Source organism: Puma concolor, chromosome D1 (assembly GCF_028749965.1).
Source record: "Puma concolor isolate L17-30 chromosome D1, mPumCon1.1.hap2, whole genome shotgun sequence".
Taxonomy (NCBI): domain Eukaryota; kingdom Metazoa; phylum Chordata; class Mammalia; order Carnivora; family Felidae; genus Puma; species Puma concolor.
This window is the reverse complement of record NC_141676.1, coordinates 48,591,216-48,663,304: the sequence shown is the minus strand read 5'-3', so window position 1 is coordinate 48,663,304 and position 72,089 is coordinate 48,591,216. Positions and strand designations below refer to the sequence as shown.

Genomic DNA, 72,089 nt, shown 5'->3' with positions numbered 1-72,089 from the left:
AAAACTGAGTTATTCCCCTTTCCTCTTCTGGCCAGCCTCTCTTCACTCTGGGGAGCTTTTACCATTTAAGGTCAATGTTACATCTGGCTCTGGAGCTCCGAGCTGAGAAGCCTCTGGCTGCTGAGCCTTGGCCACCGCCTCCTCCTAGAGGGGCTGGGACTTGGAGCCTGGAGCTCCTCGGGGAGCCCCCTGTGTCCCCACTGAGGGGGCTAATGGCAGGGGAAGCTGACCAAGCCAGCCCCAGGGCTCAGGGCAGACTGGGCCTGCAAGGCAGCTGCTTGCCCTGAGTGCCTCCCATGGGGACCCGCACAGCACAGGGCAGTGCCCATGGGCGGCTCATGCTGCTGGGCACTGTCCTGGACAGACAGGGACCAAAAGAACTCTGCAGATCTGCCTCCTAGCCTGGAATCCCCAGCAAGCATGTGAAGCTGGACAAGACCCTGGCTCAGGGCCAGGAGAAACTGGGAACACTTCCTGTCCCAGAGATTCATGGGGGGGGGGGGGGGGCTGCTCCCACCTTAAACCCTTGGGATTATCAGAGAGAAGGGCCTAGTAGGTTCAGCTAATTCCAGACCTGGCAGCAGCCCCAGGGGCTTCAATCCCTGTTCCTGCATTGGGCGGACCCATGGACTTTGCATTGTGGAGCCCCAGTCTCCTCATCTCTAAGACAGGGATAACAGTGATAACACCTCACTCACAGAGTTGCAGGAGGGATAAAGGAGACCATAGGGAAGGCTTAGCACAGTGTCAGCATGTCACAGTGCTAACAGGCACAAATTTGTTTCCTTCCCCTGCCCAGATGCAGGCAAGGACGGGTTGTCTCTCTCCCGGAGCCCACATGCCGAACCTACTTGCTCCTCACCCACCTTGGATGCAGTCCCCACCTAGGGCCAAAGTCATGGAGCTCCAGACTCTGTGCAAGTCACATGGGGACTCCAGCCTTCTTCTGAGGCCAGAGGCAGCTCAGAGAAGCCCTGGATAGAGTTGCCAGATAAAATACAAAACACCCACTTAACTCTGAATTTCAGATAAACAACACATAACTTTTGTAGTATAAGTATATCCAAAACAACATCATACAGTGTAGTTTTAAGTATGTCCAATATATATATATACATATATATATATGTGTATATATATATATATATATATATATATATATATATACACTTGTGTGCATGCGAGGGTGTGTGATGAGGGTGTAAAGTGTGGGTGTGTATACAAACCATATATTGAACACCTGCTGTATTCCAACCTCTATAATAGATGCTCTACATAAAAGCATGTAGTGCCCTACAAAATGGAGTTATTGTACCTTCCCTTCCAAAAGGAAATTGAGACATGAAGAAGTGAAACCACTCTCCTGACATTCCACAGATGGGAAATGGTAGAGCTAAGAGGTGAACTTAGGTGGATTGGCCTTAAAGCTCTTTCCCCTTGGGGCACCTGGGTGGCTCAGTCAGTTAAGCGTCCAACTCTTGATTTCGGCCCAGGTCATGATCTCACGGGTTCGTGAGTTCAAGCCCCACATCAGGCTCTGTGCTGACAGGTACAGAGCCTGCTTGGGATTCTCAGTCTTCCTCTCTCTCTGCCCCTGCCCTGCTCATATGCTTTCTCTCTCTCTCTCTCTGTCTCTGTCTCTTTCTCTCTCAAATAAATAAACTTAAAAAGCTCTTTCCCCTTCAGCCAGCGTGTCTTAAACTAGAGTTCATAGATAGCCTTCAGGAGCTTCTGAGCCCACTGAAATTGTATGTGAAACACTGTGTGATTTGTATTTCTCTTGGGTCCAGGCCCATAGCTTTCACCAGACTCACAAGGAATCATCAAATAACTTCTAAAATCACTGAATTAATACAAGAATTTCATAAAACACATTACTAGTGGGCATGTAATATGGAACAAGTTCTATAGAAGACAATTTAGCCTTATTAAGATTACAAGGTTCATCTCCTTTGGCCCAGTTTCACTTCTAGGAATTTTTTTCTACAAACACACTCCCACACTTGGGAGATGACAAATGAACAAGATTATTCACTGCAGCTTTGTCTATAAAAGCAAAAGGATTGGAAACGACACAAATGTGTATCAACTGGGGGCCATAAAAGATGATGGGGTCCAGCCATAACAAAGGATAAGGAAACTCTTTGTGTAGTGATATGAAAAGCCTCCAAGATATGATTAAGTGGGAAAAGTAAGATAACAGAACAGTATATGGATAGATAGGTAGATAGATAGATAGATAGATAGATAGATATAGATATACATACACACATGCACAAATATACTTATGTTCACACATACACAAGTCACAAGTTCATGTGTGTATGTGTGCACACAATCTCACTAAAACAGCATACGAAACAAATAACATTAACAATACTGGCCAATGGGGAGAGAAACTGAGTGGCTGGGGCAGAAAGTATCCACTATATACCTTATGTATGTATTCAAAGTTTTGAATCATATGAATAAACCATATGTTTATATTCAAAAATAATAATGAAACAAATGCATTGCAGTAAATAGGGATTTAATCAAGTCATCTTCCAGCACTGCTTCCCCCAAGTGTCAAAGCGTATTGACACGAACCTAACCAAAAATAATTTTCATTGCTTTTGTTTTCTATTTTGGAATAATTACAGACACACAGGAAGTTGCAAAAACAGTACAAAGAGTCTCATGTATGCTTCCCCCAGCTTCCCCCCAGTGGTAACATCTTTCTTGGCTGTTGTACAATATGAAAACCTGGAAGTTAGCATTCGTGCATTACTTTTACTAGACTATAGATCGTATTCTAAAGGTTATTTTTAAAATACAGTATAGCCTCTCACAGCTCATATATTCATTTAAAAATGTTTATTGAGCACCTTTAGAGTGCCAGACCTGGTGTTGGGTGACGAGATGTGGTAGGGACAACTTAGACCCATCTCTGACCGTGTGGGGTATAGACTAGTGAAGGTGACCCCCTTAATCAAGTGGGAATAGCATCGCAGAAGCCCAGAAGCCAGCAGTGCACAGGGAGTGCTGACCAAAGCTCTAAAAAAGGAACCATGTCCCTTGCTGTCCTGGTCATGGAGCTTCACAGCTTGCCTGAAAGCTGACTTTTAATCCTTAAAAGAGCATGAGCAATTACTTGGCTATTTTTATCCTTGTTCCTGGAGCCACACAGGGATTTGGCCTCACTCTACCAAAGTCTTCAGCTCATCACTCATTCCCATCAGAGACAATCATGTGTCCTCAGCATTAAAGCGGTGGCCCAGCAGAGATACACTGGCACACAGCTGGGGGAAGTTCTCCCAACAGATCATTTGACTCAGAGCCAGGGAAGAAGTCTGAAAGTCCCAGGCCAAAAGCTCATCCTGGGACTGAAGGAAGCCAGCTTGGAGAAGCAGCATCTTGCCAAAAACACTGCCAGCTCAGGGACTGCCAGCTGGGATGACCACACTGCGATTTCCCTGCCCCTTGTATGCTCAGAGACTCTGTGCTATGCCTAGCACTTAGTAGGCCTGGGATGAGTAAGCAAATAAATAAGTGGCCAAGTCAGTGGGAACAACACCTAGGTGTCAATCAGATGACAATGACAGGTGTCATTTACCGCCCATGGTGCCAGGCACTGTGTTAGCTACTATACATGTGAGGTCTAGTTCAGTCCTCACCAAATCCATGTGATGTAGGGCTTCTCACACCCATGTCCTAGATGAGGAATCCAAGACACAGAGAGGTCAACAAGCATGCCCATGTCTCTTGGTTTGTAAAGCCAGATCTTCCTGACTCTAGAGTCCCCAGGTGTTGGGTTCAAGACAACAGAATGGGAACATAAGGTGTCTCCTCTCTCTCCCAGGATTCTATTGAAATGATAGCAAAGGACTCCTTAAAAAGAAATAAACGCCACAAAGAGAATAGGAGGGGGCATTAGTGAGGACGTTTCTGGAACTGGCAAGAGGAGGGAGGATGCAGGAAGGACGCCTAATAGAGGCAGGAGGGGGCTGTGACCCATGAAGAAGGGGCTCTGCTGTTCTGCACCTGAAAAGCCAGCTGTGACAAGGGCAGAAATGAGATACAGAGCCAAGCAGATGATTCAGTCTATGGAGAGAAGGGGCTGGAAAGGAACTACCTCGGGTAACTTTTGTACACAGCGTTTGGACCAAATGCCTTCAGGCGAATTGAAGACAAGAACTATAAACAAATATTGAGTCGATTTCTTTTCCATATGGATTAGCGATTCTGAAAGTACTTTCTGTGCATTCCTGGACTGAGTAAATTAGTAAACATGTTAATAAGGAGAATCAAGTTTCTCACTATAAGAAGAGGGAGATACAAACACAGAAAGGAGGGAAAATTGAATAAGCCATGCAGTGCTGGGTTGGAACTGTAGGTACTGGCATGGACTAGATTGGCAGGTAGGTAGATAGAAGGGGAGAGAGAAGGAAGGGATAGAGAGATAAACAGGTGGGCATGTGTATATAAACATATTTATATACATACAGACAGATGTGTGTGTGCAGAAACATACATCTGTTTCCTAGCTCTGCCCACTGAGAAGGTCTGGAAATAGCATGCTCCAGTTACAATGAACACACTTTGTACACAGATTTGGGTTTGTAAATACCATTCTCCAACGAAAGGATCTAGGATTCCTTGGAGAAACGAGTACCTCTAGGGCTGGGATAGGGAAAGTATGAGAAGAGCCTGGAACATCTGACTGTGCCAAATAGTAAGGAACTGCCTCAGAAATGATGGTGACATCAAAGAACAGAGGAAGGGGCTCTTACTGGCCAAACCTAAAACAATATGAGCATCAGGTAACTAATGACAGTAAAATGATAACCCATGAATCAAGTGGTCCTGGAATGGGCTGGGGAGAAAAAGCGTCCTGGTATCCTGACTTTGCTTTGGGCCAGTCCTAGAGGGAATGATGCTGGAAAAATCGTCATCTGCTTTCCCCACTCTTCCTCAAGAGCATGACTTACCCGTTTGTCTCAAGGAAGCACACTGCGCACATATCCTGTTCCTGGCCTCTGCTAGGCAGTGAGGTTACAGAGATAAACAAAACATGACTCCTGCCCTCCAGGGGCTTATGGTCTGAGGCTCAAGAAAGGAAGGAACACTTGTGATCTAAGGCATGTGAAAGTGATTTGCAAACTATCTGTCGGTGTGCTTACATGAGATGTCACTAGTAAAACTCTTCTATAAGGAAGAACACGGGTGGGCTAGGATGGGGTCATTGAACTTGAACCAAGCGTTGCAGGAATTCCAAGGAAGAAGTGGGACTTTAGGAAGGCTTGCTTTCTAGAGGAGTTGGCATTTGAGGCAAGGTCAAGGTTTCAAGAGATCAAAGTTTCAAGAGGCAAGCGGGTTAGGGAAACTGTTCCTAAAGGAAGAAGTAGGGTGAGCCTAAGTATGGCAGTGGAAAAGCACTCGGGAATGCAGCGGCAGGGGTTCTGTCATGGGGCTGGCTGAGTAGGTCATACTGTGAAGGAGCCTTGGCTTCAGAGTTTGGGTCTACCTGCATGATAGCCGGGAGCCCCACAGGGGTTCTAAGCAGGGATAGTGTCCTCCAAAGTTTTTATCCTGCGATGGGTAGGGAGAATGTTAATGCCACAGGGAAGCCAGGAGCAGGAGCACACTGCTTAAAGAAGACCTGAGTTCAGTTTTTTTTTTATTTGTTTGTTTGTTACTTATTTTTGAGAAAGGCAGAGTGCAAGCAGGGGAGGGTCAGAGAGAGAGGGAGAGAGAATCCCAAGCAGTCTCCATGCTATCAGCACAGAGCCTGGCATGGGGCTTGAACTCATAAACCGTGAGATCATAACCTGAGCTGAAATCAATGCTTGACTGACTAAGCCACCAACGTGCCCCAGACATGAGTTCGGTTTGAGATACCATTGGGATACGCAGGTGGAGATGCCCCGAAGATGGTAGAAATGCAGGCTTGCCAGATTGTTGCTTGAGAGAGATCACAACTGAGGGCATAAATCTTAAAAATAGGGGTCTCTAGAGAGCCTGAACTCACAGATGAAGATTGTAAACAAGATTTTGGACTTTGAAAGAGTCATGTCTATAGACTGATGGGATCAGAAGCCAATTTGCAGGGGTTGCTGACAGGGTTTTGATGTGAAGGTAATGCTCAGTTCTTCATCCATTCAGCAACCATGTGATAACATGAGTGTGTGGGAAGAGGGAGGGAGGATGTGGGTAAGGATGGACTGAGATACCAGGGTGACCTTAGAAGTCCCATAAAGGGGAGATGGTCAGGAAAGGATTTCAGAGAAGATAGTACTGCTCTTTGGAGAAGTCTAGATGAGTCTGTCCCCTCCTCTGAGTTCCCCTGCATCCCAAGTTCACACACATCCATCAAAGAAGTAGCTTACATTGAAACATTACAACAATGTTTTGTTGCACAAATTTTATAAACTTTTACAGTGCAATACGTGTTATTTTTCCGAGACAAACCAAAGGTTAATTTCTCAAGGTTCTTGCTGCCTGCTTTAGCATCATTTGATGGGAGGATCTTTTATATACGGTTGTGATAGATGAAAAATAAACCAGATTGCAAATTTTTTTTTTACGCTTAACCCATGTACCAAGTTTTTGCTCCAAATTGTGTAGGATAAGTTAAACTTAAATTGCATTCTATTAACCAATATGAGTGTATTTCTGTAAGCATAGTTATGTTGAAATAAAATTTTAAAAAGAAAAAAAAGCAGCTTAGGGGGAAGAGAGGCCTGTGGTGCTGGGCTGCTCAGGAAGGGCTTTGTGGGAGAAGGAGGAAATTCAGCGGGGCATCAAGTGCTGAGTAGAACAGGGAAAGTCAAGGAGAAAGAAAGAATTCCAAGCTTGGCTGACGTGCAAGCAGACCTAATGGCAGGACAGATGGGTAAAATGCAGGATTCTTAAAATTGAAAAGAACAGAAACCCACTCTGGCTGGCTCAAATGTAAAGGGGGCTCATGCCAATGATAACTGAGCCCCACAGAACACAAGGACAGGAAAGGAAGTACATCCAGACCTCAAGGGAGCAGAGAGCCATCAGAACTTGAGGCCTCTACCCTATCTTAATGTCTGTATCCTTGTCTCCCACCAACCATGTGATTCCCTCTCTCCCTCTTCCTCCTTTTCTCTATACATCTGCTTCCTCCTCCTTCTCCTCTCTCCTTTTTGTGCACACTCTCCTTGCTATGGCTCATATTGGCCTCTCAGCTCCAGCCCTGTTCTCCCCACAACCACCTGACAACTGTCTTGTTTCAGATTCTCAAAAGCATCTGATTGGCCTCGCTTGTCTGTTTAAGCCAAGTATCATAAGTCATTAACTACCCTAGGGGCAGGTATCCTGCTCTGATCTAGTAGTCATAGCTGAGGCTATGTGATAAATATGGTGTCCTTGTTCAGAGACTGTGGTGGGACAGGTGATAAAAGATGTCATGGACAAAGAGTGAGGAAAAGACCAGACATTTACCAAGCTCCCATTATGAGCCAGAGTCGTGCTAGGTGACCTGTATTACTTTATTTAATGGTCCTGTAAGGCAGCTTTCATTATTCTTATTTTTCAAATGAAGAAACTGAGGTTAAGAAAAATTAAGCAACAGGCCTATGGTCATAAAGGTAGAGGGTAACTGAGCCAGGAGTTAAACCAAGTTCTATCCAACTCTGAAATCAATACTCTTTCCATAGGATCACTCTGCCAGGGAATGGGGAGCTAGTTAGAACCATTGAACTTACCCTAAGAACACCACAGAGGTCAACCAGTCTTATAGGCCACCCTGCTTAAAGATATTTGCTATGGCAGACCTTCTTAACCTTTTAGGGTCCCTTTATTAGGTCTGAGGACCTTATAAAAGCAATGGAACATGCCCATACAATTTGACATGTACTTTCATGGGATTTACATACCTCCTAAGGCTCATCCATAGGCCTCCACCTAAGAGCCTTTTCTCTAAAACATCTCTGACTATTGATTATTCACCCCCTACTTGAATTCCTCAAAGGAGAGATAGTTTATAACCCTATGTGGCAGCCCATTCCAACAATAGAAAGGTCTCTGTAACTTTTTCTCCTTTACTTCTCTTTGTGCCCAATGGTGAAATGCAGAGCCAATCTCTCTCATACCCTGGCAGTCCTTCAATATCTGAAGACAGTGACAGCTGAGGCCACAAGCTTGTCATTTGTTTAAACTCTTGTCCCATGCTGGTCCCTCTCATCACTAAACAACACAAACTTTGCCAAAGTCTGTCTCACATTATAAAGTCCAGAACAGTATAGGGGACTGCTAGTTGTCATCCAGCCACTAGTCTCTTTATTCAGGGGATTCTATTTTCATATGGCCAGAACACCAGATTGCTTTGAATTCAACCTACAATTGTATTGGCTCCTGGAACAATGATGTCATTACTTGACTCATAAAAAACGCATGGTCCACTGAGACCCCAGATCTATATCACAAAATTGATCTATCCTTACCTTGCCCTCCCCTAAACAACCCTGAGTTACACTGTAGTCTCAGTCTGTAGTCTCAGGACTTCTGTGCTGGTGCCATGACACAACAGATTGTTTATCTCACCAAAGGAAGGGTCAAACCTTTCTTATATTATCCCTTCTGGCCTTACATAGTTTCTCTTTTGGATGAAAAAGGGGAAGAGATGTGAAGCAGAAAAAGATTTTTGAGGTTTTCAAGTTGACATTCCACCATTAAATTAATGCTAACAAAAGCTTGATTTCACTAATCCTGAGAGTAACTTGATCTCCAGATGCACTGGACTCGCTGGTTCGATGACTACACCATGAGTGAGACCTTCTTCCACAGCTCAGAGTCGGGTGTTTTTCCTTTTTAAAGGACTTTGAAGTTGCAGAGAGCATATATCGCTTTTTAAGAGCAAACCCAAAATAAGTTTTGTAAGCAGCTTTGTTCAAATGAAGGCTAACTGAATTAAATAGAACAGTTCCCTTTCATAACCATAAAAGAAGAAGAAAGAAAGGCAGGGGGATGCATTTGTTCCCCCTCATCTCCCTGATGCTTAATATGCTGGACTGCTCCAGGGCTTACTTCTCAGACCTCGATTCTCTTCTCCCTGCACTCACTCCCAAGAGGATCTTCTCCAAGCTTATGATTTTAAATGCTGTCTGAAGACTCTCAAATGTTTGGGTCTAGTCTAGACCTCTCCTCCAAACCCCAAAGTCATGTATCCAACTGCTGGCTGAGCACCTCTTCTTGGGCGTCTGATACACTTCTCCAGTTTACTCCATGCAGCCCCCAATACCTGCTCTCCCCTCAGCATTTTCCATCTTGGTAAATAGCAAGTCCATCCTTCAAGTTGCTCAAGCTCAAAATGTGAATCATTCACGGCCCCCCACTTGCAGCTCCCCACACATCCCATAGGGAATCCATCAGAAAATTATCTCAGCTCTACCTTCAAAATGCAACCAAGGGCACCTGGGTGGCTCAGTCAGTTAAGCATCTGACTTTGGCTCATGTTATAATCTCATGGTTTGTGAGTTCAAGCCCCACATCAGACTCTCTGCTGTCAGCACAGAGCCTGCTTTGCAACCTCTGTCCCCCTCTCTCTGTCCCTCCGCTGCTTGAACTCTCACTCTCTCTCAGAAATAAACATTAAAAAAATACATCCAGAATCTAACCATTTCTTACTACTTTTATCACTACCACCCTGGTCTATGTGGTCATGACTTCTCACCATGATGTCAATGCTGTTGACTCCTAACAGCTCTCCTGCCCCCCACAGATCAGGCAGAGTGATTCTTTCCAATTATGAATTAGATCATGTCTAACAAGACTTAATTTGTATCGCATACCATACACAGCAATTTCTCTACATCACTCATTCTCAAAACGTACTCTCCAAAAATGTCCAGTCTGTATTTTCCACTAAGACAACAAAGCCTAGAGAGACAAAGTATTTCATCCATGATCACACAGCTGCTCCATGAACGAGCTGGACCTGGTGTCCTAAGACCATGCTTTTTCCTTGAATCCAATTGCTGAAGAATTCCATTCTCCCCCACCTCTAGGAAATCCCTTTCTCAAAGCAGCCTGATCAAGTTGAGTTCATAAAAAATATTTTAACAAAAGCAAGTAGGTAAGGATGGGAGAAATGCAGGAATAACACTTCTGTAGAAGACGTCAGTCTTCTTGATAGCAGTTTACTTGCTCAATTTATTCCATCCAATGATGGAATTCCATCAGTGAATCAATCCAATTTATGGGTCGATATGTCATACAGAAGTTTTGGGGATGCCTGGGTGGCCCAGTCAGTTAACATCCTACTCTTGATTTCGGCTCAGGTCATGATCTCACAGTCATGAGATTGAGCCCCATGTCAGGCTCCACTCAGTGTGGAACCTGCTTAAAATTCTTGGGGCGCCTGGGTGGCTCAGTCAGTTAAGCGTCCGACTTCAACTCAGGTCACGATCTCGCAATCCGTGAGTTTGAGCCCCGCGTCGGGCTCTGGGCTGATGGCTCAGAGCCTGGAACCTGCTTCAGATTCTGTGTCTCCCTCTCTCTCTGCCCCTGCCCCGTTCATGCTCTGTCTCTCTCTGTCTCAAAAATAAATTTAAAAAAACGTTAAAAAATTTCAAAAAAAAAAGATTCTCTCCTTCCCTCTCCTTTTACTTCTCCCTTGCTCATGCTCTCTTGCTCTCTCTCTCTTTCTCTCTCTCTCAAAAAATAAAAATAAAAGAGGTTTTTCAACCAAGTGTCTGGGGCCTCATGAGGATAATAACAACCAGGGCCATATTTTCTCTCCTTCCCTTTCTTGGGATTCTGGGCCCTTTACTATCATTTATTTATTTTGTACCTCATTCTGGGTACAGTGTTGCACAGCCTCAGTACCTCTTTTATTTCAACAATGACAAAAATTGCACAAATATCTGAAAACATCCTCCAAACATGGAGAAATGTCTATGCTTCAGAGCTCACAAATGCCCCATCCAATCCATTTGTTTTTGTAAACTTGAACTTTCACATTTAAAATAAACCATGTACTAGACAAAAGAATTCACTTTGGATCTCAGCCTTCCTTTGTATTCTTCCTTCCTTTTTCTAGATTAAAAGCCAAAGACATCTTCTTAAAGCATATAGGCCTGTTTTGGATTCTCCAAAAGCTACTTTTTAGGGATGTTAGGGACTTCCCTACTCTTTCTTGGGTAAGAATGTTGCCTGATTTTGTTTTCTAAATGTTGAAACATTCTGAGAATGGAAAACTGCAAGGCAGACCCATGGTTGTGGGTGTATAGACCCTGGGGGTGGGTGATGGGTTCCCCAAGAATAGCAAGGGCTTAAGTGGAATGGGTAACCTCTAAAACGTGCATCACCTTTGGCAGCCAAGCTGTCATCCCATGGCCCACAAGAAACCTGCTTGTGCTTTGAGTGTGGATGTAGGACGTTGGGGATTATGGTGAAATACAAATGTGATGTGAACCATATTGGCCCTGAGAAAAGACAGTATCTGATATTAAACAAGACACAGCTTGCACAACAAGAGGTGAAGAAGTGGAAGGCACCAAAGCACAAGACCAGACTTAATACCAGATTGTGACCAACCTTTAAAATCCAAAAAAACTCAGAGAAAAACAGGATAGGATCTCAGTGGATACAGTCAAAGGGACCTACCATGAAGGGAGAGAAGGGGGATCTGTAGGGTCAGTGGAGGAGAGCAGGAAGGAAAATGTTTTATTCTTCCATAAGTCTGAAGACCCACCAGAGCCTTAAGGAAGTTGGCACATGTGGCAGAGCAGGGACCCAAAGCCACGGCTTAATATCCACAGCTTAATATTCATTTGTATGTTCATTCATTCAATAAACATGTATCTTTTCTACTTCCCCCTAACTAATCTCCTTGTCTCTACTCCTCTGTCTCTAATCCCCCCATAGCAGCCAGAAAGATACTTCTAAAGTGTTGCTCTGTTGTTTACATCAGAAGAAGACCAGATGCCAGTGACTGAAAGCATTCTACTCCCTGCATCAAGAGACCTCCCTGAGCCCTCCCAAGCTTTCCCTCCTCCTTCCTGCTTACATGATCCACTGCTGACTTTGGGCCCTCACATACCTTCTCTACTTGTGTTAATATAAAATCCCATCACAAAAGCCTGAGCAATGCCACCTTTCATTTTGTATTGGAATAATTCTTTTAGCTCTTGGGGTTCAATCTTATTCTTTGCGTTTTTAGAGAAGAAAAAGGAGAGTGGGGTAGAATCAATGATACTCACTGGGGCTCCCATCTACCATTTCTTTTTTCCCCCAGACCTTCTCAATGATGCCTCCATATAACATCTACATGTAACAGAGGGACTGCTATTGTAAACTTCGAAAATAAATTACAATCTTTGCTATGGCTAGAGGTGGGAGTTGCAAATCTCATTGGGGTAGATTGCACTTACTATGAGAAAAAAAATCAACTGAGTGACTTCCCCTAACAAATATAAGGCAAATAGGCACTTATACACAGGAAAGAGATAAAACAGAAATTCCTGTAGCCTGACAAAAACCACCTCTCCCAAATGTCTGTGGTATGCAAAATTGTCTAGTGGGGTAAATCTCCACAGGAGACCAAGGCCTTGAACCCCTGACCCATTCCTTTTGCAGAAACATAATTGTTAGAACCTCACTGATGTATCGGGAGGGTCCTGATTGGGATCTACAAGCAGGAAGGGACAGCAAATGCCCCAGTGGGGAATATACCATGAGAGTCCAGTCTTGTGATCCAGCTGTTAATAACAGCTTAAGTACTAATGAAAGAGTATATTTATGGTAGAGCATGAAGTGAGGCTGTAAGTCCCTCTCCACTAAGCTACTTTGGCATGGTATGCTTTGGGTGTAATGTCTAAGTTGAATGTTTGAACTAAAACAGCTATAACTGTAACCTAAATATGAGTCTCTCCTGTGACCCAAGTATGTATATCTGTCAGGTAGAGAAGGTTATACTACAGTAACAAACAGCTCCAAAATCTCAGCGGCTTACAACAGTAAAGTTTTATGTCTTAGTCATGTTACATGCTGGCTATGGTTTGACCATAGCTCTGCTCCATGAACTCTTCACTCTAGGCCTCAAACTGAAAGAGCAATTCCTACATGGAACAGTGCCATTTTTGTGATAGAGGAAAAGATAGATTATGATGGAGTTTAAAGCTTCTGATTGGAAGTAGTACATGTTACTTCCACCTCATTGGCCAAACAAGTCATAGAGCCTCACTGGACAGCAGTGGAGTAAGAAATACAGTCCATACATGAAAAGGGCCCAGTAGGGACAATCTATTACAGAGAGTTCTAGACCAATGAGGGCATCACCATAGCAATGATCCACAACTACATGGGACCTGTTTTCAACTATGACACCATATGATGGCAACAGAAACAGTGATAACATCGTCATTGGACCAGTAAGATTCTAGAGTTCTCTCTGCCTAGCATTTGGCTGTTAGGACCATCCCTTTGGACTGAATGACCCACTAGGGTTATTAGAAAATTCAAGGGAGGGGCGCCTGGGTGGCTCAGTCGGTTGAGTGGCCGACTTCAGCTCAGGTCACGATCTTGCGGTCCGTGAGTTCGAGCCCCGCGTCGGGCTCTGTGTTGACAGCTCGGAGTCTGGAGCCTGTTTTGGATTCTGTGTCTCCCTCTCTCTGACCCTCCCCTGTTCATGCTCTGTCTCTCTCTGTCTCAAAAATAAATAAACGTTTAAAAAAAATAATTTAAAAAAAAAAAAAAGAAAATTCAAGGGAGAAGATACCTCAAGTGGAAAATACTGGACTTCCTGCTAACAGACAAGCATGTAGATGCTTGGAAAATTTAAGGGAGATAATTGTAGTTGTATTCCAAGTTGGGGAGAAAGTTCACACCAATTATAAACTAAATCAAGAAAGTAGCCTATGGTTATAACAGTATGCAGTCAATCAATGGTGACTATGTCAGACAGGCACTGGTAAGCCCTCATATGAATTCCTTTAATCCACACAAGAATTTTTAAGTAGTTAGTATTATTACCCCTCTTACTACAGAAACTAAGAGTTCAACAGATGAAGTATCCTTGGGGTGCCTGGGTGGTTCAGTTGGTTAAGCGTTCAATTTCAGCTCAGGTCATGATATTGCCATTCACAAGTTCAAGCCCTGTGTCAGGCTCTGTACTGAGAGCTCAGAGCCTGGATCCTGCTTGAGATTTTGTGTCTCCCTCTCTCTCTGTGCCTCCCCCACTTGCACTCTGTCTGTCTCTCTCAAAAATAAACAAACATTAAAAAAAATCTGAAGTATCTCCTCTAAGGATACACGGCTAGTAGGTGGCAGAGTTCTGACTCAAACCCAAACCTGTGTAACTCCAGAATTCTCTCTTGCCTCCCTCTGGGTTCTTAGATCTGACACCCACCTCTTCAATCTCTTTTTTTCTTCTAATTTAACTCCATTTCCTGTTTTGTATGTTTGCCTGTTTTTCTCTTACGACACTCCTTCTGTTACTGCAGTGCTAGGAGCCTTCCTAGTGAAGGACCCCCATTCCCCATCTCCATATCCCAAAAATTGAAACATAAATCTGCACAGGCCCAGATCTAAAGGTCAAGGTTTCTCTGGAGTGTCTTGGATTCTGTGTCCCTCCCTCATCTGCCAAGAGAGACCACCTCCCTGCCTCAAGTCCATCTCCCACGGGAGCTTCCAGCTCTGCTAGAAATGGAGTGGGCGACCCTGAAGCAACTGCTCAAAACAAGGCTAGCTCATCCTAACTCACAAGGAGAGGTCTCCAGTTTTAGAAGAAGCAAACCTGGTCAGTGAGGAACACAACTCAGGAGTTTTTTAAACCCTGAAAATACTCCAAGTGCCATGCCCAGACTACTCAAGGCCTTAAGCAGCTCCACACGTGGCATTGGAACCAACAATTACCATTTCATCTGAACAAATGGCATCCTGAAGTTCAGCCTTAGAAGAGTGACCATATTCTCTGAACTAAAAACTGGGAAGACACTTGGCCAAGAGAGAGGTTCTTTTCTGATTTGTGAATGCACTTAAAGGAAAAGTCTCCCAAGGGTCTGTAATTTATACTACATTTGGTTTTCATTCAATAAAATCTCTTCTATAAATAAAAATAGAATTACATGAAATTGAAATTGTGCTTCCCTCCAACTAACTTGTCAAAGCAGGCTTAGATCTGGGTACCTTCTTCTAAAGGAGTGAATCTCAGCATGTGATCACCTATTGTGCATACTTTAAATATAGGTTCCTGGATTCTGCTCCAGGTTGGAGGCAGTAAAATGCAGAATTCTGTCATTTCTAATGAGCTTTCTAAGAAATTCCCACTGAAATTTGAGAACCACTGTCCTAACCACTGTCCTTTCCTAGTAAAAGGAAAAAAAAAACCCAATAAAATTAAAAAAACCCAAACCCCCCAACATGGAAATACAAAAACCAAGCAATTCTAACAAGCTCATGTGAAATGGAAGTTTTAGAATCCCCCAAACGCCTATAACTTCTCTTAAAAAACAGTCCATGCAATTACTTGCAAAAGATTGCTAGTATGTTCTAAACAGGGAAACAAAGATGAGAATAATTCCTCGAAACATAAGAACAATCTATTCCAAGATCTTAGGAAATGGGTTGCCCTTGTGCAGAAGTGCGGAAAGAGCTTTGAGGCAGAGACGTTCAGTTTTACCAGGTGCCCTCTCTAGCCAGCAGCAATAGGAGCAGACTGAAGCTGGGGGAGGAGCCAGTAACTAGCCAGGATTCTGGGCCTGGAAGCAGAGCCACAGGAGTGCTCTGTCTGTGTGGGAGGCACCCCACTTTTGTTCTGGTATTCATCCTCCTCCACACAGCTTCATACATCAGTGGAGGCATACATCAGTGGAGGCTCACCACACTGCATCATCAGGGGACAGTTCTACTTAATTTAAGCCAGTCACAGACCCCATTCCCCTTTTTACCTGTGGGTTTAGGCATGTGACCAAACCCAGTCAATGAGATGGGAAGGCAACTTCTGCTGAGGGGCTTCTGGAAAGGTGTCCTCCCTGCACAGGAAGAGATGTGGGAGGAGTCCACCCCTTCTTGTTCTTCACATTATAGGGTCCGGCTGCGATGTCTGAAACTGTAGCAGCCATCTTGCTACCAGGCCAAGCTTGGGGCAGAACCAAGAGGTAGAGCTGGGGTCCTAGAACTTAGAGCCAGCCTGTCTCTGGGCTTCCAATTTTGTGAGATAATAACTGTCTTTATCATTTAGGACACTTTCAATTCAGTTCCTATTAAATTGCACCGACAGCATCCTAATTGCTAGAGGGAACTTTTTAAAACCCCAACTCTGAGTGTGATACATGTGAAATCAGACAGAAAATTTTTTATTGTTGTTAAGAGGTGCACTAGAATTCCTTCAAGGGTGAGAACTGCTTTGTTGGGGAAAAAACATGTAGAAAATTGTCGGGGTAGGATGAGGAGTGTCAAAGATTTGAGTGTTGGCGGGAAAAGGAGTCAGATGGGGACAGCTCTGCACAGTGAAGGAGAATGGAAACTCTGGAGGAAGATGTGACAGAAATAAAAGAAGCCAACAAGAAGGCTTCAGAATGTGATATGACCCTTCTCCCTCTGCTATGTTCACAGATATTCACTTGAGTGGATCTCTTGTGGACACCAGTGAAGGGCTGAATTGTATATGGAGGTTGACATGGGGCCTTTGAATCATGATGGCTTACACAGTTGCAAGGGCCCAGAAGCAGAAACACCAGGAAAATTCACAGCAGACTTGCTTTGGACTTCCCTGGACTGTGGAATTGGGGATTGGGAGCAATCTCTTCCAGAGTTCAAAGATGAAGGAGGCCCCAGCTGGCAACTGGGTTACAAGGACTCAGGAAATCCTGTTTGAGGAGACGGCCAAAGGCTCAATCAAGACTTCTCTATATTGCAGCTTGTCAGTAGAGGTGCAAAAATCCTAGACAGCATAGAAAGGGAAAACCTGATCCAATGTCCAGCATCAAAGGAGTGGGTATCTCTGCAAGGTGGAGTTGCTGAAGCTACTAAAAATTATGGGGTCATTCCTGCAGAACCAGCAATGATTTGACTAGTAAGTGTGGGAGTGTGGGCCCAGCTGCCACTGGCTCTGGGAGAAAACGTTGTTGTTGTCCTCTTGCTGTGCCCTGGCCTGGGCCATTTGCCTAGACCTTGCATCTGGGATGTAATAAGGGGTCTGCTGAGGCTGTCTAAACCTGCCCCCCACTCCCTATTCTTGCTATCTCATGGGAAGAACAGTGGAATAATTAGAAGAGACCCAAGAAGCATCTCTGGGGGTGTCCGAAGACCACCAAGGGCTCAGGACCAGTACTTTCATATCTTCCTTACAACTGAAGGCCAGGTCTTGGAAAACACAAGAGACTTCAGGGAAGAAGCTCTGGCTACAGGGATCAGGCCAGGGTGGAATTTGCAATTCTTAGACTCTAGTACCTAAATAAGACCAAACATGGAAGACAAGCCTGCCCAGATACTTGCTAATCTGACTGAATTATCTGAATATAGAACAAAATGGAGAAAGTGCCCAGTCAAAATGCACAAGGCAGAATCCATAACAGAACTCTTGGCTCCAGGGCACTTACCTAGAATTCCAGCTGTTGCAGACTTGGGCTTCCCTGTCCTCATGCTCACCGCCAACTTACTTTAGACCCATGCTGTTGAAGGACATGAAACAATTGCTGCTTACTTACTCCTTGGTCAATACATATGCCGGTCAGAATCCTCTGTATGTCACTTCCTCCAGCACCTGCCCAGGCTGGGGGTAGGAGGGACAGTCTTGGTCCCCAGCCTCTCCTGATCATCCTGCTCTAAGTAGCCATTCATGCACTCTGACTCCTAACCTATGAAACCCACCCAGCCATCTCTCTCCTGGACCACTGTAGCGGCCTCCAGTTTGTCCCCCATTCCCTGCCCCCAACCTCTGCCACACAAATCCATAGCTACAGAAAGCTACCTGATCATGATCAATATTCTTAAGACACAATTTGGATCAAGTTGTTGACTTGGTCTGAACATCTTCAATGCCATCCTCAGCACTTATAGAATAAAAGCTAAGTCCCTCAGTGGGATATCCAGAATCCTACAGTCTGGGCACTTTCTAGTTTCATTTCCTGTTCTATTCCCATATAAACCCACCACCCATTGTTAAGCCACACCTAAATACTTATTCTCTCATGATGCTCTGCATGTCCTGAATTTCCTATCTTTTCTCAGTCTGTTCTTTCTACTCTGAAGCCCTCCTTCCTCTCTGCACCCATCAAAATTCTAGCCATTCTTCAAAGCTCAAGAGAAATACCATTTCCTCCATGAAGTCTTTCTAGCTGGAAGTAAATTCTAATTTATTTCTGCCTCTTAGCACTTGTTATAATATAAATAGCCATTCCTGTCTCTCTCTGCCTATGTTCCAGTGAATTTTTCCTTGTCTTTTTAATCTTATTTGAATGTAAACTCCTTGAGGGCAGTACTAGGTATTAAATTGCTAGCATGGTGTGTATATTTAATAAATATTTTCTGAATCTGAGCTGAACTAGAAGATTAAGTTAGAAATGGAATTCTGAGGGTGCCTGGGTAGCTCAGTGGGTTAAGGGACCAACTCTTGGTTTCAGCTCAGATCATGATCTCATGGTTCATGAGTTTAAGCCCTGCATTGTGCTCTGCACTGACAGCGTGGAGCCTGCTTGGGATCCTCTCTCTCCTTCTCTCTGTGCCCCTCCCCTATTTGCATTTTCTCTCTCTCTCTCTCTCTCTCTCAAAATTAAAAAAATTAAAAGAAAAATAATGGAATTCTGAGGTAGTTAATAGAAGAGAGAAAGAATAAGGAGACTGTCTTTGTGTCCCCTGCAAAGCCAGTCTTCCCTCAAGGATAATGCCAAAAAGGAAGTTACAATGTCCCCAGGCTTGGTCACACCCCAAGGGCTCACTACTATCTCTAGCCATAATATTAAGAGGCATAACCTTGACCTGATGAGAAGCAGACATAACAACTGTCCAAACTACAGGTCACTGGGTGTTGAGAGACTGAGGTGTTAATGTGAGAAACGGGCATCAACTCAACTCCCCATTCTCATGCCTCATGCTCAGGGCAGAGCCTTCCTGAGATGGCTCTCCTTGGAGGGGGATAGGAAGAATCAGCCACGACACTGGGATCCAGTGACCAGCACCAAAATGGATTTGGGTATGCGGAAGTTGTAGAAGTCATGATCTTCTATCCCACTCTGAACATACCCAACATCCCTTTGGCTTTCAGCTTCCCTACTGCTATTAGTGCAGCATAAAGAAGGCCCAGTTGTCAGCTCTGGGTACTTCTTGTACTCCTGCCTCCACAGGAACCCAGCTTTTCTAGAGAACAGGGAGGGTGGTGGGCTGCCCTCCCCTCCATTTCTTAGGGAATGAATTCTCAGCAATGTTGGAATTTGCTGTGAGGCATGAAGCTTCTTCATATTGACTTGGGTTGGAGGTAAGATGAGAGGAAGTGAAAAGAGTCGGGATTTGTCCCCAGTTCCTGGCAATAGGGATCCAACATGGACACCAGGCTCAAGTATACCCTGTCTGACACTTGGGAGTTTACCATCACCACCACCATCACTACCCCCATGACCACTGCTAACACTGGTTAGGGAAAAGGAAAAACAAAAATCTTTCAACAGTCAGCTCCTACGCATGAACTTGGAGGCTTGTGCGGTAACCCTCAGACCTACCATTATCAGTGACTGATACAACGGTATCTCAAGGAAAATGCCATTCACTGCATAAGGTTGAATAGTTACCATTTAATTCCACTAAAATCCCGTCAATAATCAAAGCTTTATAAGAGCTTCCCACAAATAATTATAGCTTACTATTATGGGTTGAATTGCACCATCCCAAAAGGTTGAAGTCCTAACCCCCAAGTACTGCAGAATGTGACCATATTTGGAAATAGGGTTGTTACAGATGCAATTAGTTAAGATGAGGTCATTAGGGTGGGCCCTCATCCAATGACTGGTATCCTTATAAAATAAGGAAATTTGGATACAGAGACACACACACAGGGAGAGCAACATGTAGAGACACAGGGAGAAGACGGCCATCTACAAGCCAAAGAGAGAGGTCTGGACATATCCTTCCCTCCCAGACCACAGATAGAACTAATCCCACAGATACCTTGATTTTGGACTTCTAGCCTCCAGAACGGTAAGACAAAATATTTCTGTTGGTTAAGCTGCTCACTCTGTGACACTTCATTATGGCAACCCTAATAAATGAATACATTTATCATCTAAAAATTCTCACTATAAATCATGATCACTAACTTCAGTTATTCTTTAAAACAACCCAAAGTTACTTTCATTTGTCTTCATTTTTCAAATGAGGACTTTCAGGCTATAAAAGGTTAAAAAACTTGCTCAGATTATTAAGTTGCAGAGCCAAAATTTGACCTCTACTGCCTGACTCTGAAACCCCTGTTCCTTTCTACACCATCCATCACTGCCTCAGACAGAGGGGATGTCCTTATGAATAATGCTACCATATGTGCCAGGCTTGTGTGAACTTATGCCTGGCAATTTTACTGTGTGGACACGCTCAACTTACTATTGCCAACACAGTGGGCTTCCTGACATGTTACTCAGGATAGACAACACCTGGCAGCTCCCAGGTGACCACTGAGGAACAAGGGTGGCCAACAGGCCAGCAAGGGCTGACAGTTGAAGCCCAGTTGGCAAGAGGAGACCAGAGGGTGAGGGCAATATTCATAGACCTGACAGGCTCTGTCACAGTTCTACAGAGTGAGTGGCACAGGACACTAAGAGAAGCCCATGAGGATCCAGGGTAGGCAGGAAACAGATGGGCAGTTATGTGAAACTGAGCCTGGAGAGGAATAAGGACAAGACAGGGATAGAAATGCAGGATCTAAAACCCATAAAGACCAAGAAGGCTGCAATTCAAGGTCAAAGGGACCCCAGGGCTGGCCAGAAGGTGGGCTGGGGAGAGGCCACAGGAGCTCCTCAGGGAAGATTCTTCCCAAGATCAGAAGTAACTGGTCTCTGAGGCTGATTCTCGTGGGTCTGACTTTGGCGGGAACAAGGTAGAGAAGAGAAGAGGCTTCTTGCCCAACCACCAGGCAAATAACTACCTTCGTGCAAATTAAACGAATGGGAAGCATCTCGTGCAAGGCAGCTCACCCAGTTGTAAGCTTAGAGACATCCTGGATTTCATTTGGGGCTTCTTCTGCCCCTGTTGTGTCTAATTCTTCAAGGGTCATGAAGGCCTTTAACAGCTCTGGACAGAACATACCCTCCTCATTTCTCTTCTGATTCCAGGTCCTGACTTCCTACCAGATAGTGTACCAACCAGCCCAGCCACTTCCTGAGTACTTCCTAGCCACTATCAGCCAGCCACAATTGCCTCCCCAAGTGTCTGGGGTCTCAGATACGAGCTTATGGGCTCACCAGATGGGACCAAGGCTGGCCTTCAGGAAGGTGGTGGCAGGGCACTTGCTGCTCCTCTGCTCACCCATCTTTATACCATTCTAGGATTTTAAGTGTGTATACCTACCTTTGACGGGACATGGATAAGCATTTTAAATGTCATTGGTTATATATTCTAATCAAATACATACTTTGAAAGAACAAAACTTCAGAATCTCATTTTAGGTTGAGCCTATGGAAGGCAGGGAACATATGTTCTATTTAGTCCAATTCTGATTGATTAGTGGCTGCCTGGATTCTGTTTTGAGAATTCTGAAGAAGCATCTGGCACCAGCAAGAAAGAGTTCCATGATCAATCACTGGACAAAGATATGGATGCCACACATTTGTTAGTTCTGGCCTGTGGCTTCCCTAGTGTTTGTGACTACCCTCTGTACGCATGCCCTCATCCCCACGCTTGTCAGCACCATGGAGCTGGGAGCCGAGGTAGATACCTGAGCCAGTTCAGCCTCCTTAGCATCAGAATGCAGCACAGGGACTGGCACATAGCAGGCATACTTACGTGTTGATCTGTCAGGCTTTGTGAAGAGCTTCTCAACTGGCAGATTCTAGAAATGTGCATCCTAAGCTGGGGTTCCTTTCAACCTCCTCCACACACAGGCAAACATTATAAGTAACAACATAGTTCTTATAGCCCTTTGTGATAACAATTTAACAATGTCACAAGAGCCACAAAGAAATTCCTACCCTTTGACTCAGTAATAGCATCCTTGTGAAGTTGTGCTACAGAAACACTTAAAGAGATGGAGAACATCTCCATTCATGAACTTCATAAACGGGCTAAAGATGGGAGGGCTGCATAGAGGGGGGTCACTCTGCAGGCCTTCATATTCCATCCGGTTGGCATCTCCTTACTTCCCCACCCTCCCTCTCCCCTTCCCACCTCTCCACCTGAGGTGACCTCAGGCTCCACATGCTTCCCTTACTATGATAAGGAGAAGTTCAGCTCTCCACAACTCCCTCCCAACCCCACCCCCCAACCTGCCAGGTGCTACCCCAACACCCTCACTCCTTGCTCCATGGGAGGCAGTAAAAAATGGTCATTCTTAGCCTACTTTCATTATTCCCCTCTCATATACCACAGAATATTAGACAGCTAGAAAAACAGTGAGTTTGATCTGTACATCCTGATATGATCCAAGATGTTGGTGATTTATCAGCAAATGCAAAAAACAAACCAGTTGCAGGGCAATATATATAAAGTATGACATCCACACAAGGTTTAGCAGGCTACATGTCTAGCTGGTAGCAGTAACCTGTGGGGAGGAAACGGGATGTGTCGGAGGGTTGAGGGGTGGAAAAAGAGAGCATTCTCTTTGTTACTCCACATAACTGGAGTTGTTTGAACTTTACAACGAAATGTATTAATTATGTAAGTAAAAAGAAAAAAAGATGTAGGATTCCAGTATGGGAAAACCACGCCAAGCATTGCCAAGGGCCTACCTTCTTGGAGAAGCCAATTTTTACCCTCAGCGGGTTTGCTTGAGACCAGCTGCTCACTTATCTCCAACTGCTTCAAGAAGCTGAGACGTGGACCCCCTTGCTGGAAGCATTGCCTGCAGAGCTGGCTTAATGCTCTTCTATTACTGCTGGTTTAACAGTCCTTCTCTCTCCATTGTGCAGAGCAGACACTTCAGACCACTCACCTGCATGCAGGGCACCAAGGTAGTCTGGAGGGCCTGGAAGACCCCTCCTTGGATGGTTCTCCTTCCTTTGGCAAGAACTGTGCTAGAAACCTGGGTTCACCAGAACCACACGTTCCTCTTTGATGAGGAGTGGTGAGGGGGCCCTGAGTTGCTGGTGCCTTTCCTTACTTTTCTCGGCAGGATCGGTCAGTCTTAGCCAAAGCCAACCAACCAGTAGCCCTGAGTGAAAACAGGGACCTCCCAGCCTCACTTGTATCCTGTCTCCGTCAGCGCCTTCTTCTGTCCACCATGCTTCAACTCACAGGAAACAAAGAAGATGAGTCAACAGACTGTGGTTGTTAACCACTTCAATGGACCAGGGAGGCATGACCTTGAATGTCTTCCCAGGTCAGACAGGAGTTTCCCTCATGAGAGAAGAAAACACCTGGCAAGTTAGTGCTGGTTGTCGGCAGGAGGCCTCTGATCCCTGCCATGTGGACCTCTTCTTAGGGCTGCTTGAATGTCCTTATGTCATGGCAGCCAGCTTTCCTAGGGGCCAGGGATCGTAACACAATCAAGCTGCATCTTTTATGACCTGGTGTTAGAAGTCACACATTGCTTCTGCCACATTCTATTCATTAGGAGCAACTCAGTTGAGTCCAGAGTCAAAAGGAAGGGAATTGGGCTCCACTTTTTGAAGAGAAAGGTATCAAACAAGTTATGGGTACATTTTAAAACCACCACAGCTATTACCTATCAAGCCTTGTGTAGGTGTGAAAGACATAGAAATGAGACATACAAAATCCCTGCCCTCAAGAAGCTTTTCAGCTTAACAAAGGAGACTGACCTGTTATGTAAGCTGTGGGAACACAGAGGAGGAATCTTTCTACTGGGGGAAGGGAGCCAGTGGGAGAGGAGCCTCTGAGAGGAATAGCATTTGATGTGGGCCTTGGATTGTGAGTAAGAATGTGTTAGATAATGTGAACCCCCCATTCCAGACTCCTTCCTGTATTTCAGAAGCTGAAAAGATAAAACTACATTTCCCAGCAAGATACACAAAAGCAAGATTTGAAGGACAGAAGTCAGGCATGGACCAAGCTCCCATTGCTTCTGTCATTTCTGCTGACACATTTACCATGGACATGTTTGCCTTTTCTGAGACACCCATGGCCGTGGCCCCGGCATTCAGACACTGGCTCATGGATGCCCAGAGAAAAAGTGGGACATCCTTGTGCCAGTGAGATTGTGGCTGGTGTGGTGAGATTCTGGGGTAGTGGCTGTGTCAGTTGGTGGGTGGCTTCCTGAGGGTATAAAATGCTCAGGCCTCCCAGAGCCTCTTCTAGAGCTGGGATACAAGGACTCAGAGCACATGGAGAGCTTCCTCAGACTTACCTTCCAGCGCCTCCTCCTCCTCCTGGCCACCTCAATTTCAACTCTTTTCTGTCCTTAGACAAGTGAGGAGCCACCCCTTTGCAAGTGCTCGGAAGTGATCTTACTTCGGAAAGGGCCGGGATCTTGAAGCCTTCACTGAAGCCGAGAGGGAAGCTATTTCATTTTAATAGCCAATTACTCCAGGTTCAAATACATAAAATGCCAACAACAACAACAACAACAATTAATATGGCCCTCTCCAGACTTTTACTGTTTCCCTTACTGAAAGCATCCACATACCCACAGGCAAAGCTGTCAGCCATATGGAGGTGTCACTGGATTCATTTTTAAGAGATAAATATGGGAATTTGAGAACATTTATAAACTCAGCAGTACTGGGAAGCCAGCTTTGTTTCACCAATGTTTGCCTGTGGTTTCAGGGCTGAGATGTGCAGGTTGTGCAGAATCATCTGCTTCCAGCCCAGAGACACTGACTTGGGCAGGGCTTTAACTGCTTATCTTCAGTCTTTAATGCATCAACATCACATGGCAGCCTCTATGGTCTCTCACTAGCCCAGCACCACCCCCTACATACACATCAACCCAGACACTCTTTGGAGACTGACATCTCCACACTCACTAGGTAAATATTTATAGCTTAAAGAACAACAGGCTGAAAAGCACACAACAACCATGGATCCCACCCTCAGTAAGACTTGCCTGGTCAGTCTGGCTTGTAAACCTCTCTGAGTGAAGGGCAAGGCGTCCTGGAGAAGTGGCTATAAACACATATTGCTTGGCTGAGCCCCTAATGGACACCATCTTGACACCAGAAACCTATTGTAGATTTCCTGCGTAGCCCACAAGCTTTGGATCTCCATGGGGGCACACCCTCGATGGAAGACAAACATGAGGATGAGATGAATTTGATGTCTGAAAGATGACTTTTTTTTGAACAGCAATAAAAAAGGGGGGTCTGGAAAGAAGGAAGGAAGGAAGGGAGGAAGGAAGGGAGGGAGGAAGGAAGTGTTGATGAGGATGTGGAGAAATTAGAACATTTGTACAATGGTGCAGCTACTGTGGAAAACAATATGATGGTTTCTCCAAAAATTAAAAATATAATTCCCATAAGATCCAACAATTGCACTTCTGGGTATATACCCAAAAGAACTGAGAGCAAGGTTTCAAAGAGATATTTGTACACCCATGTTCATAGCAACATTACTCACAATAGCCAAAAAATGGAAGCAATCCAAATGTCTATTGATAGATGAATGGGTAAACAAAATGTAGCATATATGTACAATGAAATATTATTCAGCCTCAAAAAGGAAGGAAATTCAGACACATGCCACAACATGGATGAACCTTGAGGACATCATGCTAAGTGAAATAAACCAGTCAACAAAAGACAAATACTGCTTGGTTCCACTTACTTAGAGTAGTCAAATTCATAGAGACAGAAAGTAGAATGGTGGTTGCCAGGAGCTGGAGTAGGAAAGAGTGGCGATTGTAATGGGTGTAGAGTTTTAGTTTTGCAAGATGAAAAGAATTCTAAAGATTGGTTGCACAACAATGCAAATGTACTTTACTGTAGTGAAGATGATAGATATTGACGTTATATGTATGTTTCCACAATTAAAAATTTTACAAAAAAGACCTGAAGCCAAGACTACATGGTATATTAACTAACTTGAAAATAAATTTTTAAAAAATTTACAAAAAGAAAAGCATTGTATGTGAACTGCCTCCCATACAGTGTTTGAGCATTGCAATTTGGACCAGAAGGGGCCTATAGAATGTCTCCCTTGAGTCTGCAGAGCACTGTGTACTTTAATGTAGTGTGATAACAGCTACCATTTAGGGGGCAGGGGTGCCTGTAACTGTGAGAAGTGCTTTACTTGTGATCTCTTATTTAACCCACATGAAAACCCTAGGAAGTAGGTCTCATTATTAGAGATGAAACTCAGGCTTCACCAGAGTAAGTAACTTGCTTGAGGTCACAGAGCTAATACAGTATCGCCCTGGGGCCTGAACTCAGGACTAGTGGGCTCTGAGGCTTCATGCCCACCCATTATCCACTGCCTCCTCAGCACAAGTTGACTTTGCAACATCCACTTTGCTTCTCCTTCCTACCATGATTAGAATTCTGGTAAGGGTGTTTTCTGTCTTCTCCATTCCCACCAACCCTCTCCCCAAGAAATGTTAAGAAATGTACAAGGATAACTTCATACCTCTTCCTCACCCTCTTCCCCAAAAGGCTCACCTAGGCCCACACACAGGACGCAGTCATGAGTGTGGTAGGTGATGTGCTACCCCAGAAGGGAGACCATGAACTTTAGAGCCAGAGAGCTCTAGGTTGGAAGCCCAGTCCACCCCTTTGTAAATGTTTGGCACTGAGCATGTGACACTCTCTCTGAGCATCCTTCATCATCTATAAAATGGGTAAGGAATGCTCCCCTCTTGGGGAGGTTTTATATATATATATATATATATATATATATATATATATATATATATATATATTCAATATATACTTTGAATATATATATATATTCAATATATACTTTGAACTTCAAAGTGTATATATATGCTATATATATATATATACACTTTGAAATTCAAATCCATTGACTTGAATCTCATCTTAGCCTCTGCAAGGGACAAGATCCATTTAGAGACTTCTTCCTCCATAGATTAGAATTGTGTCATTTTTCTTAGAATGCAAAGTGGCTACAACTGGTTTTAAATATTATTTCCTTCTTGGGGCACCTGGTTGGTAGCTCAGTTGGTTAAGCATCCAACTCTTGGTTTCAGCTCAGGTCACGATCTCATGGTTCGTGGGTTCAAGACCCAAGTTGGGCTCCATGCTGACAATGTGGAGCCTGCTTAGAATTCTCTCTCTCTCCCTCCCTCCCTCCCTCTCTCTCTCTCTCTCTCTCTCTCTCACTGCCCTTCCCACATCTCTCTCCTCTCTCTCTCAAAATAAACTTTTTAAAAATATATTATTTTCTTCTTCTCTATTATATGTGGAAAGCTCCAAGAACTATGCCAGCTCCATTGTGGTCACTTTGAGGACCAAGAGGCCAATGGAGGGCTAGCAAGGAACAGTCTTCCTTATTAAAGCAGAGGCTTGACCCCTCCCAGTCTTCCTACAGAAGAGTTTTGTGAGGAGTTGATCCATTCTGAGGTGTTCTGATATCAGAAACCCAACCTACAGGTCTTAAACAACCAATGCAACTTACTGATTCAAGAAATATTAAGTTCAGAGGTAGTGTGGGCTTCTGGCATAGGTTGTTCAGAGAATCCCAATGTTTGGGGGGCTACAACTCTGCCTGTGAGTTTCTCACCTCCACCCACCCCCTGTCAATTTTTTTTAAACCGGCCTTTTCTGGAGGGGCTGCTGGCAGCTTCCAGGACTACATGCTAATTCATTCACATCTAATGGATCGATGTGGCTATATGTCTACTCTTAAAACAACCCCAAAAATCAAGAGCATCCCAAGGCGGTAGGGATTATGTTGATGATTAGGCTAATTAGAACCTATATGTGAAATCAAGAGTTGATTTGATCCTAGACTTAAACTACATTGTTGCTACACACAATGGGATGGCTACCATTTATCAGTATGGGTATGGGTGTGTTGTGTTGTGTGTGTCAGTGTATGAGTGAGGTGTCAGTGTGTGTGAGATGCGTATTTGTGTGTATGAGGGTGTGTTCTGTGTATGTAATGTGTCTGTGTGAGCATGTGTGTGAAATGTGTGTCTACAAGTGTGCGTGTGATTGTGTGTTTGTGTCAGAAATCCATGTGCCCAGAATAAGTATCCCTTCCATTTGGGGACTTTCACTCTGACCTCTACTGCTACCACCTTGCTGGCCCCTAGGGGGCACTGTGCTTACCTTTTGACCCCATGGTCAAAGTTTGTGCAAAATCCCTTTTTGCCTAAGCACCAATGATAGATTAAAAACTTTAAAAATATCTTCACTAACAAAAAAGGAGAACAGAAAGTAAATCAATTCAAAGAGCATAAGAAACATACAGTTATTTCTGACAATGTACATTGCTGAGCCAATAACTACCTCTTTCTTTCCCCAAAGTGCTATCTGCCTTTGAGCCTTCCCAGTTCCTGCCTCGCTGTAACTGACCAGCACAACGTTATTCCCTGCTTTGCAGAACAGTCTCCTGGAGACCTGTCCCCTTGTAGCCAAGGCCAAAAATCCCATCTGTACTCACCATTTCACTCAGGGCCCTTCCTCCTCCCCCATCACTGTTCCAGGACAACCTTTGGCCTTCCCAACAGCAAGGGGCCCACAGTATAACAGCTTCATTACACTTTATATAGTAAGAATCAGCACCATCTAAACACAAATGGGGCGGGAGGTGGAGAGACTGGGTGGCTCTGTTGGTTGAACCATCGACTCTTGATTTTGGCCCGTCATGATCCTAGGGTCATGGGACCTAGTCCTGGTCTGAGCCTCAGCATGGAGCCTGCTTGAGATTCTCTCTCTCCCTCTGCCCCTCTCCCCTGCTCAGACTCTCTCTCTCTAAAATAAAAAAATAAAATAAAATAATAATAACAAATAAATAAATAATAAACACAAATAGAAAGGTTGCCTCACACTCTCCATCAGTGCATTTTAGATTCCTACAAAGGCCTAGACGGTCCCTTCTCCCCAAACCCTAGTCCAATTCGGGTTCTGGCTGTGTGGCCTGCTGCACAGCCCCTCCCCTCACCACCACCCCACCACACCCACCCCACAATTAAGCAGAACCACAGGCCTCTGCTGCCCTCTGGTGGAACCTTGCTTACACAGCCCTGGGGTTCTGCAACAGGAACCAGGGGTCTTTTCCCCAAGTCTTTCAGACTTCACTTCAGACTTCAGACTCCAATCACTGGAACACAGCTAGTAATATTTTAACCCACCCATCACTAGCCAGATGCTCAATTATAAAATATAAGAATAAAAAAAGAGGTGGAAGGGATTTAAAACTCTCACCTCAAAGGCCTCAAGGGCCTCAAGGGCCACAGTGACTTATTCATTGACTCGTGAGTCAAATGTTTATTACACACCAACTATTTGCTAGACACTGTGCTGTCACTAAAGATACAAAAAGAAATAAAAAATGAAACTATCCCTTAAAGGAAATAAAAAGGTGCTGGAAGAGCATATAACAAGGGGAAGCTACTTGGATGAGGAAGAAGCAGCACACCAAGGACAGGATACATGGTCTGGGCCGGAGTGTCCCCAGCAGAGAGGCAAGAAGACCATTGAGAAGCCCAAAGAAGGTGACTGAGGTTGGAAGTAGCCAGAGCTGTAGTGCGGGTACAGGACACAGGCCAGGAAAAAGTCTGGACATCATTCTCAATGCAGTGGAAGTCATCTAAGAGTTGGGAAGTGGGTTTTGGAGTCCCCCCCACTCATCCAGCCATACCCCAGCTGCTCTGCAGTCTCTCTCTGGCCCCCTCTCATCCTCCCACCTCTAAATGCTAGTGTTCCTCAAGTTGATCCTACCTCTCTTGTCTCTTTCCACACTCTCTTCTCCCTCCATCACGTCACCCTCTTCTACAATTCTCAACAACATTCATACACAGGTTGGTGTCTCCACCTCGACCTCTCCTTCTGGCTCCAGATCCACCTATTGAATAGCCTCCTTGCTGTCTGCTTTAGATTCCTCAGACATCTGCCACCGAACATCTTAGCCCTGCACTCTTGATATAACCCCAGCCCAATTGCCTTTGCTCCCAAACCCATTTCCCCTCTACATATTCCCCATCTCAGCAAATGGCACCACTCGCTGGGACTCTATAATGTAAACAAGCCTGGATATATTTTACAGGTCCCTCACCTTCTTCCCAGTCATTGCTATTTTTCCATTTTAAAATGACAACATGCATAAGGTGGGTAAATTTGAAGGATCAGTTTTAGCTGCCTGGCCTGCTACCCAGACCCTCCCCTCACCACCCCCACACTCCCCAAGAAGCAGAACCACAGCCCTCTGCTCCCCTCTGCTGGCGCTTTTCTGTCACAGCCCTGGAGTCCAGACACGGGGACAAAGGCCCTCTTCCCCTTCCTCCAGGGCCCTTTTCAGAGTTCCCCTTTGGTCCAGAAAGGTACAAAATGAAAAGAAGGCCCCTGGGAATCAGCTATGATTCCTCCCTGTGACTTGTCTACACCCAAGCTATCAACAAACTTGTTGATTCTACTTCCTGAATGTGTCTCAGAGTTGCCCATTTGTCCCCATCTGCACTGTCTCTCTGTAGCCTGAGCACCACCATCTCTGGCCAAGAACACTGCAGCGACCCTCTAACTGACCTCCTCACTGCAGTTTTTGTTCTCCCCCCCTCTTCCCATCTCCGCATAACAGCCAGAGTGATGATGTTATACTCTGGGAAGTTGGAGCATGGCACCTTCCTCCTCCAAATCCATTTATGTCTTCCCTTTGGGTTCAGGACAAAACCAAGCTTTCCCCACAAAATCTGGCCTATCTTCCAACCCCGTCTCCCCTCTTTCTCTCCTGTGTTTACTGTGCTCACCACACTAGTCTTTTTTTAGTGCCTTTCAAAACCACCAAGCTGATTTCTGCCCATCAACCATTGGATACATAGCCTTTACCTGGAACGTTCCTGCCTCCATCTCCATGAGCTGATTATTTATTCTTCAAATGTCAGCCTGAAGGGGCACCTGGGTGGCTCAGTCAGTTAAGTGTCCAACTTCGGCTCAGGTCATCATCTCCTTGTTCGTGAGTTCGAGCCCCACGTCAGGCTCTGTACTGACAGCTCAGAACCTGGAGCCTCCTTCAGATTCTGTGTATCCCTCTCTCTCTGCCCCTCCCCCACTCATGCTCTGTCTCTCTCTCTCTCTCCTTCAAAAATAAATAAACATTAAAAAAAATTCAGCCTAAATATCACCTCTTAACAAAATCCTATCTGTCCACTCTGTCCAAAGCATGTCCACTTATAGGTCTCCCCAATAGCAAAACATCAATCAATAAAACAGTTTGATACAAGAGAAGAAATTAATGTAACCAAAGAAAAATCAAAATGAGACTGTAATGCACAGGGGAATTTAGTGTACTATAAAGGTGTAAAGGTGAGATTTCAAATCACTGGGGAAAAGAAAGATGAGTAAACAAATGATGATGTCATGATAGTCAATATTTACTGAGATAAGAACAAAGCAGGGTACCTATCCCACTCCTGCCCAAATCAATTTCAGATTGATCAAATATTTAATATCAAAATAAACATCTAAAAATGTGGATTACCTTAGCAGTGCTAATCTAAGAAAAGGGTTTTCTAAGAAGGCTATAAAATCTAGGAGCTATAAAGGGAATAGTTGATGAATTCATCTAAGTAGCAATCTAACTTTGGTATGAAAAAAGAATGGAAAAAAAAAAAAACCACCAAAAACTTAAATCAAAAGACTAAGTTCCAAAATAGGGAAAGTATATTTATAACATATTTGTCAAAGACCTCTTTTCCTTAGCTTAAATGGAATTGATATAAATGAATATTTAAAAAAACAAAAACAAAAATGGGGCGCCCGGGCGGCTCAATCGGTTGAGCGTCCAACTTCGGCTCAGGTCATGATCCTGCAGTTTGTGAGTTCGAGCCCCACATCAGGCTCTGTGCTGACAGTCGGAGCCTGGAGCCTGTTTCTGATTCTGTGTCTCCCTCTCTCTCTGCCCCTCCCTCACTTGTGCTCTCTCCCTCTCTTAAAAAGAAATAAACATTAAAAAATTAAAAAAAAAAAAAAGAACAGCTCAATAGAAAATTATGCAAAGGATAGAAATAGTTTGTAGAAAAAAAATTTCAAAAGACGATAAACATGTGGAAGGGTGCTCTACTTCATGTATAAATTTAAAAACGCAAATCTAAAGAGTAAGAAAACATTTTTTCTTCACTCGTCAGGCTGGTGCAAGGCTTCTCTGCTGCTGCCAGGACTGTGGGAATCAGTACCCTCGTCCACCTGTGATGGGAGGAGGTTATAAACCGATGAGGTCTTACTGCAGGTTAATGTGATAAATTCCAAAATTTTACAGGTGCATGTCCCTTCACATAGCAAAGAATTTACATATGATTGTATGTACAAAAATGCAAACATATATAGGTACAGGAATCTTTTTGGTGGACTTTTTAGAAAAGTAAAACCCAGGGGCACCTGGGTGCCTCAATCAGTTGAGCATCCAACTCTTGATTTTGGCTCACGTCATGGTCTCACGGTAAGATCAAGCCCTGTGTTGGGCTCTGCACTGACAGTGAGGAGCCTGCTTGGGATTCTCTCTCTCCCTCTCCCTCTCTCAAAATAAACAAACATTTTTTTTAAAAAAGTAAAGCCCAAAACGTCTATTAAAAGTAAATAAATTATATGTCATCCATATGACACAATACTTTGCTTGATTAAAAAGAAAAAGGAGATCTGGATATGTTAATGTACTAAGAAATTAATGTAACCAAAGAAAAATCAAAATGAGACCATAATGCACAAGGGAATTTAGTATACTATAAAGGTGTAAAGGTGAGATTTCAAATCACTGGGGAAAAGAAAGATGAGTAAACAAATGATGATGTCATGATAGTCAATATCTACGGAGATAAGAACAAAGCCAGGTTTGCTAATGGGGGGAGATTTTTAAGACATATTAAAAGAAAAAAGCATAGTGTAGAGGAAAATGATCCCTTTTGTATAAATTATAACATTGACACATATGTGAGTAAATGCATTGTTTTTTTTTCTAGAAGAAACCTAGTAAACTATGCTTTTTACTTTTAAGGAGATAAAATGGGACATAAAGGGAAAGAGTGAGGGGAACATGGGTAGCTCAGTACGTTGAGCGTCCGACTCTTGATTTCAGCTCAGGTCATGATCTAATGGTTCATGGGATCGAGTGCCACGTCAGGCTCTGTGCTGACAGAGTGGAGCCTACTTAGGATTCTCTTTCTCCCTTTCTCTTTGCCCCTCCCCTGCTTGAGCTTGCTCTCTCTCGCTCTCTCTCACAAATACATACATACATACATACATACATACATACATACATACATAAAGGGAAGGAGTGAGATTCTCTCTTTTCATTTTGTATCTTTCTGGAGTAAAGTTGAAGACCTTGGAAATTTTTACTTTGGATCTATATTATTAACAGTTTTTAAAAATTTGGCACTAAATTGTTATCAAATTATGGCCTCTCAGCTCTGATTGCACCTTTCAAAATATGTTCTGTGCTAAACAACAGGATTTTTTTTTTAATTTTATGTATTTATTTTGAGAGAGAGAGTGCAGGGGAGGAGCAGAGAGATAGGAAGGAAGAGAGAATCTCAAGCAGACTCTGCACTGTCAGTGCAGAGCTCGATGTGGGGCTCGAACTCATGAACCCTGAGATCATGGCTTGCAGTGAAGTCAGATGCTTAACCGACTGAGCCACCCAGTCGCCCCTTAACAATAGGATTCTTCAAGCATTTCTCCTTTAAAGTGAATAAGATGCAAACTTTCTCAGTTGAAGGCAATGGAGGGACATTTCTGGAGGAAGAGGCTGGCCTTCCCTTTTCCGGGGCAGAGGGGTGGATATGAGGATGCCTACTGAAGCTTACCCCAGCCATGGGCCCAGAGCACCATCCGTCTGTAACTCTGCAGTCTCAGCAGACAGACAACCTTTCCACAGCCCTCTCCACAAGCACTCAAGCCCCCATATGCTCCACATGTCCTAAAGGCCTCCTGCACGTGCCAGGGCCACAGATCACCCACACTACCCACACCACCCACACCACCTAGGTTGATAGCCTGCATCCCCTCCTGCAATCCAGAAGGTGGCCTACTGCTTATCCAGTGACTCCAGACCAGCTCCAGCTTGGCCAAATCACCCAACTTCTCTGCTATCAGATGGCTGACCCACATTGCTATGGACTGAATTGTGTCCCCCAAGATTTATAAATTAAACCCTAACCCCCATGGGATGATATCTGGAGGTGGGGCATTTGGAAGATAATTACATTTAGATGAGATCATGAGGGTGGGGCTCTCATGATGGAATTATTGCCTTAGAAGAAGAAACTCTAGAGAACACTGTCTCTCTCCCTTTCTCCCTCTTTTCCCTCTCTGTGAGGATGCAGCCAAAAGTCATTATCTGCAAACCAGGAAGGAAGCCCTCACTAGAGAACCTAATCAACTGGCACTTGGATCTTGGACTTCCAGCCTCCAGAATTGTGAGAAATAAATGCCTTTTGTTCAAGCCATCAAGTCTATGGTATTCTGTTATGGCGGCCTGAGCTAATACCCTCACCTTCTCTAATGAAGCTGAATCCCTTCCAAGTTTGCCCTTTTTTAAGTACACTCCTTCAGCTCTAAGGTACCAGATAGTTTTCTTACAGCTTATAGTTACTCTTTTACCACAGTTAATAATTCTTTATATTAAACTGCCCCCATTAAAGTTGCTGTGTAGTTTCTATCTCCTGACTGGACTCAAACTCCTTCCCCAGTATTTTCTATCTTTAACCTTTTTTCCTTTTTTGTTTTGTTTTGTTTTTAAGTTTCTTTATTTTGAGAGAGAGAATGCAAGCGAGGGAGGAGCAGAGAGAGAGGGGAAGAGAGAGAATCCCAAGCAGGCTCCATACTGTCAGCGCAGAGCCCAACTTGGGCCTTGAACTCATCAACCAGGAGATCACAACCTGAGCCAAAATCAGGAATCAGATGCTCAACCAACTGAGCCACCCAGGTGCCACACCTTTTTCTTTCATAACACGTATTCTCATTTGTAATTACTTTATTCTTTTGTTTACTTTTTGCCAATGTGTTTCCTGAAAAACTGTAGGACCACATCTCTCTTCTGCATCTTTTCACTGAGCATAATAGTTGCTCAGTAAAGCCTTATTGACTGAGTGGAAAGCAGTAAAGTATAGTGACTAAGAATTCAGATTCTGGAGCCATACTCTGTAGGCTGAAATCCCGATTTAGCCTCTTGATAACTATGTGACCTTGGCCAGGGTACTTGCCTGTGCCTCAGTTTCCCCATCTATAAAATGGGGTAATAATCATTCCTACCTCATAGGACTTTTGTGAGGATTTAATTAGTTTATATGCATAAAGCCCTAGGAATGATTCCAGACACACAGTATATGCCATGTAAACTATGTTATGTGAGGAAAGATCAGGGGGAATAAAGACAGTCTGAAGACTGGTGGAAAGATCATCGTCTTCAAATATCTGAAGGACTGTGATGGATAAGACCCTGTTAGACAAAACCACAACAGAAATGCAAAATTATAGGAAAGAAGGGTGGGCTCATTATCATGTGTTTGAAATGGTTTGAGTCATCCCGGAGAGACCCATTATTCCCATGCTGTCTGGGTTTCAAAACTGAAAGTCCCACCCAGGGAAACGGCTATGTCCCAGGCAAACCAGACAATTGGTCTCTATCCCCCAACAAGGCCTGCTTCCCGAAGTAGTGAGTGCGTCTCTGTGACGGTTTTGAGCAGAAGCCAAAGAACCATGGTTCAGGGATGTTAGAGAAGTCATTCCTGCATGAGGAAGGAGCTGGAAATAGAAGCCCTTTGGTCCAGATGAAAAAGCAGACTTTAGCAGAAGCCCAGGTTCAAACTATGGCTCTGCCACTTACTAGCTGTGTGATCGTGGATTACTTAATTAATGTCCTGAGCTTCAACTCCTTGATCTGTAAAATAGGGACAATCATTCCCAGCTTGTAAGGCTGCTGTGTGAGTCAGACAGACCATATGCAAAGTGACTTGCACAGTGCCTCCCACAATGTGAGCATTCAAGAAAGCAAAACTTTGTTTGTGGAGTTCTGAATCTAGGATTCTCTAATCCACGGCTTCCCGAACTGTGGTTCTCAAAGTGTGGCCCCTGGACCGAGGTCATCAGTACCACCTGAGAACTCATTGGAGAAGCAAATGCTCCACCCCACCCCCACTAAATCAGAAACGGATGGAGTCCAGAAATCTAAGTTTCAACTAACTCTCTAGGTGATGCTTGTTAACACTCAGAAGTTTAAAAAGCACCGATCCCAGGGACAGTCTTGTCTCCAAAATATGAAAATGGAAAATCTCTCCCAAACTTGAAACACTCTCCCTTTATTCCCCCACAAAATGAAGTTATTTTAAAATGAAAATAGTACTGAAATGTTGATCCTAATGTGCTTTTTTTTTTTTTTTTTTTTTTTTTTTTTTTACAATTGTCTTTGTAAACAGGCCTCACAAGAGAGAGTTATCTACTGTGGGTAAATATGTCAGTATGACCTGCCCTTCATGTCCTCAGCCAAAAGCACTGATAGATTGTCTAAGTTTGGTTATACTGTTTAAGCCACTACTTGATCATCATAAACTACACAGTCAAGTTGATTTTCCACACTCATAGAATGAGTTAAGTGGGTAAGATAGTTGGGAAAGAATTTCTTAAGTTGTAACATACTTGTTGAGGCAGAAAGTCACCACAGGGTTAAGTAAAAAGAATTTGCACTCTGGAGCACATTAATTTTTTCTTTGCCCTAACAAGTCCCAGAGCACAGTGATGTGTTTATAACATACATAAAGATAGACAAAGAATCAGGTAAAAGTATTTTTAAACAATTCTAAACTCATTTTATAAATAAAGACTGTTTAATATACAAAACCTAAGATAATTCAGTCAAAGTAATCCATCTTTTCTCGAATTTGTAATGCTTCTCGCAACTTTTAGGAATGAATGTGAAGCGCAATCTTCGCTTTTCAAGGTTCTGAAAATATCTTCAAAATATTTATTTAAACACTTAAGCAGAAAGCTTTGTCTACACAAAGCAGTAACATGCAAATTCCATGAGTACGTTTGCTTTGGGAAACAATATCCCTTGCTGTGCTTCTGAGACTTTTATAAAGCAGTTCCAAATCTATTTATGTTCTGAGCACCTTCTGGTTCCTTACACTAGGAAAAGGGAGCATTCCAAAAGTCTTCCAACCTTCAGGAAGGGCAAAGTCAGAGGGGAGAAAAGACTACATTTAAAAACTGTATTTAAATGAACTGTGATAGACACATGGCATATACCTTTCTTCCAGACTGAATGTAGTTCAATACCAAGCTGTTTCTGGAGACAATAGGAAGCAGAGGAAGGACAGTATCTTGAAGGATGTTAACGAGGAAGGCTTCCTGGAGGAGATGGGATACATGACGGATATCAAGGAATTATCAACGGTTTTGTTTTTTGTGGGTTGTTTTTTGGTTTGGTTTGGTTTGGTTTGGTTTGGTTTTGGTTTTTGGTTTTTGGCTTTTGGTTTCTTTTGTTTTGTTTCTGTTTTTTATTTTTAGGAATTATCAACTTTTAATGCCGTGATGTGTTCACTTGTCACTGGCCTTTAAAGTGTATTAATCCTGGGATGCCGGGGTGGCTCAGTTGGCTGAGCATTCAACTACAGCTCAGGTCATGATCTCGTGATTTGTGAGTTCGAGCCCTGCATTGGCTCTCTGCTGTCAGCACAGAGCCTACTTAAGATCCTCTATCCCCCTCTCTCTCTACCCCTCGCTGCTCATGCTCTCTCTCTCTCAAAAATGAATTTTTAAAAAAACATTAATTTTTTTTCTAAAAAGTATTATTCCTGCTGTTAAGATCTTGCTCAATATCCTTTCTGCTTGAAACATTCTTCCCACATTCAGCCTATTCAAATTCTTCCCATTTTTAAGGCCACCTCAAATTCTTTCCTTCCTTCAACAAGAATCAATAATAAAATCCTTACAACAAGAAGGGGTCTTGTGCTCCTTATCTTTAGGGACGACCAGAAAGAGGGGAAGAGAAGAGTTTGAGAGTCTGTGTCCTACTTGAAGTGAGAAAACCCAAGGGATAAAGCATATGGTCACAGTTTCCAAAGAAGAGTCACATCAGCATTGACCTATCCCATTACACCTCATCTTATTTCCACATGAATCCTAGGAGACAGATGCCACTCCTCATTGCTCCGCACCGTTGACAGATTACTGTACGCATGTCATAGGGTTGTTCCGAGGATTAAATGGGTTTCAGCATGCAGAGTGCTGACACAGTAAACATTCAATGCCTGTTTATTACTATGACTTAATTCATATCAATCAAAAAGATTAATTAAGTTGCTCAGGCATCCCAGAGATACCACACACTTAGGGATATTTCCTATATTAATTTCTTGCCTTGGGAATTCCCAGATCAAGTACGTAATATCAAACATCAAACCTACCTGACATACAGACCCATGGTTGCAAATTCTCACGTGAAACTCTCACACCCCTCTCCCAACCACCTCTGTCACACTACCACCACCATTTGCAACTTGTAAATCCAGACACCAGACTGTCATCTGTCTTGGTAGGACTTTTTTCTTTAGTTCCACCCTATCCACTGCCCCTTGTGCTGAGGGTGTAGTTTTTAAGGGCTTGCAGCATGGGCCCAAAGCCTCTAATTCTGTCTCTGTGAGCATTAAAACTCAAGTCCTGGAAGTAATGGAAAACAACATCCTTCTTGCATCCACCGCTCTCTGGGCAGTCTTAGTATAGGCTCAAATTCCTTTACTTTTCAAAATATTTTTTTAATGTTTATTTATTTTGAGAGAGGGAGGGAGAGAGAGAATCCTAAGCAGGCTCTGCTCTGTCAGCACAGAGATGAACTGGGGGCTTCATCTCACAAACCGTGAGATCATGACCTGAGCCCAAATCAAGAGTCCAACACGTAACCGACTGAGCCACCCAGGCACCCTTATAGGCTTAAATGCCTGTTATTCAGATCATTAGATCTCTCAGCTATGCATTTACAAGGACATTTACTATGTTGTTCTTGTTGGGTTTTTAATCCAGCATATCTAGGTGTTTTACGACTGGAGGATTTTCTGGTTATTCTAATTTTCCAGAACCAAGATTCCCATCACAGTTTTTCACTGACAATCAAATTAGGGCTGTTTACCTTTATGTTCTCAGCTCTTACCTAAGGGAGCATTTCATGTAGTTTTAAATTCCTAAAAATAAGCTCATGTTTTAGAGATGAATGTTTATTGAAAACCCAGAGGAAATTATGGTGTAGATTATAAAACAACTGCCCAGGGGCACCTGGGTGGCTCAGTAGGTTGTGTCCGACTTTGGCTCAGGTCATGATCTCACGGTTCATGAGTCTGAGCCCCCCGTCAGGCTCTGTGCTGATATCTCAGAGCCTGGAGTCTGCTTCAGATTCTGTGTCTCCCACTCTGCCCCTCCCATGCTTGCACTCTGTGTCTCTCTCGAAAATAAATAAACATTAAAAAAAAAAGCTTAAGAACTTTATAAATAACTAAATACAAGAGATCTGATTTAAGATGTCAAACATTCTTTAAGATCAACTATTCTTTATCTCTTTTTAATAATTAGCATATTGTATCAGCCTATAAAATAGCTCACTCTTTGGATTGCGTAAACATATGTATTTACCAACACTGCAACCAACCACAGTACCAACAACAGAAAACTAAAGACTCTTAGCTGTCTCTCTTGAGTATGTACTCAACAAAGTCCACACTGACCAAATACACTAATTGCTTTACCTTCATCTGGTGCAGTCAGGCCCAACGTGGTGAATGGCATTTCGTGAAGCAACACCGCACAATCACGCCAGTTGAAATAAAATCTCTGTACTCATTCCAAAATAGATCTATATAGTTTAAATAAATAAATAAACTAGATCTATATAGTTTAAAATGCCTATATCGTCCATATCTGCTAAGCTTAGGGAAAAATAAGAAGCTGCCTGTAAGTACCAGAGTAAAGAGTCGCAATTTCGGTCCCAATTGTTGTCAGGTGATTTTTCTCTCTATCCAGTATTCTGATCCCTGCAGACCCTCTTCCCCTCCATGCCCGCTATATGCTAGAATGCCTCGAGCTTGGTCCGGGCCTTCTCTTGTCATTCTACATCCTCTCCCTAGATTATCTTACACAATTCCATAGTTTTAAATTTCATTTATATGTCAGCAGCTCACAGACTTCTTTCTCTAGCCCAGAAACTGTCTTTTGAGCTCCAAATCTGTATATCCAACCTGTCCGATATCTGTCTCAGACATATCTCTGATACCCAAGTAGTGATGTAGTCTTGCCCTAATGTACTCCTCTATAATCATTTCTATCTTGGAAAATGACACTTCAATCACCCAGTAATTGATGGCAGAACTCTGGAAGTTCTTCCTGACACTACTTTTTCAATGACCTGTATATATAATGCATTAGCAAGACCTAGTGATTAAGATTGATTGATTGATTGATTGATTATAGTGGAGGTAGAGAGAAATGGAGATATACTATGTCCACTACCTTAAACCTATTCCTAGCTGTTTATCATGTGTTACCTGGCCAGTCACCAGGACTAGTTTCCTAAGTGGTCTGCCCACATCCTCTCAAACACTCTAATCTATTCTACACAATGTAACCAGAACAATCTTTTAAAATGACAAAATCAATTCTTTATCACAGGCACATGCTGATTGAAACATATACACATCACTTAAAACTTTCAGTTACATTGCACCTAAGATAAAATCCCAACTCCATAACATATCCTTTGCCAAAAGAAGTCTCAGAGACAAAAGCATTTAGAAAAAAAAAAAGATTTCTTAGAAAAACACTTGCAAAAGGTTACAATTGAGTTCAACTTTAGAAGGACTGGTTCACAAAACACGGTCCCCAAGGTTATATGGTTCATAATGGAAAAAGCAACTTTCTCATATGTTTGCCATACTCCCCCAAATTATTGCATATCATCAGACTTAGAAAAGTCAGCATTACAAAAGTCAGCAATTAAATTATTTTTGTTAGGGAATCAGTAACATGCGAGAAAGGCTAAAGGTTTTATTCACTTTGGAGACTATAGATAGTATGACACTGTCCTTTTTTGGCTTACCTCAGAGCACAAAGTGTTTTGTTTTTCTTAACTGTGGTATGTGACATACATACTTTCTCATATTGGAAGCAGGGAAAGGTGCTAATTTTGCTTTATGTGGATAAATCTGGGCATGATGTGGCTACTTCTTATGTCTTTGCCCTCAACTTATGTTATGCTTCCCATATCTATGTTCCAGCCACATGGCCTTCTTTCAGGTTCACCAACTCTTCCCCCAGCACACTGTTCCCTGTCTGGTACACACTCTCTTGTAGCCTTTATGGAGCCAAATCTTACTCATCTTCCCAGTTACAACTTAAGTATCACTTCCTCCAAATCCCAATCTAAATCTATTCTCCTATTATTCAATCAGTCATAATGTCTGCATTATCGGTTAGGATGCCTTTGGTTGTCAGTAACTCAACGACAAATTCAAACATATTGCTAGGGTCTTCAAGGCCAGGGAGGTTTTGAGCATGGAGAAGAACATTCACCAATATGTGTACTTTTGTACAAAGCTCACTTTATAAACATTAATATGTAGTAAGCAGTATTTCCTGGAAATGTTATCTTGTTTTGTCCCAAACAGTATTTTCTAAGCATATGTGGCTATTGAGCGCTGGAAATATGGCTAATGCAACTGAGGAATTGAATTTTTAATTTCATTTATTTTTAATTAACATTTAAAACTGATAATTGCTTCAGTTTTTGGAAAACTTAAGCATGCTTGGAAAAACTCAAATATGTGAATCTATTTTTGCAACTGCAAATTTTAAGAAATCTAAATTTTATGAAATCAATTTCCAATTGAAATTAAGCAATTAAGAATAAAGCATGTAAGTGTAAAGTACATAATGGATTTCTAAGATTTGTATAAAAATGTAAATTATCTCAGTTTTTATATTGATTACCTGTTGAAACTCTATTTTGGATATATTGGGTTAAATAAAATATGTCACTAAAATCAATTTCATCTACTTGCTTTTGCTTTTTAAGTGTGGCTAATAGAAAACTGTAAATCACCTAGCTTATTTAAAATTACATGACTAATTACAGAGTTAGCATTATGTTAGGACAGCACAGCCCTTAATGTTGAAATAGTTTACTCAACTAACCAAAACAAATTTAACAAAGTTTCCACATAAAAAGGCTTACAAAGTTTCCACTTAAAGTTTTTGAGGGAGTTAGGAGGAAATACAAATGTCGAGTTGGTGCTTTTAAAAGGTAAGTGTATAACATGCTGATGCTGGATTGGAATTTAGGGCTTTTAGGGGAAGTGGATGGAGTATTAGGTAAAACGGGAGACCACTGCAGTAATCCAGGCATCAAAATGATGATATTGGTTCCGGGCTAGAATGGAGGTAGTGAGATGAAGAGAAGATACACCTGAGAGGCATTTAGGAGGTAAAACTGACGTGGTTTAAAAACTTAGATTCTTATCTGATTGAATGAAAACATTGATTACAGACTATTAATCATATTCTACACTGAAAACAGTAATTAAAACGTATTTAATCGAATTCTATAATGCAATCAAAACAGATTACAGGTTTAATCACATTCTTCAACAACTTTATTAAAATCACAAATCCAGCAGATTCTCATATGCTTCCAAGAACCGAAAACACGCGCGCGCACACACACACACACACACACAACACACGCGCACACATAAAATACAGAACTGTCATAATGATTACAGAATTCACTGGAACATTTACATTTAAACTGATCACAAAGGTAGCACAGGTATGACTTGCACCTAATATCTGCTAAAGGAGGAGCCCCTGACAGGGCTGAGGAATGCATGATTGAATTATTCACGGCAATCTACAGAAGAAAAGATCGGCCAACTCCGGGGCACAGAGGCGGAGTCCGGCTCGGACACTATTGCCAGAATTGGCCGGAGGTCCCACGTCAGTCAGTGGCCAGGCCCCGAACTCGAGCCTCATTCGTCGTCCGCCCACCACGGGGCGGGTCGGCTACGCCTTCGGCGCTTTTATTCACGCCGCGCCAGTGCGGGTCTGATTCGGAAGCCGCAGACCCACCGAGGAGCTGGCACGCTAACGAAAACCTCGGCGCCGTCATTTCAGAGTCAAGGAAACATCGTCAAGGAAACATCAGAGACACAGGCTGAGCCTGCCGTCCGACAGGCCCTCCCGCGGGGAATGCTTCCGGGGCAGGGGGCGGGGCTGCCGGAAGTGGCCGGACGCCGTCTGCTGTTCGTTGTTTAAGCGGCTGACGGGAAGGAGAAGCCGAAGCCCCGGCGGCGCCGCGGGGCGGCAGTCACGACCTGATCCCGGGCGGCCGCTAGCCTCTGGACGAGCCAGAAGCCAGGAGTACCGGCTGCGGAGCGGAGGGGCGAGACGCCCGCTCGCCTTCTGATCTCATCATGTCGCGGGGCTCCATCGAGATTCCCCTCCGGGACACTGACGAGGTAAGTGTCGCGTATGGGGGAGGGTGGGGGCCGTGAACTTGGAGGATCTCTTCCTCTCCCCTTCTCTTCGACTTCGTCTCCTAAGCGAGAGCACCTTCTCCCCCAGGAGCCCAGGTCGAAATCCCCCGCCGAAATCCCAGCCACCTCCTTCCCCAGCTCCTGCACCTTCCCAGGCTGGGAACATCACGTCCCCGCAGCCTCGGAGCCACCCCGAGGAGTACTTGAAAGTTCCTTTCCTACCTGTTCGTCTGTTACAGTACTCTGCTCTCTTCCTAATTCACGGGCGCAGGGGTGTGAGAGTGCCGATAAATTGTAAGGCACCTCAGATAAAAGAGGTGGGCGCTGATGTCACCGTGGTCTCTCTGCTGCTCAAACTATCTTTCCCAGAGAGTACATAGGAGTCGCCCTTTATCCCTTAGAAACTCGCGTCTGTCATGGTGCACTGTGTCCTCCACACACGGCTCCATCAGCGAAATAGAGACCCAGAGATATAGCCTCCACTGTGCACAGATAGAATTTAACCCTGTCTCCCTTCCCACGCCTCATCATGGGTAGTCTGGGGCTTGTCTGAGTAAAGCTCTCAGCAGTGATGTTTATATCCAATATATATATATATCTCATACTTGTACTTTTGTTGGGTTGAGATAAGATACTGAGATATAATTCACTTAGCGTCAAATCCACTGGTTTTCAGTAGTATTTGCAAAGTTGTGTAACCATAACCACTATCTAATTCCAGAACATTCACCTACTGGTAATTTTTGTGCCCACTTTCAGGAGTGTCAGTGACACGCAAATGCTGTCTCCCTGATTAATGTGTACAGGGGCATTCAACTTTGCATTGCCTCTGGATTATGCCTCTCAAGTTGTCAGACCTATAGCATCAGAGTGTCTGGGGTGCTTTTCTGCACTCTACCTGCATTATGTGTTAACCAGGGTTTGGTTTTGTTATTTTTGAGCAAGCAAAGCTTTTGGAACATTTTATAGTTCTAGTGATTTGAAGACAACTAGCGGTATTTGTTGGCTTCTCTATGCTTTTATCTTAATATTACCATATGACCTATTTGACATGTGTGCCTTAAACATTTCTTAACATATATTTGCTCATCCCTATTGAAAGTGAACACAAACCCTCTGTGTATCCATGTTGATGTATATTCTGAAAAGCAGCAAAGAAGAAATGTGAATTTAAGGAAGAAATAAAAGTTAAAACCTACATTTTGTGTTTTAGGTCATTGAACTTGACTTCGATCAGTTACCGGAGGGAGACGAAGTTATCAGTATTCTGAAACAGGAACACACACAACTGCACATATGGATTGCTTTGGCGGTCAGTGTTCATGTAACAAATATTTTTTATATGTTGACTGGAAAAACCTATGATTTCTATTTCCAGATACAGTAATAGCCAGCTTGGGAGCATGATAAGTAAATTGTACCATGTGTGTGGAAGTTAATTGTATTACCATTTATAGAACAAGAAGACCAGTTTCCCAAGTGATGTGCTAGTCCACTGGTAAATTAGTATGGGTTGGTAAAGGCAAAATTCATTTACATTAAACGTTATTCTGTGCTGAGTATTTGATTATTTATTAATTACTCAGTGAAGACTGGCTTATGGTTTGTAGATAATCTGAGAAAAAACAAGATACCACCATGTAAACATTACTTAGTGTTGTTGTCCATAACAATAAAACATTTCCCATAAAATACTCTAGAAAGTGATTACATTCCGGGCTCGCTCACAAAAGCTCTTTGGGGTGAAGTTTATCTCAGTTTTGTTTTTTGTCCTCTTTGATCCCTTCCACAGCATAAACCCTCCTGGAGATTCTCAGGAGAATCACTTCAGAGAGCCTAAAATTCTAACATCCTTCACTCTCCCCAGAACTGACTGCCTAATGTTTCCTTTTTGTGAGAACATCCTAGTAGATTATTCTGGTAATATAATACAACATATACTGCATTCATTTTTGCAAAGCAAGTGTGCCACAGGTCACTTTCATGTAAAGATACATAGGAGGTACCTTATATTATCTTGAAAGGTAGAAGTAGATCTAGAATTGAACTTATATCCAGTGCTCAAACTTAACTGTAAAGAATTTCTTAGATATAGATTTACAGAGAAATGCTTTTAGTGACAATAGTGCCTTTCTGAAGTGTCGTTTTCCTAGTCTGTGGAGAACAAGCCATTAATGCTTGTCACATAGTTTTTAAAGCCAGAGGGAATTTAGATTTTCTGTACTGTAATGCCTTCTTTAACAGCACTTACAGAAAAAATGGAAGATTGAAGTATTAGCATGGTACCTGTGGTAAAATTGATGAAACATTGTGGGCTGTAGTATGGTACAAAGAAAAGAGTGTAGGCTTTGGGATCAGAGAGACCTTTGTTCAAATTCCTACTTGGCTGCTAACTAGCTGTGTGACCTTAGACAAACGATCTACCTTCTGAGCCTGTTTTCTCATCTATAATGTGATGTTAGTATTCACTTTAAGAGTGATTATAGTAGATTAGATTGTAGTAGATTGTGTAGATTAAAGATAAGTATGTAAAGCTCCTGGTGCAGTCTGTGGCTCATAGTAGTTAATAAATGATGAATATTCTTTTTAGTATTAGTAAATGAAACAAATGCCCAAGGAAGTTATTCAGCAGGCCCAAAGTCATGGATAATTTTGATTGATCTAGAACCAGAGCCTAAGTTTTCTGTTTAGAATTCTGTATCCCTGTCCCTCTCCTTATTGCTTTTTCTCTTGGGCTCTGATTTAGTTTGAAATCAACTACTGCTAGCTAAGTAGTAATTTGGAAACATTGATAGTGATTATCACTTTTTTAACAGCTTTATTAAGGCATAATTCACCTATAATAAACTGCACATATTTGACATGTACCATTTGAGATGTTTTACCATATTTCACCCCTGTGAAATCACCACCACAATCAAGAATAATATATCCATCACTCCCTAAAACCTTCTTCCAGACTCTTTCCCACCCCCCATGGTGCTTAGCCTACACCTGATCTGCTTTTGTTGCTAAAGATTGCATATTCTAGAGTTTTATACAAGTGGCATCATTTCAATATGTACTCATTTTGGTCTGTCTTCTCTCAGCATAATCATCTTGAGATTTATCCACATTGTAGTATGTATGAGTAGTTCTTTACTTTTTTCTACTGAGCAGCAGCCATTATACCACAAGCAGATTATCACTGCTTGTTTATCCATTCACCTGTTGATCAACAATCGAGTTGTTTCCAGTTTTTGGCTATTACAGACAGAGCTGCTGTAAATGTTTGTATGCATCTTTTTGTATGGACATATGCTTTAATAATCCTGATCTGATTCTTTACCTTTTAGCTGGAATATTACAAGCAAGGAAAAACAGAAGAGTTTGTAAAGTTGTTGGAAGCAGCACGTATAGATGGCAATTTGGACTATAGAGACCATGAGAAAGACCAGATGACCTGCTTGGATACATTGGCAGCCTATTATGTACAACAGGCTCGGAAGGAAAAGAATAAGGATAATAAGAAAGATCTTATTACACAGGCAACCCTGTTGTATACCATGGCCGATAAAATTATTATGTATGATCAGGTAAAATAAGATTTCTTTGAATTTATGAAAGGGAAAAAAAATACCACATGAAATAAAATGTGTGTGATAGGCAACAGATTTTTTTTTTGAAAGAATTTTTCTTAAAATAACGTGGTTGATAATAAATAGTCAAAAGAAGGAATTCCTTGTTAAAATGGAAATTTCTTTGGTTGTTGTACTGTTGAAGTAACGTGGGCAAATTTAGCATACATAAAACTTATCCACATGTTGAGTCAATAATTCTTTCATCTCCAGGTGAATTTCAGGCATATTTTAAGGAGTCTAACTTTTCTTTTCGTCATTGTTCCTGGCACAGATGACTTGCATTTCTGGATAATTTCTTGATTTGTAATTAAGAATTACCTATTGGTAGTTCAAACACATTATAGTCAATAGAAGAATTTGTGTGATACTCCACCTCCTTCCTATATAGTTTTCATTTTATTGTTGTATATTCATGGTAAATTATGGTTAGTCTTTGGTAAAGTCAAGTCTAAGATGATGTATTACTTTTTCAGAACCACTTGTTAGGAAGAGCCTGCTTCTGCCTACTGGAAGGTGACAAAATGGATCAGGCTGATGCACAGTTTCATTTTGTACTCAACCAGTCTCCAAATAATATTCCAGCCCTTCTTGGTAAGGTATTTTTGGCAGCCATTTTAGGAAACTGTTTTTCATCATATGCCTGGAATATATTTCTTTGGCCTAGACAGCAGCATAGAAGAGCTTTACCTTATAAAAACGATCTGCAGGGCACCTACGTGGCTCAGTCGGTTAAGCATCTGACTGCAGCTCAGGTCATGACCTCACGGTTAGTGGGTTACTGAGTTTGAGTCCCGCATCCAGTAAGCTCAAGCCCCACTTCCAGTGAACACGAGCCCTGCTTCGGGTTAAAAAAAAAAAAAAAAAAAGCAGTCCCCACTTTGGGCAAGCCCCACTTCTCTCTCTCTCTCTCTCTCTCTCTGTCTGTCTCCCTCTTTCCCTCTCTCCCTCTTTCCCTCTCTCCCTCTTTCCCTCTCTCCCTCTTTCCCTCTCTCCCTCTCTCCCTCCCTCCTCCCTCCCTCCCTCTTTCCCTCTCTCCTTCTCCCCCTCCATACCTTGTTCATTTGTGCCCTCCTTGTCACGTAAATAAATAAATACATAAATAAATAAGATCTACAGTGATCTATGATCATTGTTTCTTTTTAAGCTACATAAATAGAAGCTATACCAGTTAAGAATAATCTGTAATCCACTTCTAAAGAGTCAATAAGCAATTTCTATTTGGACAACGGTCAGCTCTTTTACTTATTGTTTTATAATATTTAATATGACTTTTATTTATAAGCATACATTAATATATTCTTATGGAAAACAGGTTTTGATATGAAATCATTTTTACTGTATTCAAGTATTTCTTATTCAGAGATGTATTTGATTTAGGTGAGTTCATGTAGAGTGTATGAGACTTGTGTTTTTTAAACAACTCATGTTTATCTTTAAAAATCATTTAGGGAAAGCTTGCATTTCATTCAACAAGAAGGATTACAGAGGAGCTCTTGCTTACTATAAGAAAGCATTGCGTACTAACCCAGGATGTCCAGGTAAGAGAAAAACTTTAAGTCTAAGCTGTGTATGATCCAAGTGAAAATATTGAGGATTTGACAGTTGCCTATGAAGTTAGTTGTGAAAAGATGCTATAGGGTTATTGAAAGAATTGAAATTTTTAAAAAATGTTATGTTTGATCCAAAAGCTGAATAGCAGATCATCTTATAATCTTTTTGTTCTTACACTATTTTTCTATTGAAAATCAGTGATTTAGGAAATCTTATTGAGAATCAACTATGTGCCAGGCATTGTTCTAGACCCAAGGAATGCAGCAATGAACCAAAGAGACAAAAATCCTTGCCCCCATGGAATTCATTTTCCAGTGGAGAAGATAAAACGAGTAAAATATAAACTATGCAAGATAGTGGTAAAAGGAAAGTAAAGCAGAAAAGGTATATGAGAAGAACTGGGGGTTTGCTTAGAAAAAATAAGGAAAATATGTCAGTGAAACAGTAACATTTGAGTAAAAACCTTAAAATAATAAGCATGTAGATTAAATGGGAGAAGATTATTCCCAGAGAGGGGTAATAGGAGGTACAAAGACTCTGAGGAAAGAGTGGGCCTAGCAGGTTTCAAGAACAGTGAGGAAGCTAGTGTGTCTGGAATCAAGAGGGAAAATGAGGAGGAAAAGTTGTAAGAACTGAGTCAAAGATATAACCAAGGACCAGTCATGTAAGGCATAATAGATTAGTATAAGGACTTTAGCTTTTACTCTGACAGACATAGGAAGCCATTGGAGGGCTTTGGGCAAAGGAGTAAGTAACATGATCTGACTCATATTGAAAGGATCATTTTGAGCTTCTGGGCTGAGACTAGAGTGGGGCAGGGGGGCAAAGATAGAAGTAGGGAGACCAGGCAGAAAGCTGTTGCGGTCATGTGGGTCAGAGATGATTGTGGCTTGCACTAGGGTGGCAGTAGTGGAGGTATAAGTGATCAGATTCTATGTATACTTTGAGGGACGAACTGACAGAGTAGATGTGATATATGAGCAACTGACAGAGTAGGTGTGATGTATGGGCCAAAGGAGGGATCAAAGGTAACTCCTTTGCATAAGCGACTGTAAGAGTAGAGTTACATTTTAGTATATCTGGAAAATAGTTCAAGAAGAATTATTTTTCAACATGAAAATTTTAAAATACCTTTTAGATGTACAACTGGAGAGGTCAGGAGGGCTGTAGTTCAGGAAAGAGGTCTGAGCTGAAGTAATTAATTTGGAAGTCGTCAACATATAGGTGATGTATAAAGCCATGAAACTATGAGGTCGCCAGGGGAGTGAGTGTAGGTAGAAAAGAGGCCCAAAGATGGAGTTCTAGGGAATTCTGCCATTGTAGAGGTTAGGGAAATGAGGAAGATGCAGCAAAGGAGCCTGAGAAGGAGCAGCCAGATGTAGGAGGAAAAGAGAGTAAGTGCAATGTCCTTGAAATCCAGTGTAAAATGTTTCCAGGACAAGACATCAGACAGTATCACATTCTATTGTTAGGTCAAGTAAAGTAGGGACTGAGAATCAATCATTGAATTCAGCAGCATACTAAGCATTAGTGACCTTGATAAAAGCAGTTTTACTGGAATGGTGGGGGTGAGATCCTTGTTGGAATGCATTTAAGAAGATAATGGAAAAGGAAAGTTATTAGAGGCAGCACACACCTGTAGATAGATATGTCAAGGAGTTTTGTTCTCAGGGGAAGAATAGGAGTGGGTTGACAATTGGAAAGGAAAATGGAATCAAGAGAAGATCTTTTTAAGATGGGAGAATGTATATGGATGAGAATGATCTGATATAGAAAATTTGATAATGCAGGAAAAAGAGGAGAGGGTTGCTGAAGCAGTGTCCTTAAATAAATGAGAAGGGGTGAGATCTCATGACCAACCAGTGGAGAGGTTGACCCTTCATGGGAACATGGTAGAGTTTTGGCATGGCCTTAAAATTGGGGAGCATGTGTAAGCATAGCTCTGAAGAGAATGACAGTATGTGCATGTAGTCAGGCACGATATTGAAGACCTTACTGAAGCTTTTTGCTCTCTGTTTAAAAATTTCTCTTCAAAAATTAAGACACTGAAGGTAGAGTGTAACCAGGAGTGCTGGAAGACAAGAGAAATACCAGTATTGTAGGTGTTCTGTTTATGATGAGAAAGGAGGAGAGCAGTATGGTATACTATCCACTGAAAGCAAGTTTGTGGTCTACCAGAAGATTTTGTAGTGTAAATATACTGAGGTTAATTTCAGGATTTTGAGGCTCAATGTTTAAGTATTTTGTTTAATTTGAACCCTAAAAATGTCCTAGTTTGACAGACTGAATGACTGGTTTTTTAGCGGAAGTTCGTTTAGGAATGGGCCATTGCTTTGTGAAACTTAACAAACTGGAAAAAGCTCGTCTGGCATTCAGCAGAGCCCTGGAACTCAACTCCAAATGTGTGGGAGCATTGGTTGGACTGGCTGTACTAGAACTCAACAATAAAGAGGTATGTGAGTGAAAAAAAAATTTCCTGACTGATTTGTCAGACTTACTGTTCCTTATCTAAAATTCTTGAGGCCAAAGTGTTTTAGAGGTCAAGACTGCAGGTAATAGGTTATTGGGATGCCTGGGTGGTTTAGTTGGTTAAGCATCTGATGCTTGGTTTTGGCTCAAGTCATGATCTCGCAGTTTGTGAGTTCAAGCTCTGCATTATTAGGCTTTGTGCTGACGGTGTGGAGCCTGCTTGGGATTCTCTGTCTCCTCTTTCTGTTCTTCCATCCCCCCTTTCTCTCTCAAATTAAGTAAATAAACATTTAATAAGAAGATTTCATGTAATAGAACTATAATATGATGCTGGACTGCGTAATATATAATACCCAGGTATTAGGACACCACCCCAAATGCAAACATGTATTTCTGTGTCAGAGTGAGTGACTGTTCACACTAATAGGGTAACCTCACAATTCAGGTAAAGTTTTGCCACCAAGTGAGCTTACTGCAAGATTACAAAACAGCTTGTGTTTTAAGAAGTTTTTGGATTTCAGAATTTCAGGTGAGGAGTTGGTAGGTTGTATATCAGTTTGGCATGCTTTCAATTGCAAGTAACAAAAAGCATACTACAGTGACTTAAACATGAGGGGTTTTATCATCCACTAAACCAGCTATCTAAGGTCTTGGATTTGGCACCTCAGTATCATTAAACCCAAAGTTTTACATCTTTCTGTCCTTAGTATGTGGATTTTCCTTCTCATGTCTGTCACCTCATAGTTGCAAGATAGCTGCTGCATCTCCAGGCATCTCATCATTTCATCAGCCTGATATGGAGGGAGGAAAGGGAAAGGATAAACGGCTTTCTGTTAGAGCAGTTCTGTCTCCATCATGCTTCCCCTTGTGTATAATTGTCTAGACAGGGTTATCAGGGTTTCTCAGCACTATTGACATATGGGGCTAGATAGTTTTTTGTCGTGGGAAATTATCCTACCCGTTGGTAGGCTGATCAGCAGAATCCCTGACTTCTGCCCACTACATGCCAGCACATCCGCCCTGTTGTGATAATGAAAAAAATGACATTACCCCCAGTTTAGAAGTGCCTGGGCCAATCCCCAGAGAAGGGAAATAGATTATCTTAACTGTTTTAGATCAGTCATCATTCATCCCCTGAGGTTTGTAAAGAGGAAAAGGGAACTTTCCTTCCTGAAATTAAAAAATCTCCACAGGCTGTAAAGTGTGGCCTCTGTTAACAGGGTAAGAAGGGTGTACAAGCTGTTGGGTAATCCACAAACATCTGCCACACCAAGAAGACAGCTAAAATCTATAAAACTAGAAGGGGGCTTTTTGTGAGGGAGGTTCTAACAATTTAACTCAGTATTTGAAATTTTTTTTATCCCTGCTGAATGTTAACTAAATAAGAGCTATGTTTGGTGTCTGAACTTAGATTTATATAACCTATTTTTCAGACTATAAAGAAAATTTTCAAAAAATGCTGATTAAACGAACCATGAGGTCCTGACCTGAGGCAGAGTCAGATACTTAACAACTGAGCCAGCCAGGTGCCCTGATCCCTCTGGTTTAAATGAAGGAATCCACCTCCAAAACACCTCGTCCTCAGCTTGCTCTCTTAAATTTCAGAGATGCTAGGAGTGCCTGGGTGGCTCAGTCAGTTGAGCGTCTGACTTTGGCTCAGGTCACGATCTCGAGGTCCTTGAGTTCGAGCACTGCGTTGGGCTCTGTGCTGACAGCTCAGAGCCTGGAGCCTGCTTCAGATTCTGTGTCTCCCTCTCTATCTGCCTCTCCCCAACTCATGCTCTATCTCTCTCTCTGTCAAAAATAAATAAACGTTAAAAAAATTTTAATTTCAAAAAAAAAAAAAAATGCTGATTAAATAATGGCCCTGTTGTCATCATTTTTCTTTTAGGCTGATTCCATCAAAAATGGTGTCCAGCTTCTTTCCAGAGCCTATACTATTGATCCTAGCAACCCCATGGTATTGAACCATTTAGCAAATCACTTTTTCTTCAAAAAGGTAAGAGAACTCAATTTATTAAAGTTGTTTGCTTTTAAATCCTGATTTGTTTTTCTGTTCTGCAGTTGATACTCTACTTTTTAACTTGGAAAAAAAAATTAAAAATCTCAGTAGGTTTTTTCAAATTAGAGTTTGTATTAGTTAATTGGGGGTGGGTATGTTAGTTCATTCATTCACTCATTTTATATTTATTGACCCTTTATACTATACCTAACACTGTGATAGGGATGTGGAGACCAATAAGATAGAGTTTCTGTACTCAGGAGTTCAGTTTCATAGAAAATGCAGACATGTAAACAAATGTAAATATAGAAATAAAGGTCTCTACCCTGCTGTGGTAGAAAAACGAAAGAGGAAGTGATCAAGTGGTTAAGGAGGTTTTCACCAAGAAGGAAAAGCCCTTGAACTAGGTTTTTAGGAGGAGATCTTTAGGTAGTTGAAAAGGGAAAGGTACAGATCTATGAAATATTCTCAGTAGTTTAGTAAAAGCATGGCATATGGTGGGCTCATGATAGACAATGCATTGGATCCAGATGGTGGGACACTGGTGTGATATAAGATGTTTGGACATACTTCTCTAGGCAACCAATGAGTCATTGAAGTTTTTGTTTGTTTTTGCATGTTGATCAAGATGTATTTTTTAAAGTTGCCACTAATTCTGTAGAAGCAATGGTATTTTAGATTTTTTTGAATGTTAAAATTCGGTATTTCATTGGCAAAGTTATTATACAGTAAGTATGAAAGTTTTATCTGCCATATGGAAACCAGGTACTAAACTGTACTAAGAACTTTAAACTAAATAGCAAGTTAGGTAAAAGTTCACTAAACTGTATTAATCCTTATTAATAATAGATACTATATCACCATGATTATTGCCACTAATATGCAAGTACTGTTATCTTTTTAAAATGTTTATTTATTTTGAGAGAGAGATTGAATCCCAAGTAGTGTCTACCCTGTCAGCACAGAGCCCAATATGGGGCTCAATGTTATGAACTGTGAGATCATGACCTGAGCCAAAATCAAGAATTAGACACTTAGCCAACTGAGCCATGCAGGTGCCCCCCAAGTACTATTAAATATGCATTCTGTGGGAGTACCTGGCTGGCTCAGTCAGAAGAACGTGTGACTCTTGATCTCAGGGTTGTGAGTGTGAGCCCCACGTGGGGTGTATAGATTACTTAAATAAGATTTTGCAAAAAATGCATTCCATGAATTTGTATAGTAGTCACAACATTCCTATGAGATAGTTAATATTATCCCCATTTTGTGGATGAATAATTGAGGCAGAGGTTATAGCCTAAGGTCATACAGCTATTAACCATAATGCTGTACTTCCTCTGGCTATAGAAAGCATACTTGCTGTTCATAATGAATTAATTATTTAAGCTTTATGCTGTAACTTTTATAGTATGAAAAGGCAATTATTTAGGGAGAAGATGGAAATGTATCTTATAAGTACTTAAAGTGTTACTGTTTCAGATAAAACAGTTACAGTAAGTTTGGTTTTTACTGAAAAAAACAAAGGACTGATAATCCTAAATATTTGAATATATATTTAATAGTCATTGCTCACAGCTGTTAGGACAGCATTCTTGAACCAAATGAAAAGGATTCCATTTTAAATTTGAGGGACACCTGGGTGGTTCATTCGGTTAAGTGTCTGACTTCAGCTCAAGTCATGATCTAGCAGTTCGTGAGTTCGAGCTCCCTCTGTCAGGCTCTGTGCTGACAGCTCAGAGCCTGGAGCCTGCTTTGGATTCTGTGTCTCCCTCTGTCTCTCTGCCCTCCCCCGCTCGCACTCTGTCTCTCTCTGTCTCTCAAAAATGAATAAACGTTAAAAAAAATTTTTTAAAAAGAAAGTTAAGTAAGACCACTTGCCAAAATTCACTCATCTAGCAAATAGTACAGTTGAGATGTAGTATTTCAATTCTCTGCCCACTACACTGCATTGCCTCCCCTGTAGAGGAATCATTTAACCAGATGGGGGGAAAGGTATTATTAATTAATATCCCAGACACTCAGTAATTAACTAGTAAAGTAGGTTTAGAAATGGGAGGAGCCATGGTGACTCCTGGAGCAATTACCACAGACCTCCAGAAAGAACTGAGAACTGAGCTTGGTTGTTTGATTGGAAAGAGAAGCAGCTAGAATGCAGAGTGGATTAAGGACAAAAATTGGGGCATGAGGGGAAATCAAAGAGATGTGAATGAGGACTTTAAATTGGAATGTAATCTTCAATACTTTTTATGTTGAATTTCAAAGTAGAATCATTTTATTCCCTAAGAGATATGTCATGAGTCAAGGAGTAACAAAAATAGAAAAAGTATATTCCAAACCCAACATTTGACCTTTACCCTCATCCCAGGGACCAATATATAAATTTAGCTAAAAGGCTGTGCAAAATAATTCAGAGTGTAGAGTTTGAATTATTTAGTTCAAATTCAGGTATCACCACTATATAGTTATGTTGCTTTGGGCAGATAATTTCCCTAAACTTAAATTTCCTTACTTGTAAAACAGTAATAAATACCTACTTTATAGGATTTGAGGAGTGGCATTTAGAATTAAATGTAATGTGCATATTAAATACTTATCTAATGGGAAAGAGTTACTGTTAAAACTACAATTACATTATTATTCCTAATATTAAAAAAAAAAAAAGTTGAAACTGTCCATTGACCAAACAGAGGCTCTCCAGACCAGACTTATAGCCAAATGGGTAAAACATGTCCTTATTAAAACCAGAAAGTTGTTTCCTATCCCTGATGTATAAACTCTGACTTTGAGATTCTCAGGAGATTAGCTCGGTAATCCAAATTAAGTCATGACCCATGGGAAAGTCATGACCCATGTATTCAAATAGAGCTGAATTCAAATCTGGTCACTTAAGCTTGCTACCCTCATGTGTTAGAACATTTCTTTGGTGTCGGGAAAAAAAAAATTGTATTCAGATTCTAGCTTTTCCACAATACACTTTATTTCTTTAAGCCTCCATTTCCCCATCAATAAAATGATAATAATGACAATCTTTGCAAGATTTTTGACTGAGCCTAGAACTAATGTAAATATCATACCACAGTGCTTGGTATATAATAGTTCTCAATAAATTGTAATTGTTCCCTTTACTAGTAATAAGGGACTTGACCTCTCAGGGTTTCTCATCACAAAAATACGGCGGATACCTCAAAGGATTGTTGCAGGATTAAATGAAGTAAGAGATATAATGGGTAGATATTAAGTTCTGGGTAAATAATGTTAGTTCCCATCTTCCCTGAAGTTATTAGCAAGGGGAATGAGAAAAATGATTTGTAATTCTAGGTATTGTGCTGTTATTGTTCATTCAGTGAACACATTTTAAAAATGAAATTTGAGGAAGCCTTATGATTGAGACTGTTTGAGTTGTTTGAATTTACTCATTTGGTTTCTGGATCTCCTTGTTCAGGATTATAGTAAAGTCCAGCACTTGGCTCTCCATGCATTCCATAATACAGAAGTGGAGGCTATGCAAGCAGAAAGTTGCTATCAGCTGGCTAGATCATTCCACGTTCAGGTAAGGTCATTTCCAACCTTCTCCAAATAGCTAATTCTTTTGTTTTATAGTTTTTCAAGTCTTTTCAAAACTTTTGTACATTAAAAAGAAGGCAGAGAATCTTTCGTACATACTGTTGGTCTTGTTTTATTTTCATTTTTTAGGAAGATTATGACCAAGCTTTCCAGTACTACTATCAAGCCACACAATTTGCCTCATCCTCTTTTGTGCTGCCATTTTTTGGCTTGGGACAAATGTATATATATCGAGGTGACAAAGAAAATGCATCTCAGTGCTTTGAGAAAGTTTTGAAAGCTTATCCTAATAATTATGAAACTATGAAAATTCTTGGCTCTCTATATGCTGCCTCAGAAGATCAAGAAAAACGAGATATCGCTAAGGTACATTTTAAAAAATCTTAGCTATTCTCCATTATCACTAGACTGTCATTCCTCATTCTTGTTATTGCTAGTAGAGATATGATGGAAGCAGTTTTGTTAGCCGAGCTTGTTCCAGTTGAAATAACGAACAGTTGACGTATTAAACAAGGTAGAGTAGCTACCACTTTTTACTTTGACAGCCTGTAGTTGCTTAATTAAGCCTGCTTTAGCTTAATGATCTCTTTTATCCCAGGGCCATTTGAAGAAGGTCACAGAACAGTATCCTGATGACGTTGAAGCTTGGATTGAATTGGCGCAAATCTTAGAACAGACTGATATACAGGTATTTTAGCAGTGCTTTTTGTCTCCTACATAATGTGTTTTTTGAAAGCGTGGTATAGTGTTTCTCCCTTTCGTTTTCACTTACACCGAATTCTCTCCACCATGAAAATACAGGGTGCCCTTTCAGCCTATGGAACAGCTACACGGATCCTTCAGGAGAAAGTGCAGGCCGATGTCCCTCCAGAGATTCTGAATAATGTGGGTGCCCTCCATTTTAGACTTGGAAATCTAGGGGAGGCAAAGGTAGGAAAATAGAAATATTCAGTTCTTACATACTGTCAGGTGGAACACACACCTTTTTAGATGTACCAACTAAGTCTTAACAATGTAATTTTCTTTTTTTTTCATAGAAATATTTTTTGGCATCATTGGATCGTGCAAAGGCAGAAGCTGAGCATGATGAACATTATTATAATGCCATTTCTGTTACAACATCGTACAATTTAGCCAGGCTGTATGAGGCAATGTGTGAATTCCACGAAGCTGAAAAACTATATAAAAACATCTTACGGGAACATCCTAATTATGTTGACTGTAAGAATTGTAAACTTTTTTTTATGAATTAAAATTCCCACAACAGCAGCAAAAATTTAGCCTGAAAAAAAAAATCTTTCTTAGAACCAATAGTAAAAAAATATGAAGGTTATCATGTCGCCTTTTCTTCAAGACAAATTGTGGCCTTAAAAAAATAAAAAAGATGCAGCTTCACTTAAATTTATGCTAGAAACTAAAAGAAACAACTAAAAATGGTTGAACCATATTTCATAAAGTAGGCGATCTTCAGTGTGCCAACTACCTTTATTAGACTTTGAACAATTCCTTGGCATGTTTGGTGCTAGATATACTTTTCTGATGCTCCTGCTCTAATTTCATATTCGCATTTTTGCAATGTTTATAATAGAAAAAGCACTGTTTTACCTCAAAATAATTATTACTAAAATGTCCTACTTTGAGTTTTTACATCCTAGATGTAAAATTCAGACAGTTTTTAATTAAAAATGATTTGCAATACTGTATTTCCCTTAAAAGTACTTAAAGCTATGATATTTTGACTCTGGTTAAATCAGGAGCTATTAACTTGGCCCCTGTCATGCTGCTATGGATACAAAAGTGATTTAAAATAAATCAGATTTAGTTCAATGCCAGGCTGAATTTGGTTTGATGGGTAGTAGTAAACCATTATTAGTTTCTGGAGAAAATAACAACTTACATTTGTGCGGCACCTTTCTACTGTTCTTTAAGTGGAAGCCCAAAATTAGAGCCCAGGTTTTCTAACTAGTAATCCCTAGTAGTCCATGCTTTCACTATTTTGCCTATGACAAGCAGCTTTTTAAGAAAAAGTGACAGTACTGTGCATCAGAGAGAAACTGGAAACAGAACAGCTCTGAGTTTTGAAATAACTTTGCTGGAGATAAAGGCTTGGACCAGGATGTGAACACTGGAATAGAGTGGAAGAAATAAATCCGAGATTTCAAACAGTGACTTGATGGGAACAGAATTGCTCTTTAACTTGTGAGATTATTAATTAGTTTTATTGGTGCTCAATTTTTTTTACCTATGGGATTTTTCTGTTCATTGTGTGAATGTATTAACAGAAATCAATCATTTCAAAAGTACGGCTTTAAAATTATGGTCTTTTATAGATATTTTAAACGTAAAAACTTTTAAATGTATATTTTTAGGCTATCTGCGCCTTGGAGCCATGGCTAGAGATAAAGGAAATTTTTATGAGGCTTCAGATTGGTTTAAGGAAGCTCTTCAGATTAATCAGGTTAGTCGTATTAACTCTTAGGTTTGAAAAACAATTATTTCACCTTTTCTCCCTAGATTTTCATTTTAATGGCTATCATTTCTCTAATATCTTGACATCACCCTATTTTATTTACTTGTTGAAGTTACTATAGTGTAGAAGTTATGTAAACTTTTTGATTGTTAGCCACAGAAATAGATTTTACATCATAGTTGAGTATACACACGTGTGTATGCAACAACTAAAATGAAGGTTTTGCAAATCTTTATGTACCGTTGCCATGTGCAGTACACTGGCATTATTCTATATTCCATTCTGTTACATTTCTTATGCTGATAACTACACGCTAAAGTGATTTTACAATTCATTAATCCATCCCCACTCTCAATTTGTAAACGTGGCTTGTAAACCTCTTTGGTAATCAGCTATTGTGGAAAGGTGATTAATATCTCTGAATCCAAATTACAGAGTTTGTTTCTTTTTATATGTGTGTTTCAGGACCATCCAGATGCTTGGTCTTTGATTGGCAATCTTCATTTAGCAAAACAAGAATGGGGTCCGGGACAGAAGAAATTTGAGAGAATATTAAAACAACCATCTACACAGAGTGACACTTACTCTATGCTGGCCCTTGGCAACGTCTGGCTCCAGACTTTGCATCAGCCCACCCGAGATCGAGAAAAGGTAATTTCTTTTTGTCCCTTATTTTTTTTTCTTTTTGTATCTTTAAAACAAAACAGACACTTGATTCCTGTTTGAATTTTGTTTTATAATGTATGTTTCTTTTTATAGGAAAAGCGTCACCAAGATCGTGCCCTGGCCATCTACAAACAAGTGCTCAGAAATGACGCGAAGAATCTGTATGCTGCTAATGGCATAGGTGATTATAAGACACAGGCATCTGTAGTGATTTGTGAAATGAATGCTTTCAGAGGAATGTTTGTAGATCATAATTTCTCCCTAAATGTAATAAATGAAGTTGTATTAAAATAGGGCTTTTAGTGGCTTTTCTGGCTACAATTAGAAAATTCTTTTTTTTTTAATTTAAAAAAAATTTGTTTTTTATTTATTTTTGAGAGAGAGTATGAATGGGAGAGGAACAGAGAGAGGGAGACACAGAATCCAAAGCAGGCTCCAGGCTCTGAGGTGTCAGCACAGAGCCCGACACAGGGCTGGAACCCATGAACCATGAGATCATGACCCAAGCCAAAGTTGGATGCTTAACTGACTGAGCCTCCCAGGCGCCCCTTAATTTTTTTTTAATGTTTATTTATTTTGGAGAGAGAGAAACAGAGTGTGAGTTGGGGAGGGACAGAGATAGACGGAGACACAGAACTAGAAGCAGGCTCCAGGTCTAAGCTGTCGGCACAGAGCCCGACATGGGGCTTAAACCCATGAACCGTGAGTTCATGACCTGAGCCGAAGTTGGATGATTAACTGACTGAGCCATGCAAGCGCCCTTACAGTTAAAAAATTCTTAAATGTGAACCTTTTTATAATTTTAGGAGCTGTTTTGGCCCACAAAGGATATTTTCGCGAAGCTCGTGATGTATTTGCCCAAGTAAGAGAAGCAACAGCAGATATCAGTGATGTGTGGTTGAACCTAGCACACATCTATGTGGAACAGAAGCAATATATCAGTGCCGTTCAGATGGTAATGTCTTATCGTTCAAGATATTTTTGTATTGTGTTCATTGTTTTTTTTTAAGTTTATTTACTTAGAACAAGCTGGGGAGGGGCAGAGAGAGAGAGAGAGAGAGAGAGAATCCCAAGCAGTCTCTACACTGCCAGTGCAGAGCCCAATGTGGGGCTCGAACTCATGAACCCTGAGGTCATGACCTGAGCTAAAATCTGGAGTCAGACATTCAACTGACTGAGCCACCCAGGCGCCCCTATTGTGTTCATTATTGAGCAGATGTTTTCTTAACCATTCTGGCCCTCTCATGGAGCTGCATGCTATTTCTTGTGATACTGTGTCTATTCACAGGCTTATCATCATATAATGTTAAGGCCAGTCTTTGGTGTCTAGACAGAGATACGAGTCCTGGTTCCACCCCTAATTGCATGCCTTGGGCTCTGAGCCAGTTTCCCATTTATGAAGTGGAGATCAGGTACCTCAAATTCACAGAATTGTGTAAACATCCAGTATGAAAAGTACTGGACACCATACTTGGCACTAACGTACTAGTATATCAGTAAATACCCAAAAAATAGGATTTAATATTTGTTTGCTTGTTTTACATTCTTCTTTCTCAGATGGGAAAACTGAGTTTCAGAAAAGTTAAATGATATTTTAAAAAGAAAAAACTCCATGGGGATTAGTTTTTATCACTATAGAATTTTGTTAGGCCTTTCATATTTATGGAGTGCTTGAACTTAAAGAGTCATATTTAGCATCTAGCGGTGCCTGGCTGGCTCAGTCGGTAAAGCATATGACCCTTGATCTCGAGGTGATGAGTTCAAGCCCTATGTTGGATGTGGAGGTTACTTAAAAATAAAATCTTAAAACAAATATTTAGCATCTATAGCATATTAAAAAGTAAAAACATCCTTAGGATCTATGGGAAATACTATGATGAAAAAAAAAAGGTTCTTATCAGAGGTAGATGACAAGGGCAGGCCAGGCTCCTTGCAGTGGTTAACCTTTTTTCTAAGGAGGGTGGTTATTATCAAATTCAGAATATTTGAAAGGTACTAGCCACAAGGATTTATAGGACCCAGACTGCATATGGTAGTCTCAGAGGTCGTGTTTTTGGAGGTGGGCCTTCCTGTTCTGCAGAATGATAAAGTTGCCTTTTAAAAATGCAAGTTAATTACTAGGGATATTCAGGGGGAAACTCTTTAACCATCTTCCATGAAAAAGAGCTTGCTTATGACAAGATATGATCCATGGTCAAAAAGTGAAGTGTTCATGACAAAATTGACACCAGTATTGCCATATATTGGTTTTATAAGAAAACTTTAACAACCAGAACTGTGAGACTTCTCATGCTCATTGCCAGTAGGTTCCATCAATCCTAAAGAAAGGTGGTAGAGAGTATAGCCCAAAGGAACCAGGTATGTAATTTTTAATAAGTTGTCAGTAAGCTTGTCCATAGATTTTATTGCCAGAGATATGAAAAAAGCCATCCAATCTATCCTTTCAGTATTGGTCCAAGTTTCAAATGGAAAAACGATTTTGAGTACCTAGTTGTTGTTTGTTTTTTTATCAGCTTTTTGTGTTGTGAAAACCTATCCTGGTGAATGTCAAAACTCATTCTCAAATTATTCTTTGAAATTAACCATTCAAAGGGTAAAACACCTTTTCACGCAGCTTTAAAATTGCTTGAAATCTGTTACACAATGACAATATCATTTAATCCTTGTTGTATTTTAATTAACTTTTTGTTTTGTTATAGTATGAAAACTGCCTCAGAAAGTTCTATAAGCACCAGAACACTGAAGTTGTACTGTATTTGGCTCGGGCACTCTTCAAGTGTGGCAAGTTACAGGAATGCAAACAGACTTTGCTAAAGGTGAAAAGGAGAACTCCTTATTCTCACTTAATTCTATGCTGCGTTACATACTTTTATTCTATTTTATGCATGTTTGTATACCTAACATTATATTTGAATAAACTTCTTTTCTTGTCATTAGATTATATGAAATATTTGCTTTGTTTTTTACCTACAGGCTAGACATGTGGCGCCCAGTGATACAGTACTTATGTTTAATGTGGCCTTGGTCCTGCAGAGACTAGCTACCTCTGTTCTGAAAGATGAAAAGAGTAATCTGAAGGAAGTACTTAATGCTGTGAAAGAACTGGAGCTTGCACATAGGTAAAGATTTTGTAGAAACAACTTTTGAAATGCTTTGTTTCTTTAAATTCGTTTGTCTCATACAGTACTGAAAATCACTTCCCTGAAGCGATCTCTACTAGAAGCATTCCAGTGGTTTTTAAGCCAAAGCAGGTGGCTGCCACCAGGTGGCGCCAAACTGTGACCAGGACCCTGCCAGATTTGGATGGTGTAGTGTCCCCTAGAACTGGCTGGCTAGTTTTGCAAGCTTGCCCTAAATTTTCATTAATCTGACAGTAGTATTACCCAGAATTTTGCACACTTGAAATTTTTAGACCCCACTTATGTTGGTTTTATTACTTATAATGCTGTGTCTTTTCATAGAATATTAATTTTCATTGAGCTAAGATTAAGGCCTATCCTCTTAAATATTGAATGGGTTTCTGCACTGAGCTCAAAATTTATGTACTTCTACGGGATTTATTTGTAATTCTGTGCGTGGTAAAATCAAAACTTGATATCTCTTCAGATTTTGTCTAACCTTATTTAAATTCTTATAAAAGCATTTCTCGCCTCACCTGGTAGACTAAGTGCCTTTATGGCATACACCTCCTAACCCACATGCGGACGTATTTAGTAGATACAGTGTTTAGTTACATATTGGCTGCATGAACTGATTTTGAGTTATTTGTGAATTTACTGATGATATTAAATATGACTACTTATCTTCATGAACTTGTTTTTTATTAAACATATTGAGTGCTACTTTGATGAGAGTCTTTTTAAGTAGGTCTCATATAATTTTCTTATTGAGATAGCCTTTCATGTATCAAATAGGTTCATGTAACTCAATCAATACATAAACCTTTTCTCAGACTATTTTTGTAGAGCAGATTAAAAATCTAAAGAGCCAGGGCACCTGGGTGGCTCAGTCGGTTGAACATCCAAAGTGATCTCGGCTCAGGTCATGATCCTTGTGGTTTGTGGGACTGAGTCCCACGTCAGGCTCTGTGCTGAGAGTGCAGAGCCTGCTTGGCATTTTCTGTCTCCCTCTCTCTCTCTCTGTCCCTCCCTTGCTCATGTGTTCTCTCTCCCCCCTCTCAAAATAAATAAACATTTAAAAAGTAACAACAAAATAAAAATCTAAAGGGCCTGTTTCATTATAATTTTTTTTCAGTGAAGTATTTTATTTTCTCATTCCATTTAGATACTTCAGTTACTTGAGTAAAGTGGGAGATAAAATGAGATTCGATTTGGCCCTTGCTGCTACAGAAGCCAGGTAATGTTACTACTTATGGAAGGTGACTTTGGGTGAAGCAGTGATGTCGATGTGCGCTGGGTGGCCTTCCAGGGGTCGGTCTTTCCCACTTGTCTGTGAGACTCCCCAGCCTGGACAAAGTCTTTTTTCCAAGGGTCCTTTCAGGAAATATGACAAAATCAATTTAGTACAAGTACTTAAATTGTGTGGGGAAAATACTTTCTATCTATTTTCACTCTTTGATTCACATGTGGAGATAATGTTGAAAATATATCTGTGATTGGAGAGGACACTTATAATTTAGAAAGTTACCAAAGTTGACAGTATTGACTTATGAGAAACTAAGTTAATTTTGCTAATTAAAATATCCCATAAATATCTGCTAATGAGCTGGCTCTCTGGCTTGTGTAAGGAAAACAGATCCTCTGAGTTTTTGAGCAAAAAATGTACTAGCTACATTCATGTTTCTCTAAATCTGGAATATTATAGGCAGTGCTCTGACTTACTGAGCCAGGCCCAGTACCATGTCGCCCGGGCACGTAAACAAGATGAAGAAGAAAGGGAGTTACGGGCCAAACAAGAGCAAGAAAAGGAACTGTTAAGGCAGAAACTTCTTAAAGAACAGGTATTTATTGTGTTTTCAGTTATACTAGAATTCAAGAATGGTGTGCACACACACATATGCCTTGCATGTTAAAGAAGTCCTTCTGCTGGTATTCGTGATATTTTTTCAACATTTTGATGCAGTTTCTTCCTACTCTTTTTTTCCTCATAGGAAGAGAAACGTCTCAGAGAAAAAGAAGAGCAAAAGAAACTTTTAGAACAGCGGGCCCAGTATGTTGAGAAGACCAAAAATATTCTTATGTTTACTGGAGAGACCGAAGCGACAAAAGAAAAGAAAAGAGGAGGTGGTGGTGGACGGGTAAGATGTGACTCCTGCTGGTACTGATGGCACCATCCTTGTCATTTGACTTTCAGAAGTGAATATAATTGGTTCTGTTTACTCAGTGCTTAGTCCTTAGCTTTGACCTCCTCCTTTGCTAAGAGGCAGTCTTCCAACACAGTGCTTTATATGGTATTATTTGGAAATGCATTCCAGTGTTAGCTCCGTACTTGGACCTGGTGGTGACCTAAGCCACTTGAGCCATTCACCCTAATTAGAAGTCTTCAAAATATGGGCCTCACCCACCACCCCTCCCATGCAACTTGATAAGAGATCCTTCGTTTGTCAAATGGCTGATAGGATCTGACCTCATTCCACCAGCCAGGCGAGAACTGATTATAGTCTTGTTTGGATTGCAGCGTTCTAAAAAGGGAGGAGAGTTTGATGAATTTGTCAACGACGATACCGACGATGACCTGCCTATATCCAAGAAGAAGAAGAGAAGAAAGGGCAGCGGTAGTGAACAAGAAGGGGAAGATGAGGAAGGGGGTGAAAGAAAGAAGAAAAAGAGGAGAAGGTATTATCAATGTGTTGTGAATGTATTTATTGGAAAACGTGTGCAGTTTAGAATGAGAAAACCTGTGGTGCCCACGCTATCCACGTGCAATCTTAGAAAAGTCACCAAGCCTCAGTTTCCTTTGTGTAAAATGTAATAGTGATGCCCACCTCAAGTTTTGCTAGATGTGTAATATGTGAATTAATGTGAAAGAAGGGCCTTTTATTTTTTTATTTTATTTTTGTTTTAAGTTTGTTTGTTTATTTGTTTGTTTTGAGAGAGAGTATGCATATGCATGCACGTGCAAGCAGGGAAGGTGCTGAGAGAGAGGAAAGAATCCCAAGCAGGCTCTGTGCTGTCTGTACAGAGCCCAACTTGGGGCTTGAACTCACAAACCACAGGATCATGATCTGAGCCAAAATTGGAAGTCAGACACTCAACCAACTAAGCCACCCAGGCGCCCCTGAGAGAAGGACCTTCTAATCTTCCTGGTGCCATTTGCTATTAAGATAAGTGGTGCCCCGCCCATCTCTCACCGGAGGTGCCCCTGAGCTGTTCTGTTCCTCACTTGTGGTGCTTCCCTGTCCAGGAACCTCCAGTTGGCTCTCTTAGCAAGGCCTGTTCTTCCCACCCCTGGCTGACTCTACTTGGGGAAGAACCTAATGAGTTCATTCCGACATGGACCTGTTAAATGGAAGCTATGATCGGACATCAGCAGGCCTGGAATGAGTAGCTGGCAAGGAAGGAAGAAGAGAGGAAAGATGTGAGATCAGGAGCCTGGGTCTTTTCTCCCATCCTCTGTCCCTCCACCAAGTACAAGATTCAGGCTTATCTTAGATGAATAAGAGGACTCAACAGAGACTAAATTATTTGGTGGACATTGCATAAATACATGGTTCTTGCAGACTCCTGAGCTGTGTGCAGCAGTTGTAAATTATGGCCTCTGCCCTTGACGAGTGTTCTGTATGGTTGAGGATAGCCCAATAGAGAATAGCATTCAGAATGAATAATATTTTGATGACAAAGTAGTCTTAGACTTTCTAGGCATGAGTGAACCTTGACAGACTTTCTCTTGTTGTTCACTCTTGAAGACCTCCAAAGGGAGAAGAAGGATCTGATGATGAGGAAACAGAAAATGGCCCCAAACCGAAAAAGCGACGTCCGCCAAAAGCAGAGAAGAAGAAGGCTGTAAGTTTATAATACTGTGTGGTTTTTATGCCCTGCTGTAGGCACAAAGGCTTGCCCTACACAAGCATGTATTCTTCGCCTGCAGTTTCTTCAAACACAAATGCTTCTTTTTGAAGTGTGTTGGTTGCTATTTGTTATCATCACACCGCAAACTAAGTTTAACAAGATGTCCTAACGTAATGCAACCTAGGAATCGTGATTAATCTGCTATGTCTGATCTTCTTTCTGTAGCCCAAGCCAGAGCGTCTGCCTCCTTCAATGAAGGGAAAAATAAAATCCAAAGCCATAATATCATCAAGCGATGATTCTTCAGATGAAGATAAACTTAAAATTGCTGATGAAGGGTATGAATTTTTCCCTTAGCACATTCTTTTTTTTTTTTTTTAATGTTTATTTATTTATTTTGAGAGAGAGAAAGAGGATGTAAGCGGGAGAGGGTGAGAGAGAGAGAGAATCCCAAGCAGGTTCAGCACTATCAGCACAGAGCCAGACGCAGAGCTTGAACTCCTGAACCAAACCGTGAGATCATGACCCAAGCCAAAACCAAGAGTCGGACGCTTAGCTGACTGAACCACCCAGGCACCCCTCCCTTAGTGCGTTCTTTTAATGAAAGATAAGAATGGTCACTGTGCCAAAATGTCTTCCCTCCAGCTTCTTAGAATCTCTGAGGTGGAAGAAACCTTAGCACACCTCTTAATCTAACCCTGTCATTTTGTCCTGTCACATGTTTTTCCCTCAGAGAAGAAAACCTATTTTGAAATCTCATTTCTCCATGGATATTAGGTGAAATTTCCTGGATGGTATCCTTCTAAATGAATTGTCTCACTTTCCTACACTTACCAAACTGGCTAAAACTGTTATGAGTAGCCTGATCCTGGTCATGTGGAAATGGGACTTTCTTGACCATTTCCTCCCTTGTAGGGCAGTGCTGACTCAGCTGTGCCTGCTCCATGAGGGACTTCTCCTAGACTGCTTGGCCACTACTCTCCTTTAGCTTATGGCACACCTGGAGAAGCAGTATTGATTTTACTTGTCCTAAACTTGTTCCTCAAGCTGGAGGTTCCCCAGCTTGGGATAATGCTATCCCATCCCATGTATTTCTCCTGATGGCTGTCATTTCATTCATTTGTTCAACAGTCATTTGAATGTCCATTAAGAATTCCATGAGATAGTGTGCTGAGTGCTTGGGGATGCAGAGGAAAAAGTCCTAGACTCTGGCTTCAGAGAATGTGTGCTTTAGAAGCAGTGAAGTGTAACATAAACAAAAAGCCACATTATATAGTGGGATATATCCCCCTATAGTGGGATAGGTATTGTCACTTATGGTTTTGTATATTGCTCTCCAGGGTCCATACCTAATCTGGAGTTGAGGGGAGGGTTGTAAGAGACTTGTTTTGTAAAAGAAAGGCTGTTTGAGTTGAATCTTTGAAGAAGAATGGAGTGCTGGTTAGTTAGAGGTGAGCAGTTAGCATGTTGAGAGAACTAAGGGTGACAGTGGGGGTGCTGAACGATCTCTAGAGAGGCATCTGTAAAGACTTGCAGTTCCTTTTTTCTCTGAAGACACTGGCTGACACACATTGGGGTTGCTTTACCCTTGCCCACAGTGTTACCCTGGTCAGTGGTAAAAGGCCAGCATGAGCAGAGCAGTGAAATGTATTGTTTTAGAATGAGCATTGTTAAAATGTGTAGGCAGAAAGGTCCATGTGAGAGGCTGAGCTGCTGTCAAACTATGAGGTCAAGGCCAAGTTGATTTGAGCCACTTGCATCAGTTAAACTTGATCCTGAGTGTCATGAAGTGTTTGCTTATTTGGCCAGGTGGAATGGTGGGAATTGGACCCAGGAGGCCCACTGGCCTTTAGTATATATAGGGAATGAATGTAGTGTCTTCTTCTTACTCACTCTTCATATCCACTCAGGGTGACCGGAGTTACATATTGTATGTGTAGGTTTCTTCTCTCAGATTTAAGCACCAAGAGCCTTCCTTCAGTCATGTGGAGATGGTTTCATTTCTGAACAGAAGAATGTATTATGTCTCCTTCGCCCTTTTTAGACTGAACCCTGTGCCATTTAGTATTCCTTTCCATGGAATCCAAAACTGAGGAATATGCCACAGGGGAAGTATGTTCTCCTGTCCAGAGCTCTGGGGGGTGAGCAGCTGTCACCACAGTTATGGGAATGTTCTTTCCTCCAGAGCCTCCAGGAAGCCAAGATTTCCTGGGTGCCACCACCATATCAAGCATAGGTACAAGTCCCATTCCCTTTAACCCATCAACTGATAAGTAGAGGGGAACTCAGGGCAAAAGTAAGTGAGCTACAGAAGCCTTTCAGCCCTGGCTTCTTATCTTGAGTAAGACTCAACCTGGTGGAGGGCACGAGTGCAGCAGCAAATCCTGGATAGAAATGGTGCCTTTGCTCTTCAGGTATCTGATAGGACGGGGAAGAGTCCCACTCATCCAGCCTTGGGAGATGGTTAATTCTTCAGAGTCCCTACAGCCAAGCAAAATCCTAGGTTTCACTTCTGCTATGAATTTGCTTATAAAGATAAATGTAGCCCTTCCTTTTCATAATTTTATGTATGAAGTTGAGAAGTGCTTCATTCTGCTGAAAGGTGCCTGATAGAACCCAGTGAGAGTCCTCCTTTACTGTTTAAATGCTGTGTCATAACTAAAGTGCCTTATTTTTTCTTTTTAATCCTTTTTGATTGTGAAATATATCAAATTTACAAAACAGAACACAAAACAAATATCACAAAGTGAACACCGGAGTTAACACCCTCCACGTCAAGAGATAGCATATTAAATGCCCTTATTTGTTTAGACAACATTCTCTGCTTGTCAAGGCTCCCATTAGCCCAAATCCTGGTGTCTAACCAGTGCTTGTCTTTGCCAGACATCACCGCAACAGCAACAGCAACAGCGACTCCGACGAGGGTGAACGGCGGAAGAAACATGCCTCTTCGGACAGCGATTCTGATGAGAACCAGAACAAGTCTGGCAGCGAGGCCGGCAGTCCCCGGAGGCCCCGAAGACAGCAGTCAGATGAGGATTCAGACAGTGACCAGCCAGCCAGAAAGAGAAGGCCCTCGGGTTCTGAACAGTCTGACAACGAATCTGTGCAGTCTGGGAGAAGCCGCTCTGGAGGTTCTGAGATGGACTCTCGCCCGGCTTCTCCAAGTGCCGAGTCAGACCACGATTCCGAGAGAGGATCTGATAACGAGGGCTCTGGCCAAGGCTCTGGAAATGAATCAGAACCAGAGGGATCCAACAATGAGGCCTCGGATCGGGGCTCAGAACATGGATCAGACGATAGCGACTAGGTTTTATTTCATAAATAAGCTTCATCTCTGGAGGAAACTTTTTTAATATATGAAAGCTGTGACAGAAACGCTTCAGATGTTTAGTCAAACAATTGTGAAATTTTTCCTAAGGCAGTTTTTTTTTCTACCCATTTGTATATTACTAAGCCCCAAGAGATATTTCCTGCGCTAAAGTCCAGTATCTGAGTCTCTTGAGCAAGTGAAGAATGTGACTGTTCCTCGTTGCGGTACAGTTCTACCTGTCATGTGTGAAAACCACAGGAAGAATAAACCCAGATGCTATATCATTCCTACAGAGGTTTGGCTGAAACTGGCAGAGACGTCTCCTCATCTTCGTACGTTAAGCAGCATACTGTTTCGGTTTTTATTGCAGTCTTTGACCAAGTGGTGCAGGCAACTTGGTGTTCATGTCTTTGTTCCATTTTAAGTTTAGATTGAGAATATTTTTATTTTCTGGAGGAGGAAGTATCTACTGTATAATCGCACCAAAGTACAAGTGAAAGGAAGGTTTTCTCCAATAGTGTAACACTGCAGCCGTGTAGATAAAAACCACAGATACGTAATTTGTTAGGTCGACTAAGATGTGGACAAATGCTTTTCTGTTAGTAGAATGCAAAGACCTACATATGTCACACAATAAAATTCTCTTACCAACTTTTATGGGACATCGTGTCATTTTTATTTGCTCAGTATGTTTGTGTATGAAAATTTAGCAGTAAATAAACTATGCAAATATTTGGAAGAACCTGAACTAGGCTGAAGGTTGTTTACTCAAAACTTCACAAATTTTTTTTAAAAGATTTTATTTTTAAGTAATCTCTCTACCCAACTTGGGGCTCGAACTCACAAGATCAAGAGTCTCATGCTCTACCGACTGAGCCAGCCAGGTGCCCCGAAACTTTTATAATTCTTTATAGATTGTGGAGTTTTTTTTTTAAGATGCCAGCAAACTAAGGTACTCATATGTATTTGTATTTTCAATAATTCAGTGATTAACAGTTTGAGTAACATTTTTTATGTTGCACTGTATAGTTTGTAGAAAAGCTGTAATTAGTAAGTATTAGGCATTGAGAATGCAGAGATAAACTGTCTTTCCTGCCAAAAGTCTAATGGAGATCAGTTCATTGTCCCTATGGTGTGAAAAGGGGAATGTTTGCACAGGTTGTGGGTGCAGAATGGAGGATGAAGTCAAGACAAGGTTTCCTGAAGGACAGGAGACCTGTGATGATGACTCAAGTGACTGGCCAAGTGAAGTATTAGAGTGTGTTCTAGGCCGTGAGGGGCACGTGTGCAGCTCCTGGAATTCGAATGTAAGACAGGCAATGAATTTCTGCCTTTGAAAGGTGAGGAGCCTGAGATTCAAAAGTTCATGCAGCTGGTAAAGGTGAGATTCGAACTAGAATCCAGGTCTTCACTTTCTCCTTTTTCCAATACGTCACGTATAAGTGAACTAGCCAATCCCCAAGTGACAAAAATCCATCTAAGTTAAAAAGCATTTCCCAACTGATAACTCGACATCAAGGAGTAACTAAACAAACGTATGTTGGTAGAAAGTCCTTTGGAAAGCAATTTTTGGAGGGATTTAACACAATGCTATCTCGCTATTTGAGGTTTTGGCTACAAAGGTGCTTTTTAGTATATGCCCTGATTTGTAATTTTGGGAACGCATTCCACCTCAATATGGGTATTTCTTCCAGGTGCGCCCTCAGATTAGGGCAGTGACATGCCCCCCTGACCATG

General features: G+C 41.6%; 2 protein-coding genes and 1 long non-coding RNA gene across 9 annotated transcripts in view; 2 read left to right on the top strand and 1 right to left on the bottom strand.

The window, feature by feature from the left end:
- Positions 1-401, bottom strand: part of IRAG1 (inositol 1,4,5-triphosphate receptor associated 1) — a 121,834-nt gene extending 121,433 nt beyond the window's left edge. For 3 of the 7 annotated variants that reach the window (XM_086677978.1, XM_086677979.1, XM_086677981.1), the window contains exon 1: positions 1-400. This exon is cut by the window's left edge and continues 2 nt beyond it. In XM_086677978.1, the coding sequence (XP_086534104.1) occupies positions 1-65 (65 nt within the window). In that variant the 5' untranslated portion in view covers positions 66-400. The other 4 variants (XM_086677982.1, XM_086677983.1, XM_086677980.1 and 1 more) reach the window with 3 other exon arrangements.
- Positions 1-35,144, top strand: part of LOC147576659 (uncharacterized) — a 205,288-nt gene extending 170,144 nt beyond the window's left edge. Inside the window, exon 5 of the long non-coding RNA XR_015241020.1 lies at positions 34,958-35,144. This is a non-coding gene — a long non-coding RNA (uncharacterized LOC147576659). The remainder of the gene's footprint in view (positions 1-34,957) is intronic.
- Positions 35,145-43,293: 8,149 nt separating this feature from the next.
- On the top strand, positions 43,294-71,007 carry CTR9 (CTR9 component of Paf1/RNA polymerase II complex). The gene is made up of 25 exons (XM_025928338.2): positions 43,294-43,711; positions 44,943-45,041; positions 47,065-47,304; positions 47,823-47,940; positions 48,798-48,887; positions 51,204-51,352; positions 53,261-53,368; positions 56,814-56,921; positions 57,065-57,301; positions 57,534-57,623; positions 57,737-57,865; positions 57,973-58,156; positions 59,305-59,393; positions 59,871-60,056; positions 60,165-60,252; positions 60,878-61,026; positions 62,771-62,887; positions 63,045-63,190; positions 64,356-64,427; positions 64,896-65,031; positions 65,182-65,328; positions 65,709-65,866; positions 66,937-67,033; positions 67,265-67,377; positions 69,923-71,007. Exons 1-25 carry the CDS (start codon positions 43,667-43,669, stop codon positions 70,347-70,349), a joined length of 3,522 nt encoding a protein of 1,173 aa, XP_025784123.2. The 5' UTR covers positions 43,294-43,666; the 3' UTR covers positions 70,350-71,007.
- The last annotated feature ends 1,082 nt before the right edge of the window (positions 71,008-72,089 follow it).

Bases quoted from the DNA above. Each gene is read 5' to 3' on its own strand.
- CTR9 (XM_025928338.2), top strand. From the start codon at position 43,667: ATGTCGCGGGGCTCCATCGAGATTCCCCTCCGGGACACTGACGAG. The intron at 57,624-57,736 runs GTATTTTAGCAG...ATGAAAATACAG, and splicing joins TAGAACAGACTGATATACAG to GGTGCCCTTTCAGCCTATGG. The intron at 63,191-64,355 runs GTAAAGATTTTG...CATTCCATTTAG, and splicing joins GAACTGGAGCTTGCACATAG to ATACTTCAGTTACTTGAGTA.